This window comes from Triticum aestivum, chromosome 4B (genome assembly GCF_018294505.1).
Source record: "Triticum aestivum cultivar Chinese Spring chromosome 4B, IWGSC CS RefSeq v2.1, whole genome shotgun sequence".
Taxonomy (NCBI): domain Eukaryota; kingdom Viridiplantae; phylum Streptophyta; class Magnoliopsida; order Poales; family Poaceae; genus Triticum; species Triticum aestivum.
In genome coordinates, this window is record NC_057804.1 from 28,972,082 (window position 1) to 29,044,170 (window position 72,089).

At 45.7% G+C, this 72,089-nt stretch overlaps 2 protein-coding genes, 1 long non-coding RNA gene, 4 other non-coding genes and 4 pseudogenes across 8 annotated transcripts in view; all 11 read right to left on the bottom strand.

The window, feature by feature from the left end:
* Positions 1-1,905, bottom strand: part of LOC123094297 (antimicrobial peptides) — a 3,841-nt gene extending 1,936 nt beyond the window's left edge. Inside the window, exon 1 of one of the 2 annotated variants that reach the window (XR_006445790.1) lies at positions 1,102-1,905. Coding sequence is in view for 1 of the 2 variants with exons in the window: in XM_044516337.1 (XP_044372272.1) it covers positions 1,160-1,759 (600 nt within the window). In the remaining variant the exon portion in view is untranslated. Of the gene's footprint in view, positions 1-931 lie in introns of those variants that run through there. The other variant, XM_044516337.1, reaches the window with a different exon arrangement.
* Positions 1,906-28,376: 26,471 nt separating this feature from the next.
* LOC123095401 (small nucleolar RNA snoR104) lies at positions 28,377-28,495 on the bottom strand. Its single transcript, XR_006446248.1, has one exon. It is a non-coding gene; the product is annotated as a small nucleolar RNA snoR104 (small nucleolar RNA).
* Positions 28,496-29,645: 1,150 nt separating this feature from the next.
* Positions 29,646-29,757, bottom strand: LOC123095406 (uncharacterized; annotated as a pseudogene).
* A 1,761-nt stretch (positions 29,758-31,518) lies between these two features.
* Positions 31,519-31,636, bottom strand: LOC123095399 (small nucleolar RNA snoR104). The gene has a single exon (XR_006446247.1). It is a non-coding gene; the product is annotated as a small nucleolar RNA snoR104 (small nucleolar RNA).
* Positions 31,637-31,963: 327 nt separating this feature from the next.
* LOC123095397 (uncharacterized) lies at positions 31,964-32,075 on the bottom strand (annotated as a pseudogene).
* Positions 32,076-39,447: 7,372 nt separating this feature from the next.
* On the bottom strand, positions 39,448-43,640 carry LOC123094298 (antimicrobial peptides-like). Its single transcript, XM_044516339.1, has 2 exons — positions 42,816-43,640; positions 39,448-39,704 (listed from the first exon to the last, which is right to left on the bottom strand). The coding sequence occupies exon 1, from the start codon at positions 43,456-43,458 to the stop codon at positions 42,874-42,876; it is 585 nt and encodes a 194-aa protein (XP_044372274.1). The 5' UTR covers positions 43,459-43,640; the 3' UTR covers positions 39,448-39,704; positions 42,816-42,873.
* A 21,343-nt stretch (positions 43,641-64,983) lies between these two features.
* On the bottom strand, positions 64,984-69,549 carry LOC123094299 (uncharacterized). The gene is made up of 5 exons (XR_006445791.1): positions 69,449-69,549; positions 69,264-69,340; positions 67,745-67,917; positions 66,597-66,827; positions 64,984-65,824 (listed from the first exon to the last, which is right to left on the bottom strand). It is a non-coding gene; the product is annotated as an uncharacterized lncRNA (long non-coding RNA).
* LOC123095384 (small nucleolar RNA snoR104) lies at positions 67,452-67,570 on the bottom strand. The gene has a single exon (XR_006446239.1). It is a non-coding gene; the product is annotated as a small nucleolar RNA snoR104 (small nucleolar RNA).
* Positions 68,719-68,830, bottom strand: LOC123095407 (uncharacterized; annotated as a pseudogene).
* A 1,032-nt stretch (positions 69,550-70,581) lies between the features above and the next one.
* On the bottom strand, positions 70,582-70,699 carry LOC123095391 (small nucleolar RNA snoR104). The gene has a single exon (XR_006446245.1). It is a non-coding gene; the product is annotated as a small nucleolar RNA snoR104 (small nucleolar RNA).
* Positions 70,700-71,026: 327 nt separating this feature from the next.
* LOC123095403 (uncharacterized) lies at positions 71,027-71,138 on the bottom strand (annotated as a pseudogene).
* Between the last annotated feature and the right edge of the window lie 951 nt (positions 71,139-72,089).

Consider the following 72,089-nt stretch of genomic DNA (forward strand, 5'->3'; position numbering starts at 1 on the left):
CGACCAGGTGGGTTGGGCCGAGGACCCCCATGGCGGTTCATTAATGGGCTTCTTCGGGTAGCCCATGACGTATACAAGGAAATTTGTATAAGACTGGATGCACAAGACGATAACCCTTCTAAATCCTAGGCCTTCGGTGCATTATATAAACCGAGGCTAGGCTAGTCAACAGATCATGTGGGATTACAATCTTGTGGTAGATACATGTACTCTATACTACACCCCATATCAATTATAGTCAAAAACAGCATGTAGGGTATTATCTCTTCGAGGGAGGCTAAACTTGGGTAAAATCTCTATGTCACTTGTTCGCCATGTTACCATCGTGTCAAGACGCCTAACTTAGGACCCCTACCTCAAGATATGCCGAATTTAGCACCAACAACACGCATGCAGCGCCTCCCTGCAAGGCCACACCAGGCCGCCCCCGCAATCTTGCATGCCCAATCCACTGGCACACCACGCTCCAGCAGACAAGCACCTAGCATGCCAGGAGCCAGAGCCACCGCGCGGACCTCCGCTCCACCCATGCATCCTACACGCCTGCACTCCCGGCGCACCATGCGTCCTTGCCCGAGATCAGTTCCCACGTCCCGGACAGGAGGCCTGTGAGACGCCGACGCGCGTGGACCCAAGCCCCTCTTGCGCTGCCTCGCCTCGATGCCCCTGACCGCCCGCGGGAGCGACCAAGGAGCAAGCATACCAAGGAGTTTGGTCAAGTTCGATTTTCATTACGAAAGACAGGGTTCAAACACACTACTACCTCCGTTTCATATTAAGCGTTGATTTAGTATAAAGTTAGCGACACTTAATATAAAACATGAATGGAGGGTGACATGTGTCGTGAGGTCAATGCATTCATATGGTAGCTTGAAAGGTGTTGAGTGGGACGACAGAGGGGTACTTTACTAAGATAAATCCATATTACAAATGAAGGAAAATCCATAAGATTGCAATTAACGGCCACAGAACAGCCGGAACCGCTACAAGGAAAAGGAACAGAGTTCCATGCAGCTCTCTCCTAGTCCTAGGAGAGCATCGCCAACGACGCCAAGCATGCAGCTACCGCACGCTATTGGTCTTTTATTCTCGCGCCTTTGCCTAGCAAGACATATACCCTTACATTATTATTATTATTATTAGGTGCGTGACATGACACTCACACCGCCTCGATGATGGCGCCGGCCACCGCTTCCCAGCCGCGGAGGTGCTCGTCGTCGACGATGTTGCTGCCGCGAACGCATTGTCGCACGCACTGTTGGTGCTTGGTCCGATCTTTCCAGCCCTGGCACTTCCTTTGGCAAGACAGTTGGCACTCCCTGTCGCACGGACGCCCGGCGACCTCCTCCTCTTGGGCGTGGCGGTGCTCGTCGACGTCGTTGCCGCCGCCCACAGCGAGGCTGAGGCCGCGGCGCATGCACTGTTGCACGCACTGGTCCTTCCTCGTCGGGTCTTGCCAGTGGCTACACTTGTTCTCGCAAGACGCTCTGCTGGGGTGGTGATGCTCCCGGCTGTGGCACTCGTCCACGCACTGCTTTTTCCTCGCCGGAACTTGGTGGTGTTGGCACTTGAGGTCGCACGAGTCGTTCTCCTCCGGATCATCGACGCGCAGACGGGCCTCATCCGCCTCCTCCACCTCCGGGACAGCAGTGGCTACCGCCCCATCGTCCTGCTCCGCGCCTGCTGCCGCCGCCGCAGCCAGCAGCACCCCGGCGAGCAGGAGGAACCACCAAACCCCACCCTTGTGAATGAACCCCATTGCTGCTCACACTAGAGAGTAGAGATGGATGGCAATGGATGGGAGAACTTGAAGGCCAGCGCCGACCTTTATATACACACGAGCGAGATGTCTATTGCATTTGATTTGATTTGAGCCAGGCATCTTCGCGAGAGGACTGCTGTTTATTGCGTGTGCCATGAAGTGAACCATGCGGAGGCCATTGATGCCGGGCAATCACGAGGGACACGAGCAGTACTATACCAGTATACTCTACTAATACCAAGGGATGCGCTGGTGGCTAAGTTTGGACGATAACGCCCTCGCAGACGTGTTCGGCTGCCAAGCAAACACCTGCCACGGACGTAGTGATAATGTTGTACTGGGAGCGCGCGCCCGGCAAGAGATCTCCATCGTCATTTAATAAATACATTATAACTGAGCACTTTTTCAGCCCTCTCAGGTCATCAGTGTTCTCGGCCATTCGATCGTTATTTTGGATTTTTAGCCGTCAGATTAGCTTTGAATCATGCGTACGTTACTATTAAGAAGCGCTAACTGTCCCGGGCCGCTGCTCCAGTGACATTTTTAGACGTCCGATATTACTTGGGCCTAATGGGATGAAGCTCGACGGTCTTCCTCCCGTAATCGTAGGTGGTAAGTGCAGATGCGTTACTTGCCTCTTAATCTTCATCCGTTTCCTTATATATAATGCCCACCATCATCTGTCTCACATTGGTATCGCCTTGAACATTCTGTTGTTTGACAGCTAAATCCTATAGGTCCCGGGCAACGACGTGACGATCCTCTCGCCTGCGTTTGCGATGGACATGGCTGCGCCGAGACAAAGTGCTTTAGCTTCATGGGCTACCCCAACAACAACAATGACTTATTGGTCTTCTTTTCCCACACCCCAACTCAAGTATGTGATTGATTCATTCATTCATTTGTTTCCCGTCAGTGTCCTCTTCGGATGTGGACATGGATTCTTGTTTCATTTGGCCTGTTGCATGAGCGATGCTCAATGGCGATCTACAAAGGAACTTCCGGTAACATGACTGCATGTGCACAAGATTTTGAAAAGAGAAAAATAGAACTTACTGTCCACTTTTTTTCTGGGTTTATACTGTTCTTAGAGAGATTAAAGTGGGGCGAAAGTCTGTAGGTTTGAGGAGGGAGGGAGGGAGGGAGGAATCCTTGCAGCTGCATGAGGACGCTTTGAGTCAATGAGACTTGCTACATCCTCGCAGTTGCTTGGCATGTATGGGGGCAACCACTACCTGATTCATGTCCCCTCTTCTGGTGATCCTTAATCAATTTACCAGCGATTTCTCTGGCAATATATTGAAGTCAAACTGATGGTAAACTCAACAATAAATTAGGCAAAAAATGCAGATATTTCGCAGGTTCAACTCTGAATTTGATTTATTGCTCATGTGCCTTCACGTATGTATATCTTTGCCATGTGTTATGTTCTCATGCATAGGTCAAATGATTTGAAGAAGTTGGACTTGCTCGCCATTGGTGGTTGTCTTACATTTTGTTAAATTCTATGTATTGAAGCCTGGAGCCTGGGAGCTAAAACCAAATTCTGAGAAACAACAAGACTAACTATGTGGCAAGAGAAGGAGAAGGACATCCATATAAGCACACACACCCGCGTGGCGTATGTCTGGAAATATATTTTTCTGGTACACAGAATGTCCGGTGTAGGTGCATGTAGCGCCCCGGTGGATTTTGATGATTAATGGAAAAATGGTGGAGGGAGTAATGTGTTTACTAGGTGTACATATATGAAAGTCTTTGGGGATTTCGTTTAACCGAAAGATTATAAACCCTAAAAGTGTTGAGAAAACAATGAAGTCTTCTGAATGGCTGACGAAGAATTGAAGGCCGAAGAGTAGCTCTTATTTGCTAGTATATTTACTTACTAGATCGGCACCGCACCTTGGCGCGAGGTGCCTGTCCGAATGTTTTGGTCAAACGTGTAATGTTAAGTTATTAGTAACTCAATTGCTATTCGGATGATAAAAAGGGCAATGAAAGCATGATATTACCACCATGTATCTAAATGGGACTAACAACGTCTGAATGAACTGGAGCTATAAATAGATGTCAGACAGAATGTAACTAAAAATATTGGTACTCGCTTAACGTTGCAACCTGAGAAACCTCAAAACACCCACCCATGAAGCTATTGCATCACAAAGTATAGACAAATGTTACACTTTGTGTATGTGAGCCAAGAGGCTTAATGTCAAGTTGTTGTAAGCTAAACAAAGCATGATTTATCGATGCCAGGAGCTAGCTGACTGTAAAATCAATAACTCTAAGTAAGCTAAAGCTAAAACAGAATGAAATGAAGTCATATAAAAAACTAAAGGAGATTCATATATAACAGGAAGAATCACCGAAGAACCAGTTGGAAACAAAGAAAGCACACTTCACGATAACAACAGAAAGTACACTTGACGATAACAACAGGAATCCATAGGATATGTATTTTCTGTTCAAAAGAACATCAAAAGGGCAAAGGCAATGATCAGTAAACATGCTGGGTATGATGCGCTGATCAAAGCTCACCAGATAGTATCCGTGGTCTCTAGGCGCTGCTTCGATTTCATGCCAATATAACGTAGCCTTTTTTGCCAACTTTCCCTTGCTTGCGAGTGCCGTTTTCATAGCCCTTTTGGTGCTGTCCTGCCCTCTTAGGCGCCGAGCAGCTATCGTATTCTGTATCTGGTTAGAATACGAGCTCATGTATCTGACGACATAGTACCATCCTCTGTGTGCCTTCTTTATCGTCTTGTTTGCTGCAACCAGCAACCTTACCAGGTGTGTCACCTTATTTTCCATCCTTTTAACATGGATGTAGTGATAATCCCTGATTTCCTTGCCACATACATCCTCCATAAACCTAATGGCTGCCATAGCAGCCCTGTCTTCTGCTTCATCACAGTTCTTTGAGATCACACCAGATATCGAGGTTGGAACAAGCAAACCATCGATCAAGTGCAACGATGAATTGAAAGTAACCGTCACACGAGACTCATTGCCCGGATATGTCTTGTGATGGTAAGTCGCAGGGGGCAACTTGAGAGCTTGCAGCATGAGGGCAAAGATGTGGGAATAAGGAATCAGTATTACATAAAAGTTCTCGATGCTAGATGTTTCTTAAAATGTGAAAATATATATGACCATGGTCGTTTGGCACATACTGCTAAGTGCATACAAGAAAAACTGAATGTTTTTTCGTCTGGCCATTCCAGCATCGACACAAACGCTCAAATCAATTCAACTTGTTGTTTCTTATCTGCAGGGACTCACGGTCAAACAAGAAAGCTATTCTCTGACCACTGATGTTGAGGCTACCTACACGATGCAGGACCGTGTCATCTACAACAAAAATGGTAACCATATTATTGATATTTCATCATAACCAATTTTTATTATTCCATGATCATCTCTTTCCAACTAACTTGTACATGCCAGTGTCTCTGCAAAAAGCACAGGCAACTACTTGACTACATTTTAGAATCGCGTTGTTGAACATCCACTATAGATATGTGTGGAGATAGAAAGAGAGATTAATCTGCTTTCAGAAAAACAAAAATAAACATGGGAACTTATTCTGCTTTATAGTCTCGTGCCTATATTGAGCACACTATGCCTCTGTCATATCACAATTTAATATTTCTCCACTGTATTGATATCTTATATAGATACATGTGTTAAACATGGATTACTACTGACTTTGCATTATCTACTCGACCTAATTGTTGGGATTATTGTGTAGGTGATCGCAACATCCACTACTTTGATGAGCTTAGCACCTACTGCCTTTATGGAAATAAAGTGAAATTAAACAATGAAAATCTCAAGAATCTGCGCAAGCTAATTAAAGGCAGTAAAACACCTAACTGCTATTATGTGTGCCACATGACAAAGACTTTTGCAACCCCTGGAAAATTAAATGGTGGGCATCAAAAATTTCTTTAGTTTATTTGGATCCATCCTATGCTTCCTGGAAAAAGAATAGTGGGCATCAAAAATTTCTTTAGTTTATTTGGATCCATCCTATGCTGCAACCCCTGGAAAGCATAGATGGATCCAAATAAACTAAAGAATTTTCGATGCCCACCATTCTTTTTCCAGGGGTTGCAAAAGTCTTTGTCATGTGACACACATAATAGCAGTTAAGTGTTTTACTGCCTTTAATTAGCTTGCGCAGATTCTTGAGATTGTCATTGTTTAATTTCACTTTATTTCTATAAAGGCAGTAGGTGCTAAACTCATCAAAGTAGTGGATGTTACGATCACCTACACAACAATCCCAACAATTAGGTCGAGTAGGTAATGCAAAGTCAGTAGTAATCCATATTTAGCACATGCATCTATATAAGATATCAATACAGTGGAGAAATATTAAATTGTGATATGACAAAGGCATAGTGTGCTCAATATAGGCATGAGTCTATAAAGCAGAATAAGTTCTCATGTTTATTTTTTTTAAAGCAGATTAATATCTCTCTTTCTAGCTCCACACATATTTGTAGTGGATGTTCAACTACGCAATTCTAAAATCCAAGAAGTGTTATGTAGTCGTTACCACGAACAATGTAGCGTCCCGGCTTTAGATGGATTTCTTTCTCTTTCAAATCTGGGACCCAATCCGCTGTTAGGGGCCGGTCAATGTAGTCAAGTAGTTGTCTGTGCTTTTTGCAGAGGTAGTGGCCTATACAAGTTAGTTGGAAAGAGATGATCATGGAGTAATAAAACTTGATTATGATGAAATATCAGTAATATGGTTACCATGTTTGTTGTAGATGACATGGTTCTGCATCGTGTAGGCAGCCTCAACATCAATGGCCAGTGCATAGCTTTCTTGTTTGACTGTGAGTCCGTGCAGATAAGCAACATCAGGTTGAATTGATTTGAGCGTTTGTGTCGATGCTGGAATGGCGATATGAAAAAAACATTCAGTTTTTCTTGTATGCACTTAGCAGTATGTGCCAAACGACCATAGTCATACATATTTTCACATTTTAAGAAGCATCTAGCATCGAGAGCTTGTAAGGCATAAATACTAATCCATTATATCTTAAAATCATATTTGAAGGTACAAGCAACACGCATACAGTGTATTCAGATAATCACTTCGATATAGAAAGAGGGGTAGCTACTATGGACAGGGCCATATGTCAGCACGTGCAACTGAAGCAATTGAACAGGGCCCCAAAAATTGAAGGGCCCCCGGCTGCAGGTAATAAAGGTGTTAAACGGAGCATTAAGTGAAGAATTATGAAATATCGCACCCCAAGGCATCCTACTACTGCCAGTTCCCTCTCTCAATGCATTGCTACTGTTCCAAAAAAATCAATTTCACAAGCGCCAGATTAACTAATTGACCCATCATTTCCTCCCCATCTTGATTCTTTTCCAATTCTTCTCGGGAATAATGCTTCACGATTTCCTCAAAAGAAAGGCATTAGTGGCAGCAAACTGGTGTGGTCATGGACTCCAATCTTCTCTATATTGGGGAGTTTTCCTCTCAATTCTCATGTGCTCTTGTTCATCATTTAGAACCTTGTGGAGATTGGAGTCGCCCCTTGCACTGCTTTGTCGCTGACCTACCAATGAATCATCGGAGCTTCATTTGCAGTCTCGCATGATCTAAAACTACAGAGTCCTGGTAAGGTGGTTGCAGTTCTTACTGCTAGTTTGTTGTTCTTTCTAGAACTTGTGCATCTGTGAGAACAAACTGCACATTTTAATCCGCTATTTCAAACGTCAGGGCATAAATTTTGATTCGCACAAGGCCTCTGATTTTCTAAGTATGACCTAACTATGGAACAAGCATTTATAAAAGGCTTACCTAACAGGACTAATTTGCATGGATGCTCTCGCGAGTATAGAATAAAGATCACAAACAAAATGAAAAGCTAGAATTAAATACTTAATTAAAGCCTGCAGTACATATGTTTATCATCACATATAACTTTTCTCTGTATCTAGCAAACGGAGAAGATACGGACCTGTTATAGCAAGTAGAGACGGAAATATACCTGTGGTCGAGGGACTCGGCGTCTGGAGCACGAGGAGCCATCGTGTGCCGCAGGCAAATGAGCTGGCTGAAGCACTTTACGGCCCTGAGCCCGTTGCGTGGCGGCGGAATACATGGGGGCTCCGACCCGGCGACCACCGGAGCGCGGCTGCCTCACCATGGAAGACTGGAGGCGTCGCTGCGGTCGGACTAAGAAGGGTGGCGGCGGATCCAGGCGAGAGGAGATAGGTTTTTCAGAGGAAGGAGAAGAGCGACCGGATGTACGGGCAAGGGAGGTACTTATGCAGGCCAAGGGCTCTTTCGGCTGATAACGGGCCAGGGGCTGGGTAAGGCGGACGCTACGCTGATTTAACCTGTGTTTTTTTATTTCCTGTAAGCCAATATAGTTTACCTAGGATAATAAGGTATTATTTGTTGTGGTGATAGAAATCACATTAGTTAAGTTTTCCTGATTCGGATTATTCTTCATTGTTTATTGTCCTTTCATACTGTTTATATTTTCTAAATACATTTACATGGCTAGAATTTATTTTTAAAATGACAATAACATTTTTTAATTGCAGTATTGGCAGACTTATATTAATATTTGTATAACAGATGAATGCTTTACTAAAAGCACATGACCTATAAGTAGTATGTTTCTTTCCTTCGAAATTTTAACACCCACCAACAGCAAGCCCTTTTTGTCGGCATCTTTTATCGAAACACATTAAAGTGTTAAAAAATGCATTGACATTTTTTAAAACCATTGGGAGGAAGAATGAACGAACACGAATGAACGAACACGAGTGTAAGCAAACTATATCTTCCCACGACCATCTTCCTTGCCAAGCATGCGTAAGGGAGCCCCTGCTCCAAGTGCGTCAAACACCGAGAGTGCCAGTGCGGAGCCCTAGTCGTTGCCGCTTGGCGCACTGGAGGCTACAACGTGCCTCACCCTCGCCGCGCGCACGGGAGGCCACCATGAGCCTTACCCTCGCCGCCGTCGCTTGGCGCATATGAGGCCGCCATGAGCCTCGCCCTCACCGCTGTCACTCAGCACCAAACAAAGCATGCCCAAAAAGCAGAGCAAGAACGCCATCCAAGAGAAGAAGAACAGGAGCACCACTCACTCGAACTTGTTGGATTCACCTGCAGGATGACGATGAACTCAGCCACCTTTGAGCAGCTAACAAAGAGACCCGAATATCGCCGGAGCGGCCTACTGTCGTCTCGTCTCCCCGTCGCCCGGCGTCCCAAGTCTAAGTCGCACGCGCACCCCGCACGCGGTTGGATCCCTACTGCTAGTATATATAATGATAGAGATGGTTTTATAAGGTTGGTTTGGACTTGGGAACTAGAATGAAGGAGTATTCCATGGTCATAGGGAAGGGATGCACATGGATCAGTGAGGTGGCATGATCCAGACCGCACGATGAAGATCGTGCCATGGATCAGTGAGGGGGCACAAGTCATGGCCGCATGATGATGATGATGGCTGGTGCTCATCCTTGCTATTACCAAGAAAGAGAGCTCATTTTTCTTAATGATGACTGACCTCAAAGAAGATTACTTATTTTCTCTCTTTATCCTTTTGGCAAACTAACTTTTCTAAGTCACTGAAGTAATTCAATTATGTTCTGCTTTCTTTGAGAACGTCGAAAATCAATTCTTATAAAGTCTATAATTTATCTTTCTTATGTTCAAGCCGTCCTTGGTTGATGTTCATGGCATGGGCAGTCTCTTTTCTCTTATTTCACAAGAATAACAAGTTTCTCTTATTTCACAAGAATAACCAAGTGGCTGACATGGTAGCTTTTACAATCAAAGCAAATGGATCTGGTTACATAGGCATGGATCCTCAAAACAAGGACAAACAGATTATGCATGTGATCCTCAAACAAGTCCTCCTTTATATAGATGCTCAGAGAAGTAGGCAAATTTGGTTTGGCTGCATCTTTCAGCAAAATTTCATTGGCGGACAATAATTCTGACCGACCTATAAATGCATACATACAATCATCTCAGCAAGGAAGGAACAAAAAGATGATTACATGTATGTATCCACATGTCCACAACAACATGTAAATAGAAAGCAACAACAACTCTCCTAAAACATCAATCATCTCAGCAAGGAAGGAACAACAACTCCCCAAGGAGGCGAGAAACATTACAGACCATCCCAGATAGGCCTACGTCCAGCACTATACACTAGGAAAACCAGGTTCAGTACTGCAGCTTCGCGTCCTCAATGAGCCTTTCGGCACCAACGAGATCCAGAATACGTCCGCCGCCTTCTTCATGTAGAGGCCCAGGTTGATGATGACCAACTTCGCCCTCTGAAACCTACATGTACAGATTAACAATGCCATCAATGTCCATCCAGCAACGACGCGCTAGGGAAGACTTAATCATCAACATTATATCACACAGACTGAACCAGTAATAGCACAATCATTATACCGCCACCACGCCCCCTCTTGTTACAGAGGAAGAGCAAACCAGAGTACAACAATAGTGTGTCCATACACGGAAAAGAGGAATCCCAAGAACATGCTCTCCTGCCATCCACACATGCATTAAAAAGAAACCTCGGATTCATTTAGTTAAGCGTCCATGATTGGCAGGAACAGAAAGTGCAGGTAATAGCACTCAAAAGTAGGAGCAAAATCAAACCTCCTCCTGGAGCCGAAGATTTGGAGGTGCTGGTGTAGAGTAGGCCATCAAACCTCCTCCATGGGTGTGTTCTCCTGCCGCAGAGAGGATGATCATCTGCAGGGGAGAGGGAGCAATAAGGTCAGGATCATCATCTGCGTGCATGAGGAAACCACATGCCAAATCAAACAGAGAGGAATATAAAACAGTGTAGGCGATCCTCGTATCAACCAAACCAGGATATAAAACAAAAGCTATGCTCTATGGAAGAGAAGATCCTTCATCATCTAAGAATCAAATACGCATTGTCTTGTCTAAAAGAACAAGTGTTATCATTCTAACAAGCAGGTCTACAAAAAAGCATTATTGCCATAGGAAATGAACTACACAATAGATTTACATTCCATTTCTAGATACAGAAGGCCTAAGAAATCAAACTACCTACAGTAACAGCACCAGCCAAACACACTACAGCATAAACTACCTACGAACTAGTTACAGCTAGCACAATCATCTCTAGAAACAGAAGTTAAACCTTGTTGATTCATGACACCCACAAGCAGCAAATGAATGAACTTTCAAGTTAGAACTCACAAATAAAACCATCTCTTAGAAACTTGAGACTAAAGATCTCCCCCTCTGTCTCCCCTCTCTTTTGACAGGGAGGAAGAGCAAACCAAAGTACAACGACAGTGCAACATCCGGCATCCAAACACGGAAAAGAGGAATCCCAATAGGCATGGCAGAGCATGAGAGACTACACAAGTCAACAACTAAATCGTGAACTGTAATTGTTATTTTTATATGTAGCAAACAAGATTGGGTTTTCTTGGTTCAGAAGTTGAAATGTGTGTGACTCAGTGGCTTACCCCTCTGTTGACAAGTTGAGAGCAGATTTCACATGGACCCCAAGAACTTGCTCTCCTGCTACCCCACACACATGCATCAAAAAGGAAACCCAGGTTCATTCAGTCAAGAGTCCATGAGTGGCAGCGACAGAAAGTGCAGTTAATAGCACTGTAGAGTAGGAGCAAAACCGGACCTCCTTCTGGAGCTAAAGATCTGGATGCTGTTGCTCCTGGTCTGCAATGAGGTCGTCGCCGCTGCGTCTCAGGTTCTCGAACACATCCTCCGGGGGTGTGTTCTCCTGCGGCAGAGGATTGTCATCTACAGAGGAAGGGAGCAACACGAACAACAGAGCAACAAGGGCAGGATCTGAAGGAAATATGCCCTAGAGGCAATAATAAAGTTATTATTTATTTCCTTATTTCATGATAAATGTTTATTATTCATGCTAGAATTGTATTAACCAGAAACATGATACATGTGTGAATACATAGACAAACATATAGTCACTAGTATGCCTCTACTTGACTAGCTCATTAATCAAAGATGGTTATGTTTCCTAACCATAGACATGTGTTGTCATTTGATTAATGGGATCACATCATTAGGAGAATGATGTGATTGACATGACCCATTCCGTTAGCCTAGCACTTGATCGTTTAGTATGTTGCTATTGCTTTCTTCATAACGTATACAAAGTTCCTGCAACTATGAGATTGTGCAACTCCCGTTTACCGGAAGAACACTTTGTGTGCTAACAAACATCACAACGTAACTGGGTGATTATAAAGGTGCTCTACAGGTGTTTCCGAAGGTACATGTTGGGTTGGCATAATTCGAGATTAGGTTTTGTCACTCCGATTGTCGGAGAGATATCTCTGGGCCCTCTCGGTAATACTCATCACCTAAGCCATGCAAGCATTGTAACTAATGAGTTAGTTATAAGATGATGTGTTACAGAACGAGTAAAGAGACTTGCCGGTAACGAGATTGAACTAGGTATTGGATACCGACGATCGAATCTCGGGCAAGTAACATACCGATGACAAAGGGAACAAAGTATGTTGTTATGCGGTTTGACCGATAAAGATCTTCGTAGAATATGTAGGAGCCAATATGGGCATCCAGGTTCCGCTATTGGTTATTGACCAAGAATAGTTCTAGGTCATGTCTACATAGTTCTCGAACCCGTAGGGTCCGCACGCTTAAGGTTTCGATGACAGTTATATTATGAGTTTATGAGTTTTGATGTACCGAAGGAGTTCGGAGTCCCGGATGAGATCGGGGACATGACGAGGAGTCTCGAAATGGTCGAGACGTAAAGATCGATATATTGGACGACTATATTCGGAGTTCGGAAAGGTTCCGAGTGATTCGGGTATTTTTCGGAGTACCGGAGAGTTACGGGAATTCGCCGGGAGTATATGGGCCTTATTGGGCCATACGGGAATTGAGGAGAGAGGCCGAAAGGAAGGAGGCGCGCAGCCCCCCTCTGGTCCGAATTGGAAAAGGGGTGCAGCCCCTCTTTCCTTCTTCCTCTCCCCCTCTTTCCTTCTCTCCTACTCCAACAAGGAAGGAGGGAGTCCTACTCCCGGTGGGAGTAGGACTCCCCTTGGCGCGCCCCTACTAGGCCGGCCGCCCCCTCCCCCCTTGCTCCTTTATATACGGGGGCACGGGGGCACCTCTAGGCACAACAATACAAGTTGATCTACGGATCGTTCCTTAGCCATGTGCGGTGCCCCCCTCCACCATATTCCACCTCGGTCATATCGTCGCGGAGTTTAGGCGAAGCCCTGCGCCGGTAGAGCATCATCATCGTCACCACGCCGTCGTGCTGACGGAACTCATCCCCGAAGCTTTGCTGGATCGGTGCCCGAGGATCGTCATCGAGCTGAACGTGTGGTGAACTCGGAGGTGCCGTACGTTCGGTACTTGGATCGGTCGGATCGTGAAGACGTACGACTACATCAACCGCGTTGTCATAACGCTTCCGCTTACGGTCTACGAGGGTACGTGGACAACACTCTCCCCTCTCGTTTCTATGCCATCACCATGATCTTGCGTGTACGCAGATTTTTTTTTGAAATTACTACGTTCTCCAACAGGATCATCATCTGCCTGTGTGTCGCCTGCCGAATCAAACAAAGAGGAATATTAAACAGTGTAAGTGATCCTCGTATCAACCAAACCAGAATATAAAGCAGAATCTAAGCTCTGTGGAAGAGACGATCCCTCATCATCTAAGAATCAAACACACATTGTCTTGTCTAAAAAACCAAATACACTATATCATTCCAACAAGCAGGCCTACAAAAAAGCATTAAAGCCACTGGAAAGGAACTACAAAATAGATTTACATTCCGTTTTAATTAGAGACCTAACTGGATATGGTCATATGAAAGAAGAAAACTACAAGAACGTGTTATCATTCAATAAGACATGGAAATCCAAAGTGGCTTCTGGAAATAAATTCTCATACAAATCCATGCATTGTGCCATGATGGGTTTTTTGTAGAGGAGGGGCACCGTCAGAAATGTGGGGGTCCGGACAAGAAAAGGAAAGGACACATGCAATTGACAAATCTATTTGTTTCAAAAGGAGTAAACAGGTACATTTTTTTACAGGAATTGCAACTCATAGGTGCCACAATGTGTCTAGAATAATGATCAAAACTGACATGTTTGTCAAGTTCTAAAGGTATTATCCCACTTATATTGTTGATGTACAACTACTTACGCTAAGATGGATTAGTGAATCCAAGTTCGGGGCCCAACATGGATGGATTAGTCTGTCCAAATTAAGCCCCTGGTAAGCTTGAACTACTTACTAACACGCAAAACAACCATGCCTAGGTAAAAAGGACTATGTGTCCCTTGGGTTCTGGCCCTGGTAGCCCTGCCAATCACCGACTCGCCAAAATTCTGGCACAGGATTTCGATGGGCATCAGGCGAGCCAAAAAATGGGAAACCATCCAGATAGATGCCATTGCTGCGGTTGAAAGGATCGATATGGTTGACTAGAGGGAGGGGTGAATAGGCAACTAACACTTTTTAGACTTTTCTTTAACAATTTAAACCTTGCAATGAAATAGGTTGTCTAGATGTGCAACTACGTGGACAACCTATATGATGCAAAGACAATAAGCACACAAGCAAGCAATGGATATAGCACAAGTAAGCTTGCAAAAGTAAAGGGACAAGATAACCAAGAGTGGAGCCGGTGGAGATGATGATGTGTTACCGAAGTTCCTTCCTTTTAAGGGGAAGTACGTCTCCGTTAGAGCGGTGTGGAGGCACAATGCTCCCCAAGAAGCCACTAGGGCCACCGTAATCTCCTCACGCCCTCACACAATGCGAGATGCCGTGATTCCACTATTGGAGCCCTTGAAGGCAGAAACCGGACCTTTACAAACAAGATTGGGGCAATCTCCACAACACTTGGAGGCTCCCAACAATACCGCGAAGCTTCACCACAAGGGAGTATGGCTTCGAGGTGACCTCAACGGTCTAGGGTGCTCAACACCCAAGAGTAACAAGATCCGCTAGGGATAAGTGGGGGGAATCAAATATCCTGTGGTGGAAGTGTAGATCGGGCACTTGTCACCCAATCCCGAGCAAATCAACAAGTTTGATTGGCTAGGGAGAGAGATCGAGTAAAAATGGAGCTTGGAGCAACAATGGAGCTTAGAGGTGGAAGAGGTAGTCAACTAGAGGTAGAAGACACCCCTTATATAGTCGTGGAAAGAATCCAACCGTTATCCACATGTTCAGCCCGCGACACACGGTACTACCGCTCCAGGGGCGCGGTACTACCGCGAAGCTGTGCGGTACTACCGTGGCTGACCATAGTACTACCGCGACAGCAGCACAGGCCGGAACTAGCCTGACAAGGGGGCAGTACTACCACTTGCGCGGTACTACCGCACCCACTTGCGGTACTACCGCTAGGCAGGAAAGTCACGGCCTGGGAAGGGCGCGGATGAAATAAATTACATCCGTGCCTACTTCCGCTGAAACTGAGGTGGTACAAAAATCCAACGCGGTACTACCGCTCGCGAGGCGCGGTACTAACGTGCGGGCGCGGATGTAAAAAATTACATCCGCGCCTACTACCGCGACACTGCGGTACTAGGTAGGAGGGCCACGGTACTACGACTCCTAGGGACGGTACTACCATGGGCCCCCACAGTGCTACCGCGCTGGACGAGCGGTACTACCATGGAGGGTGCGGATGTAAAAAATTACATCCGCCCCTACTACCGCACCGGAGCGGCACAAGGCCTGGGAGCCGCGGTACTACCGCTCCAGATGAGCGGTACTACCGTGACACACAGCGGTACTACCGCGTGTACTTGCGGTACTACCGCAAGTACAGCAGTAGTCGTCAGATTTCCGCACAACCAAGATAACAAAGGGAAGCTCCAAAATGCAGGGAAAGGAGGAACAAGTATACGTGTTGATTCCACCCAAACCTTTTCGACGCGGACCCCCTCTTAATAGTACGGCTCTCCTACGACTCAAATCCACCAAAGAGAAACGTAGGACAACGCCGACTTCAATAGTCTCCGAGGGGCACCGAATCGTCTCATGCCTAGAGATGAAGTATCTGAGAAACTCAAGGCACACGATTAGTCCGCAAATGAATTGTCATCAATCACCAAAACACCTGAGGGATAAAATATGCCCTTACAATCTCCCCCTTTTTGGTGGATTGATGACAACACGGGATTTGCATATAGATAAGATAATTTAGAGCAGGGGCAAACCCCACCGCTCTAAAATATAGACGGGCTCCCCCTAGATGTGTGCACTTTAGATGAATGCTTTGGACTGCATAGCACATAGACTAGGATCAACACTCCCCCTATATTTTAGAGACCAAGGCATGATAATAAGCATAGCAAAGCATAAAGATAACACAATATAACACAAGCTCGCTAGGATAGATAGAGTGCATATGTCTTACACCATACGAAGTAAAGCTATCGAGGTTCAAACGAGAAAGCAGCAAATAGTTCAAACGAGAAAGCAGCAAACACACGACACACTCGCAAATCCCTACACTCTCTCCCCCTTTGGCATCGAGACGCCAAAAAGGCAGAGAGGACACCTACACACAAGAGGTGGCTCAAGGAGAGAACTCGTCCCAAGCCTCTCTGTCGGTCTCCTCGGCAGTAGGGATGGTCTCCTCGACATCCTCCTCAGACTCAGTCCACCTGTAGCCCTGCTTCTCCATCCACTCAGCCTCTGGAGTGATGTACTCCTCAGACCTGCCAGACACTGCCTCACCATAGAGCTGCAAGATCTTGTTGTCCCGGCGACGACTCTCCTTGGACGCCACGTGAGTCCTGTACTGCCCCTTGCCTTGCATGCAGAAAAGAGTCTTCATCTTGTCCTTCAGCTTCTTGGCCCATGATGGCATAGTGGTACTCTGGGAAGGCCTAGCAGCATGGCCCTCAGCAACATCCTCGGCACCAGCATCCTCCTCATCAACAGCAGCCCTAGCAGCAGTCGCCTCGGCACGAGTAGTGGTGTTGGCCCAGTGGGATTTGATACGCAGGCAGATGGGCTCATTGCGAACCCAGTCTGCAGCAAGAAACTCCTCATCAGGGAACATCTTCTCCCAAGTCTTCGAAATCAGCAGAAACAGATAGGGCCCATAGATAGGCACCTTGCGGTTGAACACTGCAAACCGGAGCTCACACCACATGATGTGTGAGACATCAAGTGGCTGAGACTGAGACGAACGAGCCTCCTCGCAAATGAGCATCATGTCCACCATATAGGCATGAACCTTGTCTTTGTCATCGATGCGAGGGAACAAGGAGTTGCGGAAGATGGATACATGATATCCAGAAAAGGGTTGAGTACCAGAGTTGTCTTGCCATTGGCGAGCGCCTTCTCAACCATGAATGGTGCAAGCCTGTCCTTGTTGGCAGAGTCAGCATTGGCATGGGGGCGAACACCCACTGGAGAGTTGAGCCCATCATCAGGAACCTGGAGAAGATCCATGAACTCCTTCCAGGTAGCAGACAGCTTACGGCCATTGGTCATCCAGGTCATCCTCCGTTCCTCATCGAAGTGAAAGTAGACTGAGGCAAAGAACTGACAGATAAGCTCAGGGTCATAGTCGAGGTGGAAGGTTAACACATGCTCAATGCCAAACTGCTCCACCAAGTCCAGAGCCTCTCCAAAGTAGTCACGGAACTTGTCCTTCCTCATGTGATGCATATCAATCCACTTCACCTCCACATAGGTATTCTGCTTGTTCTTGATGACATCCATATAGATGTTGGTCTGTTGCTTGTTCCAGAACAGCTCACAGCCTCTGACAGTGGAATGCGGGTGCACATAAGGGTGAAGCTGCCTGAGACGGACATAATCAGCTTGGGCTATCTCATCCATGCCCTTAGCGGGCTCCTTGTGCTTGCTAGCTGAGTGCTTGACATTGCGCTTGGAGGCAGACGAGCCCTCTGGTACATCACCTGGGTTGCGCAGACGTTTGGAACTAGTGTCACGACTGGGGTTGGACCGGCGAGAGCCACCACCTGAGACACACACGCAAAACACCAAAGACGCGAAAGGATCAATGCAAAGGCCACGCAAAAGCACAAGAAACACATAGAAGGCATACGAGAAAGTTGGAACGCGATAGATGTGAGCCACGGTAGAACTGCCACTGCCTGCGGTACTAAAATATTAGTACTGCTCCAAACGCGGTAGTACCGTGCGAGGTCACGGTAGTACCGTGGTTGGAGCGGAAGTAAAAATTTAGTACCGCACAGAGCGCGGTAGTACCGCTCCCGAAGGGCGGTAGTATCGTGCAAGCGGTAGTACCGCACCAGAGGGGTGGTAGTACCGCGTCGCGTCAGATCCAACCGGCGGTTTGAATCTGAAAAGAACCGCGAAACAATGGCGGTGCTACGGTGATCCGATCTAGCGCAAGACAACAATACAAGTATAAATCCTATGCAATACCACGCTCCTTCATCCTACTCTTGCAGAGATTAAGCCTAAGAATCTCAAGAACACACAAGCCTCCCCCAAAACCTAGAAACACTAAACACAATCAACACGAAGAGGGAGTTGGGGAAAAACCTTGGTCCATAGCAAGAGCACGTGGTGGGGAACGATCCCACCGGTCGGAATCACGGGAGGGTAGCCAGTGGAGGAGATCCAGCGACGAGCGCCGGCTCCGTTCTTGAGAGAGGGAGAGAAGGAGGCGACGTGGAGAGAGAGGACAGCGAATGGGTATGGGGAGTTCAAACTCCCCCTGCCCGTCCTTATCCCCACGCGCTCGAACCGGCGCGGTAGTACCTCGTATCATCGCGGTAGTACCGCTCGAGCGGAAGTACCGCGCCGAGACGGTAGTACCGCTCAACCAGGCGGCAGTAAAAAATTACTGCCGCGTGGTGATGGTAGTACCGTGCTCCCGCAAGCAGTAGTACCGTGGCTGGCTGCGGTAGTACCGTAGCTGGCCGCGGTAGTACCGTGAGCTCAAGTCACCGCAAGTTTCAATACGAGAAGAAAAAGCCTTTGCACTGAAACTTTTCACACACAAGAAACCACAAGAACACGCACAAACCAGAGGCAAAAAGACAACAAGAAACCACCAAGCGACAAAGCCTCTCAAGGAGAGAGGGCGGTGGCCGAAGCCACCTATGTTTGAGTTGGATGGTATGGCACCGCGAAGAATTATCCTTGGGCCCATGACCAAAACTCGTCTTTGAAGCACAAGTACCATTAAAAATGGCTAATGTGAAAGAGGTGATCGATTTATGCATAATGGGGGGAGGGAGAGTTCATTGAGAGAACAACACTCCCCCTATGTCCATGCCTACACCTAAACTAGACAACACGTTGAGTGTGGTGGGGGGTGTACGGGTTCAAGTCACATTGCTCAAATCAATGATATTTAGCTCATGCCTTAACTCGCGAAATCTTGCTTCATCCAAAGGCTTCGTGAAAATATCTGCAAGGTTATCATGAGTGTTGACATACTTGAGCTCGATCTCCCTCGCCTAATGTGATTCCGGATGAAGTGATACCGAATCTCAATGTGCTTCGTCTTGAAGTGTTGTACCAGGTTGAGAGAAATCTTGATGGCACTTTCATTATCACACCAAAGAGGCACTTTGTCACAAATGACACCGTACTCCTTTAAAGTTTGCCTCATCCATAGGAGTTGAGCACAACAACTACCGGCCGCCACATACTCCGCTTCGGTGGACGAGAGAGACACACAACTTTGCTTCTTGGAAGACCAACTTACCAAAGAGCAACCAAGAAATTGGCACCCTCCGAAAGTGGATTTCCTATCCACTTTGTCCCCCGCCCAATTGGAATCCGTGAAACCTTCAAGCTTGAAATTTGCTCCTCTTGGGTACCATAAGCCAAAGTTTGGGGTATGAGCCAAATATCGAAAGATTCTCTTGACCGCCACATAGTGACTTTCCTTTGGTGCGGCTTGAAACCTTGCACACGTCCCCACACTCAACATGATATCCGGTCTAGATGCACAAAGGTAAAGCAAGGAGCCAATACCTTTTGATCCACCGCTTTACCATTGGGATCGATGTCAAGTTGGCACTTGGTAGGCATTGGTGTAGAAGCCGGCTTGACATCACTTAGCTTGAATCTTTTAAGCATGTCTTGAGTGTATTTGGCTTGGTTGATGAAGGTTCCTTCTCTTCTTTGTTTGATGTCAAAGCCAAGGAAGAACTTCAACTCTCCCATCGAAGAAATCTTGAACTTGGAGGTCATGAGAGCAGCAAATTCCTCATTGAAAGCTTTGTTAGGAGAACCAAAGATAATATCATCAACATATAGTTGGCATACAAACAACTCCCCTTTGACCTTCTTAGTAAAAAGAGTGGGATCGATTTGTCCTACTTCAAATCCACGATCTTGTAACAACTCGGTAAGGTGGTCATACCACGCACGTGCAGCTTGTTTAAGGCCATAGAGTGCCTTATCGAGTTGATACACATGATCCAGAAAGTAGGGGTCCTCGAACCCGGGGGGTTGCTTGACATAAACCAACTCATTAATGGGAGCATTAAGAAAAGCACTTTTCAAATCCATTTGTTGCAACTTAAAGTTGTGATGGGAAGCATAAGCAATCAACAAACGAATGGATTCAAGACGAGCAACGGGAGTAAAGGTTTCACCGTAGTCGATACCCTCGACTTGGGAGTAGCCTTGCGCTACCAATCTTGCCTTGTTGCGAATGATGTTCCCATGAGCATCTTGATTGTTCTTGAAGATCCACTTTGTTCCAATGACGTTGTGGTTCCCCGAAGGTCTTGGCACCAATCTCCACACCTTGTTGTATTCGAAGTTGTTGAGTTCTTCATGCATGGCATTGAGCCAATCCGAGTCTTCGAGCGCCTCATAGACCTTTTGGGGTTCAACACAAGAGACAAACGCATGATGTTCACAATAGTTAGCTAATTGTCTACGAGTGCTTACCCCCTTTCTTAGGCTTCCAACCACGTTTTCCATGAGATGGCCTTGTGTGGTGAGTTTGGAAGCTATCTTCGCGGCACGGCGCTCTAATTCCTCCTCGGGTGTGGAAGGAGGAAGGTTAACTTGATCATCTTGAGCGCCGTCTTGAGCTTGCTCATGATCTTGAACTTGCTCGAGGGGGAGAACTTGACCTTGGGCATCATTTAGAGGTTCACCACCATCTTGAGGTTGATCTTGCCCTTGGTCTTGTTCATGAGGGTGAGGGCCTTCACTTTGTTCTTCGGAAGCGTGTGGGTCTTGGGGAGGTGATGGCTCCACTTGAGTGGAGCATTGTCCTTCTCCTTCGGACACAAGGGGTTCCTCAATGGGTAGGATATAACCAATACCCATTCTTATTATGGCTTGGGGAGGAATTTCATCACCTACATCACAAGTACCACTTTGCTCCACTTGGGAGCCGTTATTTTCATCAAACTCTACGTTACACGTCTCCTCAATGAGTCAGTTGGACTTGTTGAGAACACGGTAAGCATGAGAGTTTGTAGCATAACCAACAAATATGCCCTCATGAGCTCTAGCTTCGAATTTAGACAAGCGAACACCTTTCTTGAGAATGAAACACTTACACCCGAACACCCGGAAGTACTTGAGATTGGGCTTGTTTCCGGTGAGTATCTCATACGGAGTCTTGTTCAAGCCTTTGCGAAGATAGAGCCGATTGGACGCATGACAAGCTGTGTTGATGGCTTCGGCCCAGAAGTTGTATGGAGACTTGAACTCCGCCATCATGGTCCTTGCCGCATCCATCAACGTCCGGTTCTTCCTCTCCGCAACACCATTTTGTTGAGGGGTATATGGTGCAGAATATTGATGCTTGATCCCTTCATCACTAAGAAACTCATCCAAGGTGTAGTTCTTGAACTCGGTGCCGTTGTCACTTCTTATTGTCAAGATCTTTGCATTGTGTTGACGTTGAGCTTCATTTGCAAAGTCGATGATGGTTTGTTGAGTCTCACTCTTCCTCTTGAAGAAGTATACCCAAGTGTATCTTGAATAATCATCCACAATCACCAACCAATACTTTCTACCCCCAAGACTATCAAAGGATGGGGGCCCAAAGAGGTCAATGTGGAGGAGCTCCAAGGGTCTCTTCGAGTAGATGATAGTCGTGGGAGGGTGAGCCGTCTCATGAAGCTTTCCTTCGATACAAGCACTGCAAACACGATCTTTGGCAAAACTAACATTCGTTAGTCCATGAACATGGTCCCCCTTGAGAAGACATTGCAAAGATCTCATATTGACGTGGGCTAAACGGTGATGCCAAAGCCATCCCACATCAACTTTAGCCATTAGGCATGTCGCGGTCTTAGTGGGTTGCTCCGAGAAGTTAACCACATAGAGACCATTCTCGACATGCCCAACAAAGGCTACTTTAAGAGTCTTGCTCCACAAGAGGGCCATGGTATCAATATCAAAGAAGGTGGCAAAACCCATGAGTGCGAGTTGGCGAACGGAAAGTAAATTGAACACAAGGGACTCAACAAGCATGACTTTCTCGATCGTTAGATCATGAGAAATGACAACCTTGCCAAGACCCAATACCTTAGAATGTGAGGCATCACCCCATTCGACATTGGTGGGCATAGATGGGATCTTATGCACGTCCACCACCAAGTCCTTGCTCTCGGTCATATGATTTGTTGCTCCACTATCGAGCAACCATGATCCCCCACCGGAAGCAAACACCTTGTTGGTGGCCTTAGCCATGAGGCACTTGGCGGTGATGTTCTCGTTAGGTGCATCGAAGAGAGACACCCGAGGAGTTGTGACAATGGCAACGGATGCCATGGCCATTGTTTCACCATCTTCATCATCATCGTCATCCTCACGGTATTCTTCTTGAACCACCAAACCGCGAGGAGTCTTCCTGGTGAAGTTGTTCTTGTTGGGGAAGGACTTGGCTTTGTCTTTTCAAATGAACTTGCCACCATTGTCTTCCCACTTCTCGTATGGACAATCCGCAACGAAATGGCTAACATTGCCACAGTTGAAACAAGTTCTAACTCGTTGCTTCCCCTTGAGGCCACTTGAGTTGTTCTTGTTGAAGTTGGGTCTTGTAGTCTTCTTACTCCAAAACTGTCTTGAGGCAAGAGCCATGTGCTCATGATAATCATACTTCGTGTCCTCGGGGTTGCTCTCCTCATCTTCCTCTTCTTCTTCTTCTTCCACACTAACCTTGGCCTTCAAGGCAAGATTGGGCTTCTTTGCCCTTTGGGAACGGAGCACCGCATTGTCGGCGGTCTTGTCCAAGATGCTCATTGCAACAAACTCATCCAACACTTCACTAGAGGTGATGGAGTGGAAGTACGGTCTTTGGCGAATGACGGAGGACATGGACTTGTTGTAGGGCATCATGGCCTTGAGGAACTTGCGCTTGATCCAGTTGTCATCCGTGTCCTTGCTTCCATGATCTCGGAGTGCGACCGCGAGTTTGGTCACTCTTCGAAAGAGCTCACGAGGTTCTTCATCCTCTTTCATAGCAAACTCATCGGCCTCATCTTGCATCACTTCATAGTTGGAGCGTTGCATGCTAGCACTTCCTCGATAGAGACGCTCGACACATTTCCATGCTTCTTTAGCCATGGCATGAGGTCGAAGATGAGGGAGATCTTCGGGAAGGATTGCATCTTGGATGATGAAGAGAGCACTTTCATTGAATTGATTGTCCACTTCTTCTCAAGGAGTGAAGTTGCTTGGATCATGAGGATAGAAACCTTCTTCAATAATTCTCCAAAGGTTAGTGTTCACATGTTTTAAGTGACGCTTGAAGCGATAGAGCGAAGCATCAAAATCTTCATTTTTCACATATTTAGGAGGAGGACCGGCATGATTCAAATGAGTAGAGGGGATCGGTCCTCTATACACCGGGGGTTCCACATTGGCAAAGATGACGGTGCCATTTCTACCACTAGTAGACGGACTCTTTTCACTATTAGCTTCCCCCTTGTCGGGGTTAGCATCCATCACCTTATTATGGGATCACCCACTTTCATTGGAGAGGTAGATAGTTTGAGTCCCTCTAGGAATTCAGAAAACATGCTTTTAACCTCGGCCGTCATGGAGGTTTCCAATGTGTCTAAAGCCACATTAAATTCCTCACGAGAGACCAAGGTTCCCCCTTCGGCCGAAGACAAGACGGGATTCACACTGGAGTGCTCCTCCGCACCGTCGTTGTTCTCAACCATACTCTTCGGACGACAAAGTCCTTAATAAAGAGACGAGGCTCTGATACCAATTGAAAGGATCGATATGGTTGACTAGAGGGAGGGGTGAATAGGCAACTAACACTTTTTAGACTTTTATTTAACAATTTAAACCTTGCAATGAAATAGGTTGTCTAGATGTGCAACTACGTGGACAACCTATATGATGCAAAGACAATAAGCACACAAGCAAGCAATGGATATAGCACAAGTAAGCTTGCAAAAGTAAAGGGACAAGATAACCAAGAGTGGAGCCGGTGGAGATGAGGATGTGTTACCGAAGTTCCTTCCTTTTAAGGGGAAGTACGTCTCCGTTAGAGCGGTGTGGAGGCACAATGCTCCCCAAGAAGCCACTAGGGCCACCGTAATCTCCTCACGCCCTCACACAATGCGAGATGCCGTGATTCCACTATTGGAGCCCTTGAAGGCAGAAACCGGACCTTTACAAACAAGATTGGGGCAATCTCCACAACACTTGGAGGCTCCCAACAATACCGCGAAGCTTCACCACAAGGGAGTATGGCTTCGAGGTGACCTCAACGGTCTAGGGTGCTCAACACCCAAGAGTAACAAGATCTGCTAGGGATAAGTGGGGGGAATCAAATATCCTGTGGTGGAAGTGTAGATCGGGCACTTGTCACCCAATCTCGAGCAAATCAACAAGTTTGATTGGCTAGGGAGAGAGATCCATTGAAAATGGAGCTTGGAGCAACAATGGAGCTTAGAGGTGGAAGAGGTAGTCAACTAGAGGTAGAAGACACCCCTTATATAGTCGTGGAAAGAATCCAACTGTTATCCACATGTTCAGCCCGCGACACACGGTACTACCGCTCCAGGGGCGCGGTACTACCGCGAAGCTGTGCGGTACTACCGTGGCTGACCATAGTACTACCGCGACAACAGCACAGGCCGGAACTAGCCTGACAAGGGGGCAGTACTACCGCTTGCGCGGTACTACCGCACCCACTTGCGGTACTACCGCTAGGCAGGAAAGTCACGGCCTGGGAAGGGCGCGGATGAAATAAATTACATCTGTGCCTACTTCCGCTGAAACTGAGGTGGTACAAAAATCCGACGCGGTACTACCGCTCGCGAGGCGCGGTACTACCGTGCGGGCGCGGATGTAAAAAATTACATCCGCGCCTACTACCGCGACACTGCTGTACTAGGTAGGAGGGCCACGGTACTACCGCGCTGGACGAGCGGTACTACCATGGAGGGCGCGGATGTAAAAAATTACATCCGCCCCTACTACCGCACCGGAGCGGCACAAGGCCTGGGAGCCGCGGTACTACCGCTCCAGATGAGCAGTACTACCGTGACACACAGCGGTACTACCGCGTGTACTTGCGGTACTACCGCAAGTACAGCAGTAGTCGTCAGATTTCCGCACAACCAAGATAACAAAGGGAAGCTCCAAAATGCAGGGAAAGGAGGAACAAGTGTACGTGTTGATTCCACCCAAACCTTTCCAACGCGGACCCCCTCTTAATAGTACAGCTCTCCTACGACTCAAATCCACCAAAGAGAAACGTAGAACAACGCCGATTTCAATAGTCTTCGAGGGGCACCGAATCGTCTCATGCCTAGAGATGAAGTATCTGAAAAACTCAAGGCACACGATTAGTCCACAAATGCATTGTCATCAATCACCAAAACACCTGAGGGATAAAATATGCCTTACAGCGGTCAACGCCAAATATTTGGCCAAGCGGATCGGGGGTGCGATCCAAACAACCCCTATAAATCAAATATCGTCTAGACAAAACAACAAGTTCCAGTACCAGAATTCATCATCAAACTCTAAAGATCAAGAGCTCAAACCAAGTGTGGTGTCATGGTCTTCATTCTAGAAATACATGTAACAGCCAAGTGAGCAATCAAATCATCGAGAACCATCTTTTTGGTTCATAACCATCAAATTCGTGTAAACAGTCTATAGGAGTGGCTCATCTAATTAAAATCTCACTCTAACAACAATTTGACCTTAAACAGAAGTAAAGGCATCATGCGTACCATAAACAGAACAGATATTTACTCCTTGTAAACTGTGAGTAATGATCAAGATACACAAGCCCTAGAGACCAAGGATATAACAGCAGAAAGTCATGCTTAATCCAACAATAACAGAACATGCACAAGCAAAGTCACAGATTCAAACTTCTGATCCCTGGAACAAGTCTAAAGCATAGAAGCAGCCATAGCTCACCTTCCATGCAACAATGACTTATATTTGGACATGGTGAGGTGGTCGCATAACCCATCGGATCAGAGACTAGGAAGAACACAGGTTGATGAAGTCAGGCGTGTTGCTGCTCGCCATCTTGTTTTAGTCTCCTTCCACACGCCCATGCTCATCAAAGGTGATGTTCACCAATAAAGCAGGCAATTAAGAAGAAAAGTTTATCACACACACACACACAGAGAGAGAACAATGCACTAAACAACAGGTCAATATCATCGCAACTTATCCATTTGACATGGCATCATGATGGCCGTGAACCAAGAGCAACGAAAGCCGTGGCTCGATGACCACAAGGTTAGAGCAGCGGGAGTCGAGGAGCAGAGAAAGGAGAGGTGCTGGGGGAGCTCACCATGGTTGTCTTCTAGACGATTCCCAACATCGCCGCCTATGTGGCTCTACAGCGGGGCCAATGGAAGATGATGAGGCCGAAGACTGAGCCTACCACCGCGCACCTTGCCTGGCATAATGAACCTCTTCTCCTCTGCATAGGTGATCATGTTGTACCAAATCCTACACAAGGACAACACAAAAAACAAATCTTCAGGGTGGTAATTTAGTACAGACAACCTAATGAATTGTATAAACTCCAAATTTTGTAAAACCTGATCATAACAAGTGGAAAAAATAGTACTTGGCCAATTCACATTAAATCAATAGAAACCGGCATTCATGGTATTCTACTGAAAAATAACCCCTGGTCCTAAACTGAGAAAAATAAAAATGAGCAAGCCTCAAAAGCAACCTACCTTGTCAGTCCCAAAAGGCTTAGCTAGACCTGGACCTCTACATCTAATTCAAGCCCCAAGAGGCTAAGGTTCTTTTTATGGTGTGTAGAAATATTTGATAACTCTATATTATAGTTCAAATAAGCACATAAAGACAGAATCCTACTGGAATGTATAATAACATCAAATATTCATAGTATACTACGTTAGTTTACTATGGCAGTTCATTTTCTTCTCTTTATTACTTTAATGTCGAATTTTCATAGCCGGTCATCCTCTACAGCCGATCCTAGAAATCACGAATCGGACCAACTTAACCAAGTTGAGACCACCAGAGTAAAGCCTAGTTCATCATCACATAACTGAACCATCTAATAGATCACATAAATGGAAGTTCAGTTCTACCAGATTGCTAAATCTATGGGAGCAACTGTCCAGGAAAGTGTATATATCGGTAAAAAAGACCAGCAACATTTCGTGTTCCACTATCATGGGCTCAATGAAAGATACAGCTGGGCAAGGGGGTAGTGCAGCTCGGAGAGAGAGAAAGGTACCTACCTCAGAGGCCAGGTGGAAATGGACGAAGACAGCAGTCCCCATCTGCGGTGTCTTGTACGACACCGGACGAAAGAGCGCATAGCCCCGTCGCCGACATAATGACAAAACTGGTGTTTGGCATGGACGCAAAGTTGCTTTAGAAGTGCATCTTCAGAACATATGGCTTTAGGACCTTGGTGATTGCAGGTGCCCTAGTTGGTGCGAGAAACCAAGTTGGCTAATTAAGTTGATCTATGTAAGCCAGGACATAGAAAATGAGAGTTAGCCAAGAACACATGCAGTGTTTCATAAAAAACTGCACAAATGGTTATCCTCAGCACACAACAAAAAAGGTGGTATATGTTTCAGATTCTAACTCAAGGATTGCATACAAATGTATAATGTATCATAAAAAGGGCACTCAAGTTTGATGCTTATTGTCAGTTGAATCCAAGGAAATCATGTTACAGTTTACATCATCATAGTTCATCATTCTTGCAGTGACAATTTCAGCAGTTGAGAAAGTGATAAAGTGATCCAGTAAGTAGTAATCAATTCAAAACCGAATGCCTGAAAGTGAAGAATTTTTAGTATGAAGCAGTTAAGTCACTTATATGCTAGTACAAAGTGGACACACAGGATAAGATTTTTAGGAGTTCATGGAAGACTAGTTGTGTTGGCCCCAGTGTCCCACTTTCAGCCTTTTCTTCCTAAAGCTTTTATTCAAGACTTGCAGCAAACCATTTAAACAAGTCAACATACTCCAAGCACTTGAACCCCAAGGAGAAAAACTGAAAGTGCTACTCCAACTAGACATAAATGAGGGTTATTAAACCAGGCAAACATCTTTGAAAGGAACATCAAAACAAATTCAGCATGGATGTTTTCTCATTTGAGACTTGTAGAACTTCCTAACGATGCCACACGCAGGAAATGAAATTTTAACTTTAAGAATATTGTATTAGGTAGACATGTTGTCCTTTGAATGCCATCATTATATTCTTCCGTGGCATATAAAGTTAGGTGTGGACATGGGTTTCATTGTTCTGGAAGAAGCATTCAGCACAGACCCCTGTAAGGTTCTGAAGATGAGCAAGAACGACTCGTTCTTCCTTAACATAGGAGGGCATTAGAGGGAGCAGGGTAGAGAGGAACGAAAATGAGCTTACCTATGCTGGAGTTGGTTCTGTCCACCAGAGGCGAAGGGAAAGCCGAGCCGCATGTCGGGGAAGAGCAGCAGGGGCGCGGTCGGCGACCCGGTGCGACTATCGTTCGCCATCTCCGCCTCCGTCTGGCTGCTACGCGCCTCTCATGGATAACCATGTAGGCTAGTTAAGCTGATCTGCGTAAGCCAGGACATAGGAAATCAAATTTAGGCAACACATGCTATGTTTCAGAAAACTGCAGAAATTGTTGTCCTTAGTACATAAAAAACTAGGTGTTATATGTTTCAGATTCTAACTCTAGGATTGCGTACAAATGTATAATGTATATCACACAAAGGGCACTCAAGTTTGATGCTTATCGTCAGGTGAATCCAGGGATAGCATGTTACAGTATACATCATCATAGTTCATCATTCTTGCAGTGACAATTTCAGGAGTGAGAAAGTGAAAAGGTGATCCAATAAATAGTAATCAATTCAATACGCTATTGGCTAAAAGTGAAGAATTATTAGTTAGCACACTATATAGACACACAGTATAACATTTTGAAGAATCCGTAACAGACTAGCTGGTTGGTCCCAGTGTCCCACTTTCAGCCTTTTTTTTCCTAAAGCTTTTATTCAAGACTTAAAGCAAACCATTTAAACAAGTAGACATACTCCAAGCACAAAGTTGGGACGTGGGAGTGGCCAAAGAGCTGGAAATTTCTTTAATCAATAAGTATTTTGCTTCTACAGAAATCAATAAAAATACAAAACTTCCACCTATATATTCAATACAAGAAGGCCCTCGATTAACGCTAAGGCATATTGCACTGGCATATCCAGGGTTGAATTCCAGACTAAACTGAGAAACCCTTGAGTTCAAAATGAATAAGCAAAGAATTTTCATGCACAAGAAAACAGACAAGGAATGTTCACTTCAGGAAACCATAAATGGAAGATTAAGCAAATCCACTTGTGTTGTAACAAACACTAACGAAGTTGTCTTATCATTTGAGACTTCCAGCACTTGCTTACAGTACCACAAGCAGGCAATGAAAATTTTACTCTAGGAACACTACCGGGTAGGCATCTTATCATTTTCTTCCATACAATAAACAATTGGGCATGTGGACAGGGCAGGATGCAACTTGCTTCTTCAGAGGATAAACTTTTCATGCACATTACAAACAGTATCAGGTAAATTTATTCCTTTATTATGTACTTAAAGCTGAATAACATTTTATTCCCTTACAACTAACGCCATTTAATCAAAGGAAAACTTTCAGATCCACAAATAAGTAGTGAAAGCACATATGTTAGGCAGGGTTGGTAAAGACAGTTGAAAATCAAAGGTTGTTCATCTCCAGCCTCAGAAGTTCGTCGACGTAAATTAAAGCACATACATAGCAGATTTAACTGGAATCAAAATCACAAGGCAACTCTCTCTCTCTCTCTCTCTCTCTCTCTCTCACACACACACAAACACAACCCTGAAATTCATTTTTGCTAAAAGAGGAGAAAAGAGAGGGAAGACAGCAAGTGAGACTCACCATTGCAGTTGAAGTACGAGATGGACTCGCTGGTGCGGGGCGTGCACCACACGTCAGTCTGTCTCATCCTACCTGACCTGCATGAGGAAGAAAACCGCACAACATCAGGGAAAGGGGAGATGAGCAAATCGAATGGAATCAAACCAAGCGCAAGCGGACAGTGCAACTCAGAGAGAGACAGGTACCTCTCAGTGGCCAGGTGGGAATGGACTACAACAGCAATCCCCATCTGCGGTGTCTTGTACGGCACCGGATGGAAGAGCGCACAGCCCCATCTAGAGCTCACTGCCAATCTAACTTGATTTTTATAATATCTTTCTTTTTTGGGGGAAAAAGATAGACCTACTGCGCAAATGAATCTTAATCATTCACTGTCCTCTTGAATAAGATTCAAGAATGAATCTGACTTATTTGGTAAATGAAACAAAATTACTGTTTAACATGCATATATCGTACAGGTCATGCCATTTGTCCAAACAATGAGGAAAGGTCCATCTTTTAACTGCCACCAACGAAATTACCTATCTCTAGAAATCTATGGTCCAGTTGGTTACCATTGCAACTCTAGCTAGGAAATATATATTGCACATCCACCAACAACAGGAACACCAGCACAAACAAAATGGAGATTACAAACACCTAAACAAGGCCCTTCTTGGTCCATGATGTAATTCAACAATTGAGGAAGTGACAAAGTGATCCAGTAAATAGTAAGAAGCAGGAATGATACCACAAGCAGGAAATCAAAGCTTTACTTTAGGAATATTGTATCAGGTAGACATGTTGTCCTTGAATGCCACCATTCTCTTCTGACGTGGCATATAAAGTTAGGTTTGGCCAAAGTGTTGGAAATTGCTCTAATCGAGAAGTATTTTTCTTCAACAAATTTTTAATAAAGATACAAAAAAGGCATTCAAGTTTGATGCTTATCGTCAGTTGAATCCAAGGAAAGCATGTTACAGTTTACATCATCCTAGTTCATCATTCTTGCAGTGACAAAGTGATCTAGTAAATAGTAATCAATCCAAAACTTTATGGCTGAAAGTGAAGAATTTTTAGAATGCAGCAGTTAAGTTACTGATATGTTAGATATAACATTTTTAAGAGTCCATAACATACTAGTTGGTTGGTCCCAGTGTCATACTTTCAGCCTTTTCTTCCTAAAGCTTTTATTCTAGACTTAAAGTGAACCAAACAAGTAGACATACTCCAAGCAGTGGACCGTAAGGAGAAAAACTGAAAGTGCTACTCCTAGATGTAAACGAGAGTTACTAAACTATACAAACATCTTTGGAAGGAACATCATAACAACTTGAGCATGTATGTTTTCTCATCTCAGACTTGCAGAACTTCGTAACGACACCACAAGCAGGAAATGAAAGTATCACTTTAGGAAGATTGTATCAGGTAGACATGATGTCCTTTGAATTCCACCATTTTCTTCTTCCGTGGCATATAAATTTAGGTGTGGCCAAAGTGCTGGAAATTGCTCTAGTCGAGAACTATTTTGCTTCTACGAAATTGTAATAAAGATATGAAAACTCCCACCAATATATTCAACACTAAAAGGGCTTAACTAAAGCTAAAGCATGTTGCATTGACCTATTCAGGGCTGATTCCAGATTGAACTATGGAACCCCTTGAGATCACAATGAGTAAGCAAGAACTATCCTACGCAAGAAAACCAACAAAGAATGTTTTCCTGAAGAAACTATAACTTGGAGGTTGAACTAAATCCACCTATGTGGTCACAAGCACTGATGAAAGTCGTCTTATCATCTGAGGCTTGCAGAACTTGCTAACAATGCCACAAGCAGGAAATGGCAATTTTACTCTAGGAAGACTATCAGGTAGGCATCTTATCTTTCTCTTCCATGTAATAAACAGTTGGGCATGAGCACAAGGGAGGATGCAACTTGCTTCTTCAAAGGATAAAATTTCCAGGCACATTACGAACACTATCAGGTAAATGAATTCCTTTATATACTTTATATGCTAGTCAATGCATTCTATTCCGTCACAACGAATTCCATTTCATCAAAGGAAAACTTTTAGATCCACGAATAACCAGTGTAAGCAGATAACTTTGGCAGGTTTAGTAAAGATAGAAGACAAACAACGGTTGTTCATATAAAGCATCAGAAATTACACGATTCAACTCGATGGCGTAAATTAAAGCACATACATAGCAGACCTCTCTCTCTCTCTCTCTCTCTCTCTCTCTCTTCATACACACACACACACAAAAACTGCAGCACGGATTTGCCAAGGTCAATGATGACCGGCTTCGCCCTCTGAAATAGGCACGTACAGTACATATTCACAATGCCATATGTTTACATCCAGCCACAGCGCGCAAAAAACGGAGTTCATCTACAAAAGGCCTACTCCTTAACATTATATCACACAGACTGAACTACTTACTACTAGCACAACCATGAATCTCTAGATATAGAAGTAAAACTTTGTTGATTCATGACATCCACAGAAGACAAAGAAAGGCTAACATCCTTAGAAGTTACAAACAGCAGGGAACATTTTGTAGCTCTGCGTCTCCCTCCGTCTCTCTTACTCACACACACACAGCAGAGCAGACTGAAAACTCAAATGCATTTTTGCTCTCGGATGGAGAGAAAAGAGAGGGAGGACCACAAGAGAGACTCACCATCACAATTGAAGTAGGAGATGGACTCGCTGGTGCGGCGTGCGCACCACACGTCAGTCTGTCTCCTCCTACCTGACCTGCATGAGGAAGAAAATCGCACAACATCAGGGAAAGGGGAGATGAGCAAATCGAATGGAATCAAACCAAGCGCAAGCGGATAGTGCAGCTAAGAGAGGAGAAAGGTATCTCACAGTGGCCAGGTGGGAATGGACTACAAGAGCAATCCCCATCTGCGGTGTCTTGTACAGGACCAGAGAGATGAGCATACGGACCCATCTAGAGCTCACTGCCAATCTAACTTGAGTTTTCTACTATCTTCTTCTTTGGGGGAATAAGATAGACCTGCTGTCCAAATGAATCTTAGTCATTCACTGTCCTCTTGAATAAGCTTGAAAATGAAATCTGAATTATTTGATAAATGAAACAAAAATACTGATTAACATGCATATATCTACAGGTCATGTCATTTGTCCAAACGATGTTGAAAGGTCCATTTTTTAACTGCCACCAATGAAATTACCTATCTTTATAAGTCGATGATCCAGTTGGTTACCACTACAACTCTAGCTAGGAAATACATACTGCTCATCCACCAACAGGAAGACCAGCACATGGTGCACATCCACCTACAGGAAGACCCGCACATGGTGCACATCCACCTACAGAAAGGACGAGAACATTACCTGAACGCTGGCTGTTGTTTGGCATGGTTGCCCCCTCGCCTTGTTGCACCTCTCCGTGCCGTCGTGCTCCAGATCATGCGCGCTGCAGTACTCTTGCACATCGGCGGGTCTCGCGGGCCACAGCCTTGCAGCCTCGCTGACTTGCACCTGACTTATTTGGCAAATGAAACAAAATTACGAAATAGCACGCATATATATCTACAGGTCATGTCGATTGTCTAAACGATGAGGAAAGGTCCAGTCTTTTTACTGCCACCAACTAACCAACGAGATTAGCCATCTCTATAAATCTCTGCACCAGTTGGTTACCACAGGAAATATATGGTTTGCAGGAAGCCGTGAACAGGGTACATGAAGTGGAGCGAGAAGATTACCATGAACGCGGTGTTGTTTGGCGTGGTCACCGCTTCGCCTTGCTGCTCCCTCGTGTGCGCCTTGCTGCACCCGCGTGTGCTCCTGCACATCCGCGTCCTCGGGGGTCGCAGCCTTGCGCCGCCGCACCTGTGCACTATAGTCTGCTGCGTGCCTTCTTAGAGAAGATGAGACATCAGAGAGAGAGAGAGAGAGAGAGAAGATGCATACCCGTCCCTTGTCGAGGTCTTGAAGGAGAGGGATCCCGAGCTCGGTCGCCATGGCCGCAGACTAGGGTTTCGGGCGCGGGGAGCGAGAGACGGAGACTCGTGGAGGTTGGACCCGGCGGGTGGCTAGGAGGGGTGGAAGGAGGAGGACGCGTTAGCGGTGGTTGCCGCGGCCTGTGGATCTAGGGCTTCCCTCCGAGAAAGAAGAGAGGGGGGAGAGGAGAAGGTTGGGGGCGCCAGCGGCGCGGTGCAGGGCAGTGGCGGAGGCGGGAGGTCGCCGGTGGGGTGGGGAGAGGAGCTCGGCGGCGGCGGCAGCGGATTGAATCGAGGGGAGATGAGGCGAGGAGGAAGACAGAAGAGAAGGAAGCGGCGGATTGGGTTTGGATTTGGGCCAAAGAGATTATTTTTGGTTGGTTGGTTGGTTGTGTTGGATACTTTTTCACATTCATCTTTTGAACCAAATCTTTCAGAGAGGGTGGGAGAATTCCCACACTTTCGCTTGATTGAACCAAATATTCATGAAAGCGCGGGAGCGGTCCAATATCTCGGTGCCAAAAGATGGAAGCGGCGAGGTGGGTTGGGTTTGGCGCTAGTTATCCATCCAACGATGCCAAGTGGCCTCACTTTATTGGTCACTCTTGACCTCCCACGGATTGATCATCCCTCTCCATCAGATCCCAACTTTCCTACTAGATTCGACGGTGGATACCTCGGATCACGTGGATCATGCTCCCTGCTCTCAGTAAAACCCGACGACCGGCTCTCACATGAATTTCTTCTTCATTTATTGTTGTAAATCTGGAAAAAAAATCTAGAAAACAAGTTTGATATAAATGTATGGAACTAAAATATGTTGAATTTTTTTACCATAGCCACTATTATTTTTTCATCATGTGGGACCCACACTTGTGCTTCAATGTAGCACCAGGATCTTCATGATAGAGAGTCTCTCATTTTGTCATTTTCATTTACTAGTGGGAATTTTTCATTATAGAACTTGGCTTGTATATTCCAATGATGGGCTTCCTCAAAATGCCCTAGGTCTTCATGAGCAAGCGAGTTGGATGCACACCCACTTAGTTTCTTTTGTTGAGCTTTCATATACTTATAGCTCTAGTGCATCCGTTGCATGGCAATCCCTACTCACTCACATTGATATCTATTGATGGGCATCTCCATAGCCCGTTGATACGCCTAGTTGATGTGAGACTATCTTCCCTCCTTTTGTCTTCTCCACAACCACCATTCTATTCCACATATAGTGCTATATCCATGGCTCACACTCATGTATTGCGTGAAGATTGAAAAAGTTTTGAAAATGTTAAAGTATGAAACAATTGCTTGGCTTGTCATCGGGGTTGTGCATGATTTAAATACTTTGTGTGGGGAAGATGGAGCATAGCCAGACTATATGATTTTGTAGGGATAACTTTCTTTGGCCATGTTATTTTGAGAAGACATGATTGCTCTGCAAGTGATAAGGCTTCTCTACATGCCATGCATTCAAGAATCGCTATGTCCTGCATCCCTTCAATCACCAATGCTGAGCTTCCCAGGTAATTTCCCCGTTCATCGCGACAGACAGCCACCGCCGCCCCTCTTCCATAGCGTTTAGATACCCCCGCGTCGACATGGATTTTGACGAATCCTGTCGGCGGTGCCATTGGCCTTACACTGCCTGTTGCTGCTGTCCTGGGTGCTGCTGCTCTCGGTGTTGCATGTTATTGCTCTTTGACTATCTCCAGCTCAACTAGATAGCGATTAATGAATGCGTGGGTCGCGTGGGGGCTCTAGAAAATGCCTTCGTGAATTGCCTTTCTCCCCGCTATCCACGTTGCCCACAGTGTTACCGCCAGTTTCACAAAAGCCTCATGCGATAATGATCGTATTAATGAAAACAACCACTGTTTAGCGCTCAGCTCGCTTGATTCCATCAACTGGTCCGCTAACTCCTCATCCGCCAGTGCCCGGACGCACCTGGACATAGAGCAGTCCAGAAGAGAGTGCCTCCAAGAATCATGTGCACCACACAATCCGCACGAACTTGAAGTTGCCATGTTTCGATGTTCCCTGACATCCTCCGTGGGTAATGAGTGCCTCGCAAGTCGCCATAGGAACATCCTTATTTTCCCCGGGACGCTGACATGCCATATGGACTTCCACGAACTCTTTTCTTGCTGCATATTTGAAGCTCCTGCTGTCCCTTCGAGCCATGCTTCTCTTCTTTGCTTTGTTGCTATTAACATCTTATACGCGGAACGTACTGAGAAGGCGCCATTCTTTTCAAAATTCCAGCACCAACAGTCTGGAAGATTCATAGTGCATAGCGGGATGCTAAGAACATGAGGTATATCTATGGGCAAAAGAACTTCTCTGATCCGTTAATATTCCAGCACGCCACCGTAGCGTCTATTAATTCAGAAACATTTTCTGGGGGGTTTGCAACTCTGCTTCCATAAGGTCTCAGGAATTCATCTCCTGGGATCCAATTATCATTCCAAATATTAGTGCTTGCACCATTGCCAATCCTTCTAATTAGACCTTGTTTCAATATATCTCTTCCTTCGACTATTGCCCTCCAGATTTGGCTCGGGTGGCTGTCGATGTTGGCTTCTAGTATTGTTGTATTTGGGAAGTAAACTCCTTTCAAGATTCGGGAGCTCAGAGCGTCTGGATTTTGCAGAATCCGCCATGCCTGCCTAGCAAGCAAGGCTAGGTTAAAAAGCTTGAAGTCCTTAAACCCTAATCCTCCCATATCTTTGGGTTGCGTCATATCCTTCCAGGATACCTCTGCAATGGACCAATTTCCCCCTCAACTCTAATACTGGATCAATCAGCCCCTCAAATCTGTAAAACCGGATCAATTCTCCCCTAAGGTGGTTTCAGACTTGATTTGGAGTGGTTTTCACCCATACCATGCATTTCTCTGGATTGACCGTGCACTTCACTTCATAACAGTTTGGGTGGAGATGACTGCTTCAGTGCGTCGAGCTCGCCTCCGTGGCCGGCATGCTGGCCGCTCGTCGTCTTCTTGGTCTCCACCAGGCTGCCGCTGATGTACTCCCACCCGATACCTACAACGTCGTGCCGCTGCTCAGGTCCAACCGCCCGCAAGGGAACCACTCTGTGTGCCTCGCACCACCCGGACTGGTGCCCCGCTTGGAGGACGTAGGTTTGGGTGGTTGCCTTCAAGACCAACTCGAGTGATTTGAGGCTCATCTATTGGCGGTGGCTCAAAGGGAGAATAAGGTGAGCCACTTGGTGCTCCGCAACTTTGGCTTCCCCACCTATCCAAAGGGTACTAGAACTCCCCAAAGAGTGCGAACTTCTAGATAAAACCTACGTCCTCGACTCACTGGTAGTTTATTGGTTCCCACACCTTTAGTTGCTTTGTGTGTGTTTTTGCTTGCTAATTAATTTTTTTCTTGCATACCTCCTTTCTTGCTTACCATATAGGTTGTTCTAACTGTGGACTGCATTTCTAGAGAGCTTACTTGGTCCGCACCAACCTCCAATTTTGGAAGTTAAGCTAAAATTCGTAATCTCCTATTCACCCCACCCCCTAGTCGACGTCTTGATCCTTTCAATGGGTGGAGACACGTGACCCATGCCAGCGTGATGCATCTTTAGGCTAGCTAGATGCCAGATGGATCCTTAGCAAGCTAGTCGCTAGATCAATCCATAGCAAGCTATTCCCTAGATCAATCTGTAGCAAGCTAGCTGCCACATGCATCCTTAGGCTAGCTAGACGCTCAACACGGCGATGCGAAAGAGGTGAGGAACACGAAAGAGAGATATGGGAGGCGAGAGAGGGGTGGCGGCAATGTGCAAGATGGGAAGCGGGGTAGAGAGAGAGAGACGACCATGAGGCGTGATCCGTGAGAACCTTGTGTTGACCAATCAAAACACAACATCTTTGGCAAGTGTAAACAGAGGACACTCGACAAATAATCATTGGCAGGTGTAAATAGCACGACACCCGACAAACATTTTCCCTTTTCTTATTTCTTTTTTTTTCATTGCTATTTTTTCTAACAGGGGCTCCACACTTGGCACCCCCGGATACAACTCCTTCAACCCAGGAAAATACCAGCAAGAAAAGGAATTATAAATGTGTTTAATGTATTAAATATATTTAAGTGCGCTTAATGGATTAAATATAGCAAATGGAGCAGGAAAAAATGCCAAATTCTGGCATGGAACATCTGATGATGTATGTTGAGCCGGAAAAAGTTTCAACGTCAAACGATAAAGTAACCAGCACTCCGCTTTCAAACCAGACTCATTTCTTCTCAAAATCACGATTCTTCCTTAGAGATGGTTTGGTTTTCTAAGGAGTGTATGTTCCAAATTTTGTGAAGCCTTTTCCAATTTTTACCACAACCTATAGGGATAATATAATTACACCATGTCAAGTTTCATGTTTTCCAGGCTTCGTTCCATTTTCTACATTTAAAAATACAATAAGCTCCATGTTCGTGGTCAAGTCTTGGCACCTTGATGTTTGTGATTCCTTTTATTTTCTTGGATAAGGCTTGAATATGTACTCAAGAACACAAATATGATTTTTCAACCCAATTTTGCCAACCTTTTCACGCACTAGAATTTTCTATCTCTTCTTATGAACTTCCAGCTCAAATTTTAATTATACTGAATGCCTAGATATGCACTACATGGACTGAATGTAGCAAACGGACCCCGAAAATGTCAAATTTTGACATAGAACATTTTATGGTGTATCTTGAGTGTAGAATTTTTTTGAAGGCAAACGATAAAGAAGCAATTGCTTTGCCTTCAACTCTTAGATGTTCCCTTTCAAAAGAGTGATTCCTTCTCGAAGATGTTCCTCCAGTCACTCTACAAAGGGCTTGTTTGCCTAGTGCTCGATAAAAGACACTCGGCAAACACCCAAACTCTCGGCAAAGACATATTTTCCCGTAGTGTGAGACACACATGTGCCAACCTGGGCTTTTGATCTCTGATGGGCTGGGTACAACCACTCTCCTAACCATCTAAGCACATGTTGGTTCTTAAAATGTTGTGCCCTACATAGTCTAGAACTTCAATGTTGACTCATGCATGATTAAGAAAACGTTTCTAAATTAGCACTAGCTATTATCAAGGTCATTATGTATTCTTGCCATGTACAACTAAGTACAGTAGAGTCTGGTGTACAGTAGAGAAGATGCGATCTTAGCTGTTGTTAGACGTGTTGCTACTTTCGCCAAGCATACTTACGTTAGCGAACTTAGCTATCATGTAAAGGAGCTTTCCCCCCAAAATAAAAATCATGTAAAAGAGCTTACTTAGACAAAGCGGTGTAACGGGAAAGATACGTAGATTTTCATTTCTTGGTGCAACACATGCATGCACACATACACGTAAACATACGCATGCAGTTCTTGCTTTTTTGGTGTAAACATAGCCGGAACCGCTATAAGAGCTAGCAGACCAACCTGCTAAGAAGGAAAAGGAACAGAGTTCCATGCAGCTCTCTCCTAGTCCTAGGAGAGCATCGCCAACGACGCCAAGCATGCAGCTACCGCACGCTATTGGTCTTTTATTCTCGCGCCTTTGCCTAGCAAGACATATACGCGGGCGTATGGAAGCGTGCACGTACCCCCGGAGACAGGTACGTACGTACTAGGACTTGCATACACCCTTACGTACCCCCGGCGACAGGTACGTACGTACTAGGCCTCTTTTCGCCGTTCACAAGCCAACTGTTTGTTCGTTCCTGTGCAGTTGTTGCGCGTGTTCGGCCTGTATCGGCGGGGCAACAGCGACGCCGAGTTCAAGTACCTCCACGTCTACAAGCGCATCGACAAGTGCGACAAGTGGTCGGAAGTCCGGCGCACCATCGAGAAGGCCAAGGAGACCTACACGCCTGACGCGCCGTCTCCGGGCGCGTCAGATGGGCGGCCGGACGGCAACAAAGGTGCCAAGAAGGGGAAACACGCCGACGCGGCCACATCTCGCGTGCAGGAGTCCATCTACCACTGCCTCACCGACGCACAGGTCCGGGCCGCCCTTCGTGAAGAGAAGACCGAGGCGCGTTGGTCGGCGTTGATGTCGACCAGCGCCGTCAAGCTCGACCTACTCCGGACCAACGTCACCGCGAAGAAGAGGAACACTGACCTGGCTTTCCTGCTGGGCGGGGCGGACATGCTCCAAAGCACCGACGAGGCGGTCAAGGCGTGGTACAGGGCGCATGTTGGCCTCATCCTGGACCAGCTTCCCTCGGCGACGCCGCCCACGCACACGCCGCCGCCGCCGCCAAGCCCGACCGCTGATGCCGCCGAGACTGCCCGCAGCACATAAGCCACGCCGCCAAGCACAGAGGCCCTGTCAAGCCCGCGCACGCCGACTCCAGCGACGCCAGAGGCCGACCTTGCCGCATGATGCGCGCTTCCGTCCTTTCCTGCTTTTTTGTACGCCGAATATTTCATCCGACCGCCGATCTAGGCCGCTTGATCACCGGATTGTGGCATCTATTTTGGGCACGGGAACGACTATGTTTAAATTTTTCCGTGGCTGGGGGACGGTAGCTAGGGGCGTGACTGGGAGCTAGGCCGGCCCCAGGGGCCGAACTAGTGCCGGCTCGCCCCCAGGCCGCGGTTTTTCTGCGCCCTGGGGGACCGAACGGCTGGAGATGCTCTAAGAAGGCACCACTATCGTCGTCGCAGCCTTGCTGCTTGTGTGATGCATTGGGATTTTCCCCGAAGAGGAAGCGTGAAGCAATATAGTAGCGGATAGTATTTTCCTCAGTAGAGAACCAGTGTTATCGAACCAATAGGAGAATCACGCAAACACCCACCAATAGTATCTACACACACAATAGCAAATACTTGCACCCAACATGGGCAAGTGTGTTGTCAATCCCCTTGTACTTGTTAATTGCAAGGATCAAATCTGGTAATAGGTGATATATAAATTGCAAAGTAAAATAAAAGATAAAAAGTTGCAGAAAGGTATTTTTGGTTTTTGTAATATGATTAAATAGACCCAGGGAATATAGTTTTCACTAGAGGCATATCTCTCATAAAGATGGCATACGGTGGGTAGACAAATTACTGTTAGGCAATTGGTAGAAAAACGCATAGTTATGTCGTTATTCATGGCTTGATCATGTACATAGGCATTACGTCCGTGACGAGTAGACCGGCTCCTGCCTCCGATGATTCCAATTTATGTGATGATTTTGACAAGTATTCTATGCCTAGATGGGGGGCTTTGTGGAATGCAATACAACGTTGAAGCTCAGCTGCAAGAGGACACCGCCGCATGGAAGAAACTTCGAACCCGAGGTGTGGTGTAAAAATAACAAGGTATTGATAGTCTGAGAACTAAAGGGGCTTCTCAGATGCCCGACGTGTGATATCCTCATATGCCTGATGTCTTGTGAACTCTTCGGATACACCCCGACAGTCCTCAAGATCGGAAATGGGAAGAATTATTGAACGAGCTTTCAGAATCGACGACCGAAGACAAAGAACAGTTCGGAAGAACCGAGGAGCGTCATCGCTTGAAGACCGGTTTAGGGGGCTACTGTTGGTCTCCTAGACTAAGGGGTACTCACCACATCGTCGCCCGACCAGGTGGGTTGGGCCGAGGACCCCCATGGCGGTTCATTAATGGGCTTCTTCGGGTAGCCCATGACGTATACAAGGAAATTTGTATAAGACTGGATGCACAAGACGATAACCCTTCTAAATCCTAGGCCTGCGGTGCATTATATAAACCGAGGCTACGCTAGTCAACAGATCATGTGGTATTACAATCTTGTGGTAGATACATGTACTCTATACTACACCCCATATCAATAGTCAAAAACAGCATGTAGGGTATTATCTCTTCGAGGGAGGCTAAACTTGGGTAAAATCTCTATGTCACTTGTTCGCCATGTTACCATCGTGTCAAGACGCCTAACTTAGGACCCCTACCTCAAGATATGCCGAATTTAGCACCAACAACACGCATGCAGCGCCTCCCTGCAAGGCCACACCAGGCCGCCCCCGCAATCTTGCATGCCCAATCCACTGGCACACCACGCTCCAGCAGACAAGCACCTAGCATGCCAGGAGCCAGAGCCACCGCGCGGACCTCCGCTCCACCCATGCATCCTACACGCCTGCACTCCCGGCGCACCATGCGTCCTTGCCCAAGATCAGTTCCCACGTCCCGGACAGGAGGCCTGTGAGACGCCGACGCGCGTGGACCCAAGCCCCTCTTGCGCTGCCTCGCCTCGATGCCCCTGACCGCCCGCGGGAGCGACCAAGGAGCAAGCATACCAAGGAGTTTGGTCAAGTTCGATTTTCATTACGAAAGACAGGGTTCAAACACACTACTACCTCCGTTTCATATTAAGCGTTGATTTAGTATAAAGTTAGCGACACTTAATATAAAACATGAACGGAGGGTGACATGTGTCGTGAGGTCAATGCATTCATGTGGTAGTTTGAGAGGTGTTGAGTGGGACGATAGAGGGGTACTTTACTAAGATAAATCCATATTACAAATGAAGGAAAATCCATAAGATTGCAATTAACGGCCAAAGAACAGCCGGAACCGCTACAAGGAAAAGGAACAGAGTTCCATGCAGCTCTCTCCTAGTCCTAGGAGAGCATCGCCAACGACGCCAAGCATGCAGCTACCGCACGTTATTGGTCTTTTATTCTCGCGCCTTTGCCTAGCAAGACATATACCCTTACATTATTATTATTATTATTAGGTGCGTGACATGACACTCACACCGCCTCGATGATGGCGCCGGCCACCGCTTCCCAGCCGCGGAGGTGCTCGTCGTCGACGATGTTGCTGCCGCGAACGCACTGTCGCACGCACTGTTGGTGCTTGGTCCGATCTTTCCAGCCCTGGCACTTCCTTTGGCAAGACAGTTGGCACTCCCCGGCGACCTCCTCCTCTTGGGCGTGGCGGTGCTCGTCGACGTCGTTGCCGCCGCCCACAGCGAGGCTGAGGCCGCGGCGCATGCACTGTTGCACGCACTGGTCCTTCCTCGTCGGGTCTTGCCAGTGGCTACACTTGTTCTCGCAAGATGCTCTGCTGGGGTGGTGATGCTCCCGGCTGTGGCACTCGTCGACGCACTGCTTTTTCCTCGCCGGAACTTGGTGGTGTTGGCACTTGAGGTCGCACGAGTCGTTCTCCTCCGGATCATCGACGCGCAGACGGGCCTCATCCGCCTCCTCCACCTCCGGGACAGCAGTGGCTACCGCCCCATCGTCCTGCTCCGCGCCTGCTGCCGCCGCCGCAGCCAGCAGCACCCCGGCGAGCAGGAGGAACCACCAAACCCCACCCTTGTGAATGAACCCCATTGCTGCTCACACTAGAGAGTAGAGATGGATGGCAATGGATGGGAGAACTTGAAGGCCAGCGCCGACCTTTATATACACACGAGCGAGATGTCTATTGCATTTGATTTGATTTGAGCCAGGCATCTTCGCGAGAGGACTGCTGTTTATTGCGTGTGCCATGAAGTGAACCATGTGGAGGCCATTGATGCCGGGCAATCACGAGGGACACGAGCAGTACTATACCAGTATACTCTACTAATACCAAGGGATGCGCTGGTGGCTAAGTTTGGACGATAACGCCCTCGCAGACGTGTTCGCCTGCCAAGCAAACACCTGCCACGGACGTAGTGATAATGTTGTACTGGGAGCGCGCGCCCGGCAAGAGATCTCCATCGTCATTTAATAAATACATTATAACTGAGCATTTTTTCAGCCCTCTCAGGTCATCAGTGTTCTCGGCCATTCGATCGTTATTTTGGATTTTTAGCCGTCAGATTAGCTTTGAATCATGCGTACGTTACTATTAAGAAGCGCTAACTGTTCAAAAGAACATCAAAAGGGCAAAGGCAATGATCAGTAAACATGCTGGGTATGATGCGCTGATCAAAGCTCACCAGATAGTATCCGTGGTCTCTAGGCGCTGCTTCGATTTCATGCCAATATAACGTAGCCTTTTTTGCCAACTTTCCCATGCTTGCGAGTGCCGTTTTCATAGCCCTTTTGGTGCTGTCCTGCCCTCTTAGGCGCCGAGCAGCTATCGTATTCTGTATCTGGTTAGAATACGAGCTCATGTATCTGACGGCATAGTACCATCCTCTGTGTGCCTTCTTTATCGTCTTGTTTGCTGCAACCAGCAACCTTACCAGGTGTGTGACCTTATTTTCCAGCCTTTTAACATGGATGTAGTGATAATCCCTAATTTCCTTGCCACATACATCCTCCATAAACCTAATGGCTGCCATAGCAGCACTGTCTTCTGCTTCATCACAGTTCTTTGAGATCACACCAGATATCGAGGTTGGAACAAGCAAACCATCGATCAAGAGCAACGATGAATTGAAAGTAACCGTCACACGAGACTCATTGCCCGGATATGTCTTGTGATGGTAAGTCGCAGGGGGCAACTTGAGAGCTTGCAGCATGAGGGCAAAGATGTGGGAATAAGGAATCAGTATTACATAAAAGTTCTCGATGCTAGATGTTTCTTAAAATGTGAAAATATATATGACCATGGTCGTTTGGCACATACTGCTAAGTGCATACAAGAAAAACTGAATGTTTTTTTCGTCTGGCCATTCCAGCATCGACACAAACGCTCAAATCAATTCAACCTGTTGTTTCTTATCTGCAGGGACTCACGGTCAAACAAGAAAGCTATTCTCTGGCCACTGATGTTGAGGCTACCTACACGATGCAGGACCGTGTCATCTACAACAAACATGGTAACCATATTATTGATATTTCATCATAACCAATTTCTATTATTCCATGATCATCTCTTTCCAACTAACTTGTACATGCCAGTGTCTCTGCAAAAAGCACAGACAACTACTTGACTACATTGACCGTCACCTAACAGCGGATTGGGTCCCAGATTTCAAAGAGAAAGAAATCCATCTAAAGCCGGGACGCTACATTGTTCGTGGTAAGGACTACATAACACTTCTTGGATTTTAGAATCGCGTTGTTGAACATCCACTATAGATATGTGTGGAGATAGAAAGAGAGATTAATCTGCTTTCAGAAAAACAAAAATAAACATGGGAACTTATTCTGCTTTATAGTCTCGTGCCTATATTGACCACACTATGCCTCTGTCATATCACAATTTAATATTTCTCCACTGTATTGATATCTTATATAGATGCATGTGTTAAACATGGATTACTACTGACTTTGCATTATCTACTCGACCTAATTGTTGGGATTATTGTGTAGGTGATCACAACATCCACTACTTTGATGAGCTTAGCACCTACTGCCTTTATGGAAATAAAGTGAAATTAAACAATGAAAATCTCAAGAATCTGCGCAAGCTAATTAAAGGCAGTAAAACACCTAACTGCTATTATGTGTGCCACATGACAAAGACTTTTGCAACCCCTGGAAAATTAAATGGTGGGCATAAAAAATTTCTTTAGTTTATTTGGATCCATCCTATGCTTCCTGGAAAAAGAATAGTGGGCATCAAAAATTTCTTTAGTTTATTTGGATCCATCCTATGCTGCAACCCCTGGAAAGCATAGATGGATCCAAATAAACTAAAGAAATTTTCGATGCCCACCATTCTTTTTCCAGGGGTTGCAAAAGTCTTTGTCATGTGACACACATAATAGCAGTAAAGTGTTTTACTGCCTTTAATTAGCTTGCGCAGATTCTTGAGATTGTCATTGTTTAATTTCACTTTATTTCTATAAAGGCAGTAGGTGCTAAACTCATCAAAGTAGTGGATGTTACGATCACCTACACAACAATCCCAACAATTAGGTCGAGTAGGTAATGCAAAGTCAGTAGTAATCCATATTTAGCACATGCATCTATATAAGATATCAATACAGTGGAGAAATATTAAATTGTGATATGACAAAGGCATAGTGTGCTCAATATAGGCATGAGTCTATAAAGCATAATAAGTTCTCATGTTTTTTTTAAAGCAGATTAATATCTCTCTTTCTATCTCCACACATATCTGTAGTGGATGTTCAACTACGCGATTCTAAAATCCAAGAAGTGTTATGTAGTCGTTACCACGAACAATGTAGCGTCCCGGCTTTAGATGGATTTCTTTCTCTTTCAAATCTGGGACCCAATCCGCTGTTAGGGGCCGGTCAATGTAGTCAAGTAGTTGTCTGTGCTTTTTGCAGAGGCAGTGGCCTATACAAGTTAGTTGGAAAGAGATGATCATGGAGTAATAAAACTTGATTATGATGAAATATCAGTAATATGGTTACCATGTTTGTTGTAGATGACATGGTTCTGCATCGTGTAGGCAGCCTCAACATCAATGGCCAGTTCATAGCTTTCTTGTTTGACTGTGAGTCCGTGCAGATAAGCAACATCAGGTTGAATTGATTTGAGCGTTTGTGTCGATGCTGGAATGGCGATATGAAAAAAACATTCAGTTTTTCTTGTATGCACTTAGCAGTATGTGCCAAACGACCATAGTCATACATATTTTCACATTTTAAGAAGCATCTAGCATCGAGAGCTTGTAAGGCATAAATACTAATCCATTATATCTTAAAATCATATGAGAAGGTACAAGCAACACGCATACAGTGTATTCAGATAATCACTTCGATATAGAAAGAGGGGTAGCTACTATGGACAGGGCCATATGTCAGCACGTGCAACTGAAGCAATTGAACAGGGCCCCAAAAATTGAAGGGCCCCCGGCTGCAGGTAATAAAGGTGTTAAACGGAGCATTAAGTGAAGAATTATGAAATATCGCACCCCAAGGCATCCTATTACTGCCAGTTCCCTCTCTCAATGCATTGCTACTGTTCCAAAAAAAAATCAATTTCACAAGCGCCAGATTAACTAATTGACCCATCATTTCCTCCCCATCTTGATTCTTTTCCAATTCTTCTCGGGAATAATGCTTCACGATTTCCCCAAAAGAAAGGCATTAGTGGCAGCAAACTGGTGTGGTCATGGACTCCAATCTTCTCTATATTGGGGAGTTTTCCTCTCAATTCTCATGTGCTCTTGTTCATCATTTAGAACCTTGTGGAGATTGGAGTCACCCCCTGCACTGCTTTGTCGCTGACCTACCAATGAATCATCGGAGCTTCATTTGCAGTCTCGCATGATCTAAAACTACAGAGTCCTGGTAAGGTGGTGGCAGTTCTTACTGCTAGTTTGTTGTTCTTTCTAGAACTTGTGCATCTGTGAGAACAAACTGCACATTTTAATCCGCTATTTCAAACGTCAGGGCATAAATTTTGATTCGCACAAGGCCTCTGATTTTCTAAGTATGACCCTAACTATGGAACAAGCATTTATAAAAGGCTTACCTAACAGGACTAATTTGCATGGATGCTCTCGCGAGTATAGAATAAAGATCACAAACAAAATGAAAAGCTAGAATTAAATACTTAATTACAACCTGCAGTACATATGTTTATCATCACATATAACTTTTCTCTGTATCTAGCAAACGGAGAAGAGACGGACCTGTTATAGCAAGTAGAGACGGAAATATACCTGTGGTCGAGGGACTCGGTGTGTGGAGCACGAGGAGCCATCGTGTGCCGCAGGCAAATGAGCTGGCTGAAGCACTTTACGGCCCTGAGCCCGTTGCGTGGCGGCGGAATACATGGGGGCTCCGATCCGGCGACCACCGGAGCGCGGCTGCCTCACCATGGAAGACTGGAGGCGTCGCTGCGGTCGGACTAAGCAGGGTGGCGGCGGATCCAGGCGAGAGGAGATAGGTTTTTCAGAGGAAGGAGAAGAGCGACCGGATGTACGGGCAAGGGAGGTACTTACGCAGGCCAAGGGCTCTTTGGGCTGATAACGGGCCAGGGGCTGGGTAAGGCGGACGCTACGCTGATTTAACCTGTGTTTTTTTTATTTCCTGTAAGCCGATATAGTTTACCTAGGATAATAAGGTATTATTTTTTGTGGTGATAGAAATCACATTAGTTAAGTTTTCCTGATTTGGATTATTCTTCATTGTTTATTGTCCTTTCAGACTGTTTATATTTTCTAAATACATTTACATGGCTAGAATTTATTTTTAAAATGACAATAACATTTTTTTAATTGCAGTATTGGCAGACTTACATTAATATTTGTATAACAGATGAATGCTTTACTAAAAGCACATGACCTATAAGTAGTATGTTTCTTTCCTTGGAAATTTTAACACCCACCAACAGCAAGCCCTTTTTTGTCGGCATCTTTTATCGAAACACATTAAAGTGTTAAAAAATGCATTGACATTTTTTAAAACCATTGGGAGGAAGAATGAACAAACATGAATGAACGAACACGAGTGTAAGCAAACTATATCTTCCCACGACCATCTTCCTTGCCAAGCATGCGTAAGGGAGCCCCTGCTCCGAGTGCGTCAAACACCGAGAGTGCCAGTGCGGAGCCCTAGTCGTTGCCGCTTGGCGCATTGGAGGCTACAACGTACCTCACCCTCGCCGCGCGCACGGGAGGCCACCATGAGCCTTACCCTCGCCGCCGTCGCTTGGCGCATATGAGGCCGCCATGAGCCTCGCCCTCACCGCTGTCACTCAGCACCAAACAAAGCATGCCCAAAAAGCAGAGCAAGAACGCCATCCAAGAGAAGAAGAACAGGAGCACCACTCACTCGAACTTGTTGGATTCACCTGCAGGATGACGATGAACTCAGCCACCTTTGAGCAGCTAACAAAGAGACCCGAATATCGCCGGAGCGGCCTACTGTCGTCTCGTCTCCCCGTCGCCCGACGTCCCAAGTCTAAGTCGCACGCGCACCCCGCACGCGGTTGGATCCCTACTTCTAGTATATATAATGATAGAGATGGTTTTATAAGGTTGGTTTGGACTTGGGAACTAGAATGAAGGAGTATTCCATGGTCATAGGGAAGGGATGCACATGGATCAGTGAGGTGGCGCGATCCAGACCGCACGATGAAGATCGTGCCATGGATCAGTGAGGTGGCACAAGTCATGGCCGCATGATGATGATGATGGCTGGTGCTCATCCTTGCTATTACCAAGAAAGAGAGCTCATTTTTCTTAATGATGACTGACCTCAAAGAAGATTACTTCTTTTCTCTCTTTATCCTTTTGGCAAACTAACTTTTCTAAGTCAGTGAAGTAATTCAATTATGTTCTGCTTTCTTTAAGAACGTCGAAAATCAATTCTTATAAAGTCTGTAATTTATCTTTCTTATGTTCAAGCCGTCCTTGGTTGATGTTCATGGCATGGGCAGTCTCTTTTCTCTTATTTCACAAGAATAACAAGTTTCTCTTATTTCACAAGAATAACCAAGTGGCTAACATGGTAGCTTTTACAATCAAAGCAAATGGATCTGGTTACATAGGCATGGATCCTCAAAACAAGGACAAGCAGATTATGCATGTGATCCTCAAACAAGTCCTCCTTTATATAGATGCTCAGAGAAGTAGGCACATTTGGTTTGGCTACATCTTTCAGCAAAATTTCATTGGCGGACAATAATTCTGACCGACCTATAAATGCATACATACAATCATCTCAGCAAGGAAGGAACAACAAGATGATTACATGTATGTATCCACATGTCCACAACAACGTGTAAATAGAAAGCAACAACAACTCTCCTAAAACATCAATCATCTCAGCAAGGAAGGAACAACAACTCCCCAAGGAGGCGAGAAACATTACAGACCATCCCAGATAGGCCTACGTCCAGCACTATACACTAGGAAAACCAGGTTCAGTACTGCAGCTTCGCGTCCTCAATGAGCCTTTCGGCACCAACGAGATCCAGAATACGTCCGCCGCCTTCTTCATGTAGAGGCCCAGGTTGATGATGACCAACTTCGCCCTCTGAAACCTACATGTACAGATTAACAATGCCATCAATGTCCATCCAGCAACGACGCGCTAGGGAATCCCAAGAACATGCTCTCCTGCCATCCACACATGCATTAAAAAGAAACCTCGGATTCATTTAGTTAAGCGTCCATGATTGGCAGGAACAGAAAGTGCAGGTAATATCACTCAAAAGTAGGAGCAAAATCAAACCTCCTCCTGGAGCCAAAGATTTGGAGGTGCTGGTGTAGAGTAGGCCATCAAACCTCCTCCATGGGTGTGTTCTCCTGCCGCAGAGAGGATGATCATCTGCAGGGGAGAGGGAGCAATAAGGTCAGGATCATCATCTGCGTGCATGAGGAAACCACATGCCAAATCAAACAGAGAGGAATATAAAGCAGTGTAGGCGATCCTCGTATCAACCAAACCAGGATATAAAACAAAAGCTATGCTCTATGGAAGAGAAGATCCTTCATCATCTAAGAATCAAATACGCATTGTCTTGTCTAAAAGAACAAGCGTTATCATTCTAACAAGCAGGTCTACAAAAAAGCATTATTGCCACAGGAAATGAACTACACAATAGATTTACATTCCATTTCTAGATACAGAAGGCCTAAGAAATCAAACTACCTACAGTAACAGCACCAGCCAAACACACCACAGCATAAACTACCTACGAACTAGTTACACCTAGCACAATCATCTCTAGAAACAGAAGTTAAACCTTGTTGATTCATGACACCCACAAGCAGCAAATGAATGAACTTTCAAGCTAGAACTCACAAATAAAACCATCTCTTAGAAACTTGAGACTAAAGATCTCCCCCTCTGTCTCCCCTCTCTTTTGACAGGGAGGAAGAGCAAACCAAAGTACAACGACAGTGCAACATCCGGCATCCAAACACGGAAAAGAGGAATCCAAATAGCCATGGCAGAGCATGAGAGACTACACAAGTCAACAACTAAATCGTGAACTGTAATTGTTATTTTTATATGTAGCAAACAAGATTGGTTTTTCTTGGTTCAGAAGTTGAAATGTGTGTGACTTAGTGGCTTACCCCTCTGTTGACAAGTTGAGAGCAGATTTCACATGGACCCCAAGAACTTGCTCTCCTGCTACCCCACACACATGCATCAAAAAGGAAACCCAGGTTCATTCAGTCAAGAGTCCATGAGTGGCAGCGATAGAAAGTGCAGTTAATAGCACTGTAGAGTAGGAGCAAAACCGGACCTCCTTCTGGAGCTAAAGATCTGGATGCTGTTGCTCCTGGTCTGCAATGAGGTCATCGCCGCTGCGTCTCATGTTCTCGAACACATCCTCCGGGGGTGTGTTCTCCTGCGGCAGAGGATTGTCATCTACAGAGGAAGGGAGCAACACGAACAACAGAGCAACAAGGGCAGGATCTGAAGGAAATATGCCCTAGAGGCAATAATAAAGTTATTATTTATTTCCTTATTTCATGATAAATGTTTATTATTCATGCTAGAATTGTATTAACCAGAAACATGATACATGTGTGAATACATAGACAAACATATAGTCACTAGTATGCCTCTACTTGACTAGCTCATTAATCAAAGATGGTTATGTTTCCTAACCATAGACATGTGTTGTCATTTGATTAATGGGATCACATCATTAGGAGAATGATGTGATTGACATGACCCATTCCGTTAGCCTAGCAAAGATGGTTATGTTTCCTAACCATAGACATGTGATGTGATTTGTCACTCCGATTGTCGGAGAGGTATCTCTGGGCCCTCTCGGTAATACTCATCACCTAAGCCTTGCAGCATTGTAACTAATGAGTTAGTTATAAGATTATGTGTTACAGAACGAGTAAAGAGACTTGCCGGTAACGATATTGAACTAGGTATTGGATACCGACGATCGAATCTCGGGCAAGTAACATACCGATGACAAAGGGAACAAAGTATGTTGTTATGCGGTCTGACCGATAAAGATCTTCGTAGAATATGTAGGAGCCAATATGGGCATCCAGGTTCCGCTATTGGTTATTGACGAAGAATAGTTCTAGGTCATGTCTACATAGTTCTCGAACCCGTAGGGTCTGCACGCTTAAGGTTTCGATGACAGTTATATTATGAGTTTATGAGTTTTGATGTACCGAAGGAGTTCGGAGTCCCGGATGAGATCGGGGACATGACGAGGAGTCTCGAAATGGTCGAGACGTAAAGATCGATATATTGGACGACTATATTCGGAGTTCGGAAAGGTTCCGAGTGATTCGGGTATTTTTCGGAGTACCGGAGAGTTACGGGAATTCGCCGGGAGTATATGGGCCTTATTGGGCAATACGGGAATTGAGGAGAGAGGCCGAAAGGAAGGAGGCGCGCAGCCCCCGTCTGGTCCGAATTGGACAAGGGGTGCAGCCCCTCTTTTCTTCTTCCTCTCCCCCTCTTTCCTTCTCTCCTACTCCAACAAGGAAGGAGGGAGTCCTACTCCCGGTGGTAGTAGGACTCCCCTTGGCGCGCCCCTACTAGGCCGGCCGCCCCCTCCCCCCTTGCTCCTTTATATACGGGGGCACGGGGGCACCTCTGCACAAAAACACAAGTTGATCTACGGATCGTTCCTTAGCCGTGTGCGGTGCCCCCCTCCACCATATTCCACCTCGGTCATATCGTCGCGGAGTTTAGGCGAAGCCCTGCGCCGGTAGAGCATCATCATCGTCACCACGCCGTCGTGCTGACGGAACTCATCCCCGAAGCTTTGCTGGATCGGAGCCCGGGGATCGTCATCGAGCTGAACGTGTGCTGAACTCGGAGGTGCCGTACGTTCGGTACTTGGATTGGTCGGATCGTGAAGACGTACGACTACATCAACCGCGTTGTCATAACGCTTCCGCTTATGGTCTACGAGGGTACGTGGACAACACTCTCCCCTCTCGTTGCTATGCCATCACCATGATCTTGCGTGTACGCAGATTTTTTTTTGAAATTACTACGTTCTCCAACAGGATCATCATCTGCCTGTGTGTCGCCTGCCGAATCAAACAAAGAGGAATATTAAACAGTGTAAGTGATCCTCGTATCAACCAAACCAGAATCCAAGCTCTGTGGAAGAGACGATCCCTCATCATCTAAGAATCAAACACACATTGTCTTGTCTAAAAAACCAAATACACGATATCATTCCAACAAGCAGGCCTACAAAAAAGCATTAAAGCCACTGGAAAGGAACTACAAAATAGATTTACATTCCGTTTTAATTAGAGACCTAACTGGATATGGTCATATGAAAGAAGAAAACTACAAGAACGTGTTATCATTCAATAAGACATGGAAATCCAAAGTGACTTCTGGAAATAAATTCTCATACAAATCCATGCATTGTGCCATGATGGGTTTTTTGTAGAGGAGGGGCACCGTCAGAAATGTGGGGGTCCGGACAAGAAAAGGAAAGGACACATGCAATTGACAAATCTATTTGTTTCAAAAGGAGTAAACAGGTACATTTTTTTATAGGAATTGCAACTCATAGGTGCCACAATGTGTCTAGAATAATGATCAAAACTGACATGTTTGTCAAGTTCTAAAGGTATTATCCCACTTATATTGTTGATGTACAACTACTTACGCTAAGATGGATTAGTGAATCCAAGTTCAGGGCCCAACATGGATGGATTAGTCTGTCCAAATTAAGCCCCTGGTAAGCTTGAACTACTTACTAACACGCAAAACAACCATGCCTAGGTAAAAAGGACTATGTGTCCCTTTGGATTCTGGCCCTGGTAGCCCTGCCAATCACCGACTCGCCAAAATTCTGGCACAGGATTTCGATGGGCATCAGGCGAGCCAAAAAATGGGAAACCATCCAGATAGATGCCATTGCTGCGGTTGAAAGGATCGATATGATTGACTAGAGGGAGGGGTGAATAGGCAACTAACACTTTTTAGACTTTTCTTTAACAATTTAAACCTTGCAATGAAATAGGTTGTCTAGATGTGCAACTACGTGGACAACCTATATGATGCAAAGACAATAAGCACACAAGCAAGCAATGGATATAGCACAAGTAAGCTTGCAAAAGTAAAGGGACAAGATAACCAAGAGTGGAGCCGGTGGAGATGAGGATGTGTTACCGAAGTTCCTTCCTTTTAAGGGGAAGTACGTCTCCGTTAGAGCGGTGTGGAGGCACAATGCTCCCCAAGAAGCCACTAGGGCCACCGTAATCTCCTCACGCCCTCACACAATGCGAGATGCCGTGATTCCACTATTGGAGCCCTTGAAGGCGGCAACCGGACCTTTACAAACAAGATTGGGGCAATCTCCACAACACTTGGAGGCTCCCAACAATACCGCGAAGCTTCACCACAATGGAGTATGGCTTCGAGGTGACCTCAACCGTGTAGGGTGCTCAACACCCAAGAGAAACAAGATCCGCTAGGGATAACTGGGGCGAATCAAATATCATGTGGTGGAAGTGTAGATCGGGCACTTGTCACCCAATCCCGAGAAAATCAACAAGTTTGATTGGCTAGGGAGAGAGATCGAGTGAAAATGGAGCTTGGAGCAAGAATGGAGCTTAGAGGTGGAAGAGGTAGTCAACTAGAGGTAGAAGACACCCCTTATATAGTCGTGGAAAGAATCCAACCGTTATCCACATGTTCAGCCCGCGACACACAGTACTACCGCTCCAGGGGCGCGGTGCTACCGCGAAGCTGTGCGGTACTACCGTGGCTGACCATAGTACTACCGCGACAGCAGCACAGGCCGGAACTAGCCTGACAAGGGGGCAGTACTACCACTTGCGCGGTACTACCGCACCCACTTGCGGTACTACCGCTAGGCAGGAAAGTCACTTGCGGTACTTCCGCTGAAACTGAGGTGGTACAAAAATCCGACGCGGTACTACGGCTCGCGAGGCGCGGTACTACCATGCGGGCGCGGATGTAAAAAATTACATCCGCGCCTACTACCGCGACACTGCGGTACTAGGTAGGAGGCCACGGTACTAGGACTCCTAGGGAGCGGTACTACCGTGGGCCCCCACAGTACTACCGCGCTGGACGAGCGGTACTACCATGGAGGGTGCGGATGTAAAAAATTACATCCGCCCCTACTACCGCACCGGAGCGGCACAAGGCCTGGGAGCTGCGGTACTACCGCTCCAGATGAGCGGTACTACCGTGACACACAGCGGTACTACCGCGTGTACTTGCGGTACTACCGCAAGTACAGCAGTAGTCGTCAGATTTCCGCACAACCAAGATAACAAAGGGAAGCTCCAAAATGCAGGGAAAGGAGGAACAAGTGTACGTGTTGATTCCATCCAAACCTTTCCGACGCGGACCCCCTCTTAATAGTACGGCTCTCCTATGACTCAAATCCACCAAAGAGAAACGTAGAACAACGCCGACTTCAATAGTCTCCGAGGGGCACCGAATCGTCTCATGCCTAGAGATGAAGTATCTGAGAAACTCAAGGCACACGATTAGTCCGCAAATGCATTGTCATCAATCACCAAAACACCTGAGGGATAAAATATGCCCTTACAATCTCCCCCTTTTTGGTGGATTGATGACAACACGGGATTTGCATATAGATAAGATAATTTAGAGCAGGGGCAAACCCCACCGCTCTAAAATATAGACGGGCTCCCCCTAGATGTGTGCACTTTAGATGAATGCTTTGGACTGCATAGCACACAGACTAGGATCAACACTCCCCCTATATTTTAGAGACCAAGGCATGATAATAAGCATAGCAAAGCATAAAGATAACACAATATAACACAAGCTCGCTAGGATAGATAGAGTGCATATGTCTTACACCATACGAAGTAAAGCTATCGAGGTTCAAACGAGAAAGCAGCAAATAGTTCAAACGAGAAAGCAGCAAACACACGTCACACTCGCAAATCCCTACACTCTCTCCCCCTTTGGCATCGAGACGCCAAAAAGGCAGAGAGGACACCTACACACAAGAGGTGGCTCAAGCAGAGAACTCGTCCCAAGCCTCTCTGTCGGTCTCCTCGGCAGCAGGGATGGTCTCCTCGACATCCTCCTCAGACTCAGTCCACCTGTAGCCCTGCTTCTCCATCCACTCGGCCTCTGGAGTGATGTGCTCCTTAGACCTGCCAGACACTGCCTCACCATAGAGCTGCAAGATCTTGTTGTCCCGGCGATGACTCTCCTTGGACGCCACGTGAGTCCTATACTGCCCCTTGGCTTGCATGCAGAAAAGAGTATTCATCTTGTCCTTCAGCTTCTTGGCCCATGATGGCATAGTGGTACTCTGGGAAGGCCTAGCAGCACGGCCCTCAGCAACATCCTCGGCACCAGCATCCTCCTCATCAACAGCAGCCCTAGCAGCAGTCGCCTCGGCACGAGTAGTGGTGTTGGCCCAGTTGGATTTGATACGCAGGAAGATGGGCTCATGGCGAACCCAGTCTGCAGCAAGAAACTCCTCATCAGGGAACATCTTCTCCCAAGTCTTCGAAATCAGCAGAAACAGATAGGGCCCATAGATAGGCACCTTGCGGTTGAACACTGCAAACCGGAGCTCACACCACATGATGTGTGAGACATCAAGTGGCTGAGACTGATACGAACGAGCCTCCTCGCAGATGAGCATCATGTCCACCATATAGGCATGAACCTTGTCTTTGTCATCGATGTGAGGGAACAAGGAGTTGCGGAAGATGCGATACATGATATCCAGAAAAGGGTTGAGTACCAGAGTTGTCTTGCCATTGGCGAGCGCCTTCTCAACCATGAATGGTGCAAGCCTGTCCTTGTTGGCAGAGTCAGCATTGGCATGGGGGCGAACACCCACTGGAGAGTTGAGCCCATCATCAGGAACCTGGAGAAGATCCATGAACTCCTTCCAGGTAGCAGACAGCTTACGGCCATTGGTCATCTAGGTCATCCTCCGTTCCTCATTGGAGTGAAAGTAGACTGAGGCAAAGAACTAACAGATAAGCTCAGGGTCATAGTCGAGGTGGAAGGTTAACACATGCTCAATGCCAAACTGCTCCACCAAGTCCAGAGCCTCTCCAAAGTAGTCACGGAACTTGTCCTTCCTCATGTGATGCATATCAGTCCACTTCACCTCCACATAGGTATTCTGCTTGTTCTTGATGACATCCAGATAGATGTTGGTCTGTTGCTTGTTCCAGAACAGCTCACATCCTCTGACAGTGGAACGCGGGTGCACATAAGGGTGAAGCTGCCTGAGACGGACATAATCAGCTTGGGCTATCTCATCCATGCCCTTAGCGGGCTCCTTGTGCTTGCTAGCTGAGTGCTTGACATTGCGCTTGGAGGCAGACGAGCCCTCTGGTACATCACCTGGGTTGCGCAGACGTTTGGAACTAGTGTCACGACTGGGGTTGGACCGGCGAGAGCCGCCACCTGAGACACACATGCAAAACACCAAAGACGCGAAAGGATCAATGCAAAGGCCACGAAAAAGCACAAGAAACACATAGAAGGCATACGAGAAAGTTGGCATGCGATAGATGTGAGCCACGGTAGAACTGCCACTGCCTGCGGTACTAAAATATTAGTACTGCTCCAAACGCGGTAGTACCGTGCGAGGTCACGGTAGTACCGTGGTTGGAGCGGAAGTAAAATTTTAGTACCGCACAGAGTGCGGTAGTACCGCTCCCGAAGGGCGGTACTACCGTGCAAGCGGTAGTACCGCGCCAGACGGGCGGTAGTACCGCGTCGCGTCAGATCCAACCGGCGGTTTGAATCTGAAAAGAACCGCGAAACAATGGCGGTGCTACGGTGATCCGATCTAGCGCAAGACAACAATACAAGTATAAATCCTATGCAATACCACGCTCCTTCATCCTACTCTTGCAGAGATTAAGCCTAAGAATCTCAAGAACACACAAGCCTCCCCCAAAACCTAGAAACACTAAACACAATCAACATGGAGAGGGAGTTGGGGAAAAACCTTGGTCCATAGCAAGAGCATGTGGTGGGGAACGATCCCACCGGTCGGAATCACGGGAGGGCAGCCGGTGGAGGAGATCCAGCGACGAGCGCCGACTCCGTTCTTGAGCGAGGGAGAGAAGGAGGCGGTGTGGAGAGAGAGGACAGCGAATGGGTATGGGGAGTTAAAACTCCCCCTGCCCGTCCTTATCCCCGCGCGCTCGAACCGGCGCGGTAGTACCGCGTATCATCGCGGTAGTACCGCTCGAGCGGAAGTACTGCGCCGAGGCGGTAGTACCGCTCAACCAGGCGGCAGTAAAAAATTACTGCCGCGTGGTGATGGTAGTACCGTGCTCCCGCAAGCGGTAGTACCGTGGCTGGCTGCGGTAGTACCGTAGCTGGCCGCGGTAGTACCGTGAGCTCAAGTCACCGCAAGTTTCAACACGAGAATAAAAAGCCTTTGCACTGAAACTTTTCACACACAAGAAACCACAAGAACACGCACAAACCAGAGGCAAAAAAACAACAAGAAACCACCAAGCGACAAATCCTCTCAAGGAGAGAGGGCGGTGGCCGAAGCCACCTATGTTTGAGTTGGATGGTATGGCACCGCGAAGAATTATCCTTGGGCCCATGACCAAAACTCGTCTTTGAAGCACAAGTACGATTAAAAATGGCTAATGTGAAAGAGGTGATCGATTTATGCATAATGGGGGGAGGGAGAGTTCATTGAGAGAACAACACTCCCCCTATGTCCATGCCTACACCTAAACTAGACAACACGTTGAGTGTGGTGGGGGGTGTACGGGTTCAAGTCACATTGCTCAAATCAATGATATTTAGCTCATGCCTTAACTCGCGAAATCTTGCTTCATCCAAAGGCTTCGTGAAAATATCTGCAAGGTTATCATGAGTGTTGACATACTTGAGCTCGATCTCCCCTCGCCTAATGTGATCCCGGATGAAGTGATACCGAATCTCAATGTGCTTCGTCTTGAAGTGTTGTACCAGGTTGAGAGAAATCTTGATGGCACTTTCATTATCACACCAAAGAGGCACTTTGTCACAAATGACACCGTACTCCTTTAAAGTTTGCCTCATCCATAGGAGTTGAGCACAACAACTACCGGCCGCCACATACTCCGCTTCGGTGGACGAGAGAGACACACAACTTTGCTTCTTGGAAGACCAACTTACCAAAGAACAACCAAGAAATTGGCACCCTCCGAAAGTGGACTTCCTATCCACTTTTTCCCCCGCCCAATCGGAATCCGTGAAACCTTCAAGCTTGAAATTTGCTCCTCTTGGGTACCATAAGCCAAAGTTTGGGGTATGAGCCAAATATCGAAAGATTCTCTTGACCGCCACATAGTGACTTTCCTTTGGTGCGGCTTGAAACCGTGCACACATCCCCACACTCAACATGATATCCGGTCTAGATGCACAAAGGTAAAGCAAGGAGCCAATCATGGAGCGATATACCTTTTGATCCACCGCTTTACCATTGGGATCGATGTCAAGTTGGCACTTGGTAGGCATTGGTGTAGAAGCCGGCTTGACATCACTTAGCTTGAATCTTTTAAGCATGTCTTGAGTGTATTTGACTTGGTTGATGAAGGTTCCTTCTCTTCTTTGTTTGATGTCAAAGCCAAGGAAGAACTTCAACTCTCCCATCGAAGACATCTTGAACTTGGAGGTCATGAGAGCAGCAAATTCCTCATTGAAAGCTTTGTTAGGAGAACCAAAGATAATATCATCAACATATAGTTGGCATACAAACAACTCCCCTTTGACCTTCTTAGTAAAAAGAGTGGGATCAATTTGTCCTACTTCAAATCCACGATCTTGTAACAACTCGGTAAGGTGGTCATACCACGCACGTGGGGCTTGTTTAAGGCCATAGAGTGCCTTATCGAGTTGATACACATGATCCAGAAAGTAGGGGTCCTCGAACCCGGGGGGTTGCTTGACATAAACCAACTCATTAATGGGACCATTAAGAAAAGCACTTTTCACATCCATTTGTTGCAACTTAAAGTTGTGATGGGAAGCATAAGCAATGAACAAACGAATGGATTCAAGACGAGCAACGGGAGCAAAGGTTTCACCGTAGTCGATACCCTCGACTTGGGAGTAGCCTTGCGCTACCAATCTTGCCTTGTTGCGAATGATGTTCCCATGAGCATCTTGCTTGTTCTTGAAGATCCAATTTGTTCCAATGACGTTGTGGTTCCCCGAAGGTCTTGGCACCAATCTCCACACCTTGTTGTATTCAAAGTTGTTGAGTTCTTCATGCATGGCATTGAGCCAATCCGAGTCTTCGAGCGTCTCATAGACCTTTTGGGGTTCAACACAAGAGACAGACGCATGATGTTCACAATAGTTAGCTAATTGTCTACGAGTGCTTACCCCCTTCCTTAGGCTTCCAACCACGTTTTCCATGAGATGGCCTTGTGTGGTGAGTTTGGAAGCTATCTTCGCGGCACGGCGCTCTAATTCCTCCTAGGGTGTGGAAGGAGGAAGGTTAACTTGATCATCTTGAGCGCCGTCTTGAGCTTGATCATGATCTTGAACTTGCTCGAGGGGGAGAACTTGACCTTGGGATCATTTAGAGGTTCACCACCATCTTGAGGTTGATCTTGCCCTTGGTCTTGTTCATGAGGGTGAGGGCCTTCACTTTGTTCTTCGGAAGCGTGTGGGTCTTGGGGAGGTGATGGCTCCACTTGAGTGGAGCATTGTCCTTCACTCAACGGAGTCTTGTTCAAGACTTTGCGAAGATAGAGCCGATTGGATGCATGACAAGCTGTGTTGATGGCTTCGGCCCAGAAGTTGTATGGAGACTTGAACTCCGCCATCATGGTCCTTGACGCATCCATCAACGTCCGGTTCTTCCTCTCCGCAACACCATTTTGTTGAGGGGTATATGGTGCAGAATATTGATGCTTGATCCCTTCATCACTAAGAAACTCATCCAAGGTGTAGTTCTTGAACTCGGTGCCGTTGTCACTTCTTATTGTCAAGATCTTTGCATTGTGTTGACGTTGAGCTTCATTTGCAAAGTCGATGACGGTTTGTTGAGTCTCACTCTTCCTCTTGAAGAAGTATACCCAAGTGTATCTTGAATAATCATCCACAATCAGCAAGCAATACTTTCTACCCCCAAGACTATCAAAGGATGGGGGCCCAAAGAGGTCCATGTGGAGGAGCTCCAAGGGTCTCTTCGAGTAGATGATAGTCGTGGGAGGGTGAGCCGTCTCATGAAGCTTTCCTTCGATACAAGCACTGCAAACACGATCTTTGGCAAAACTAACATTCGTTAGTCCATGAACATGGTCCCCCTTGAGAAGACTTTGCAAAGATCTCATATTGACGTGGGCTAAACGGCGATGCCAAAGCCATCCCACATCAACTTTAGCCATTAGGCATGTCGCGGTCTTAGTGGGTTGCTCCGAGAAGTTAACCACATAGAGACCGTTCTCGACATGCCCAACAAAGGCTACTTTAAGAGTCTTGCTCCACAAGAGGGCCACGGTATCAATATCAAAGAAGGTGGCAAAACCCATGAGTGCGAGTTGACGAACGGAAAGTAAATTGAACACAAGGGACTCAACAAGCATGACTTTCTCGATCGTTAGATCATGAGAAATGACAACCTTGCCAAGACCCAATACCTTAGAATGTGAGGCATCACCCCATTCGACATTGGTGGGCATAGATGGGATCTTGTGCATGTACACCACCAAGTCCTTGCTCCCGGTCATATGATTTGTTGCTCCACTATCGAGCAACCATGATCCCCCACCGGAAGCAAACACCTTGTTGGTGGCCTTAGCCATGAGGCACTTGGCGGTGATGTTCTCGTTAGGTGCATCGAAGAGAGACACCCGAGGAGTTGTGACAATGGCAACGGATGCCATGGCCATTGTTTCACCATCTTCATCATCATCGTCATCCTCACGGTATTCTTCTTGAACCACCAACCCGCGAGGAGTCTTCCTGGTGAAGTTGTTCTTGTTGGGGGAGGACTTGGCTTTGTCTTTTCGAATGAACTTGCCACCATTGTCTTCCCGCTTCTTGTATGGACAATCCGCAACGAAATGGCTAACATTGCCACAGTTGAAACAAGTTCTAACTCGTTGCTTCCCCTTGAGGCCACTTGAGTTGTTCTTGTTGAAGTTGGGTCTTGTAGTCTTCTTACTCCAAAACTGTCTTGAGGCAAGAGCCATGTGCTCATGATAATCATACTTCGTGTCCTCGGGGTTGCTCTCCTCATCTTCCTCTTCTTCTTCTTCTTCCACACTAACCTTGGCCTTCAAGGCAAGATTGGGCTTCTTTGCCCTTTGGGAACGGAGCATCGCATTGTCGGCGGTCTTGTCCAAGATGCTCATTGCAACAAACTCATCCAACACTTCACTAGAGGTCATGGAGTGGAAGTCCGGTCTTTGGCGAATGACGCAGGACATGGACTTGTTGTAGAGCATCATGGCCTTGAGGAACTTGCGCTTGATCCAGTTGTCATCCGTGTCCTTGCTTCCATGATCTCGGAGTGCGACCGCGAGTTTGGTCACTCTTCGAAAGAGCTCACGAGGTTCTTCATCCTCACGAGGTTCTTCATCCTATTTCATAGCAAACTCATCGGCCTCATCTTGCACCACTTCATAGTTGGAGCGTTGAATGCTAGCACTTCCTCGATAGAGACGCTCGACACATTTCCATGCTTCTTTAGCCATGGCATGAGGTCGAAGATGAGGGAGATCTTCGGGAAGGATTGCATCTTGGATGATGAAGAGAGCACTTTCATTGAATTGATTGTCCACTTCTTCTCAAGGAGTGAAGTTGCTTGGATCATGAGGATAGAAACCTTCTTCAATAATTCTCCAAAGGTTAGTGTTCACATGTTTTAAGTGACGCTTGAAGAGATAGAGCGAAGCATCAAAATCTTCATTTTTCACATATTTAGGAGGAGGACCGGCATGATTCAAATGAGTAGAGGGGATCGATCCTCTATACACCGGGGGTTCCACATTGGCAAAGATGCCGGTGCCATTTCTACCACTAGTAGACGGACTCTTTTCACTATTAGCTTCCCCCTTGTCGGGGTTAGCATCCATCACCTTATTAATGGGATCACCGACTTTCATTGGCGAGGTAGATAGTTTGAGTCCCTCTAGGAATTCAGAAAACATGCTTTTAACCTCGGCCGTCATGGAGGTTTTCAATGTGTCTAAAGCCACATTAAATTCCTCACGAGAGACCGAGGTTCCCCCTTCGGCCGAAGACGAGACGGGATTCACACCGGAGTGCTCCTCCGGACCGTCGTTGTTGTCAACCATACTCTTCGGACGGCAAAGTCCTTAATAAAGAGACGAGGCTCTCATACCAATTGAAAGGATCGATATGGTTGACGAGAGGGAGGGGTGAATAGGCAACTAACACTTTTTAGACTTTTCTTTAACAATTTAAACCTTGCAATGAAATAGGTTGTCTAGATGTGCAACTATGTGGACAACCTATATGATGCAAAGACAATAAGCACACAAGCAAGCAATGGATATAGCACAATTAAGTTTGCAAAAGTAAAGGGACAAGATAACCAAGAGTGGAGCCGGTGGAGACGAGGATGTGTTACCGAAGTTCCTTCCTTTTAAGGGGAAGTACGTCTCCGTTAGAGCGGTGTGGAGGCACAATGCTCCCCAAGAAGCCACTAGGGCCACCGTAATCTCCTCACGCCCTCACACAATGCGAGATGTTGTGATTCCACTATTGGAGCCCTTGAAGGCAGCAACCGGACCTTTACAAACAAGATTGGGGCAATCTCCACAACACTTGGAGGCTCCCAACAATACCGCAAAGCTTCACCACAATGGAGTATGGTTTCGAGGTGACCTCAACCGTCTAGGGTGCTCAACACCCAAGAGTAACAAGATCCGCTAGGGATAAGTGGGGGGAATCAAATATCCTGTGGTGGAAGTGTAGATCGGGCACTTGTCACCCAATCCCGAGCAAATCAACAAGTTTGATTGGCTAGGGAGAGAGATCAAGTGAAAATTACATCCGCCCCTACTACCGCACCGGAGCGGCACAATGGAGCTTAGAGGTGGAAGAGGTAGTCAACTAGAGGTAGAAGACACCCCTTATATAGTCGTGGAAAGAATCCAACCGTTATCCACATGTTCAGCCCACGACACACGGTACTACCGCTCCAAGGGCGCGCTACTACCGCGAAGCTGTGCGGTACTACCGTGGCTGACCATAGTACTACCGCCACAACAGCACAGGCCGGAACTAGCCTGACAAGGGGGCAGTACTACCGTGCGGGCGCGGATGTAAAAAATTACATCCGCGCCTACTACCGCGACACTGCGGTACTAGATAGGAGGGCCACGGTACTACCGCGCTGGACGAGCGGTACTACCATGGAGGGCGTGGATGTAAAAAATTACATCCGCCCCTACTACCGCATCGGAGCGGCACAAGGCTTGGGAGCCGCGGTACTACCGCTCCAGATGAGCGGTACTACCGTGACACACAGCGGTACTACCGCGTGTACTTGCGGTACTACCGCAAGTACAGCAGTAGTCATCAGATTTCCGCACAACCAAGATAACAAAGGGAAGCTCCAAAATGCAGGGAAAGGAGGAACAAGTGTACGTGTTGATTCCACCCAAACCTTTCCAACGCGGACCCCCTCTTAATAGTACAGCTCTCCTACGACTCAAATCCACCAAAGAGAAACGTAGAACAACGCCGATTTCAATAGTCTTCGAGGGGCACCGAATCGTCTCATGCCTAGAGATGAAGTATCTGAAAAACTCAAGGCACACGATTAGTCCGCAAATGCATTGTCATCAATCACCAAAACACCTGAGGGATAAAATATGCCCTTACAGCGGTCAACGCCAAATATTTGGCCAAGCGGATCGGGGGTGCGATCCAAACAACCCCTATAAATCAAATATCGTCTAGACAAAACAACAAGTTCCAGTACCAGAATTCATCATCAAACTCTAAAGATCAAGAGCTCAAACCAAGTGTGGTGTCATGGTCTTCATTCTATAAATACATGTAACAGCCAAGTGAGCAATCAAATCATCGAGAACCATCTTTTTGGTTCATAACCATCAAATTCGTGTAAACAGTCTAGAGGAGTGGCTCGTCTAATTAAAATCTCACTCTAACAACAATTTGACCTTAAACAGAAGTAAAGGCATCATGCGTACCCTAAACAGAACAGATATTTACTCCTTGTAAACTGTGAGTAATGATCAAGATACACAAGCCCTAGAGATCAAGGATATAACAGCAGAAAGTCATGCTTAATCCAACAATAACAGAACATGCACAAGCAAAGTCACAGATTCAAACTTCTGATCCCTGGAACAAGTCTAAAGCATAGAAGCAGCCATAGCTCACCTTCCATGCAACAATGACTTATATTTGGACATGGTGAGGTGGTCGCATAAGCCATCGGATCAGAGACTAGGAAGAACACAGGTTGATGAAGTCAGGCGTGTTGCTGCTCGCCATCTTGTTTTAGTCTCCATCCACACGCCCATGCTCATCAAAGGTGATGTTCACCAATAAAGCAGGCGATAAAGAAGAAAAGTTTATCACACACACACACACACACACAGAGAGAGAGAACAATGCACTAAACAACAGGTCAATATCATCGCAACTTATCCATTTGACATGGCATCATGATGGCTGTGAACCAAGAGCAACGAAAGCCGTGGCTCGATGACCACAAGGTCAGAGCAGCGGGAGTCGAGGAGCAGAGAAAGGAGAGGTGCTGGGGGAGCTCACCATGGTTGTCTTCTAGGCGATGCCCAACATCGCCGCCTATGTGGCTCTACAGCGGGGCCAATGGAAGATGACGAGGCCGAAGACTGAGCCTACCACCATGCACCTTGCCTGGCATAATGAACCTCTTCTCCTCTGCATAGGTGATCATGTTGTACCAAATCCTACACAAGGACAACACAAAAAACAAATCTTCACGGTGGTAATTTAGTACAGACAACCTAATGAATTGTATAAACTCCAAATTTTGTAAAACCTGATCATAACAAGTGGAAAAAATAGTACTTGGCCAATTCACATTAAATCAATAGAAACCGGCATTCATGGTATTCTACTGAAAAATAACCCCTGGTCCTAAACTGAGAAAAATAAAAATGAGCAAGCCTCAAAAGAAACATGCCTTGTCAGTCCCAAAAGGCTTAGCTAGACCTGGACCTCTACATCTAATTCAAGCCCCAAGAGGCTAAGGTTCTTTTTATGGTGTGTAGAAATATTTGATAGCTCTATATTATAGTTGAAATAAGCACATAAAGACAGAATCCTACTGGAATGTATAATAACATCAAATATTCATAGTATACTACGTTAGTTTACTATGGCAGTTCATTTTCTTCTCTTTATTACTTTAATGTCGAATTTTCATAGCCGGTCATCCTCTACAGCCGATCCTAGACATCACGAATCGGACCAACTTAACCAAGTTGAGACCACCAGAGTAAAGCCTAGTTCATCATCACATAACTGAACCATCTAATAGATCACATAAATGGAAGTTCAGTTCTACTAGATTGCTAAATCTATGGAGCAACTGTCTAGGAAAGTGTATATATCGGTAAAAAAGACCAGCAACATTTCGTGTTCCACTATCATGGGCTTAATGAAAGATACAGCTGGGCAAGGGGGTAGTGCAGCTCGGAGAGAGAGAAAGGTACCTACCTCAGAGGCCAGGTGGGAATGGACGAAGACAGCAGTCCCCATCTGCGGTGTCTTGTACGACACCGGACGAAAGAGCGCATAGCCCCGTCGCTGACATAATGACAAAACTGGTGTTTGGCATGGCCGCAAAGTTGCTTTAGAAGTGCATCTTCAGAACATATGGCTTTAGGACCTTGGTGATTGCAGGTGCCCTAGTTGGTGCGAGAAACCAAGTTGGCTAATTAAGTTGATCTATGTAAGCCAGGACATAGAAAATGAGAGTTAGCCAAGAACACATGCAGTGTTTCATGAAAAACTGCACAAATGGTTATCCTTAGCACACAACAAAAAAGGTGGTATATGTTTCAGATTCTAACTCAAGGATTGCATACAAATGTATAATGTATCATAAAAAGGGCACTCAAGTTTGATGCTTATTGTCAGTTGAATCCAAGGAAATCATGTTACAGTTTACATCATCATAGTTCATCATTCTTGCAGTGACAATTTCAGCAGTTGAGAAAGTGATAAAGTGATCCAGTAAGTAGTAATCAATTCAAAACCGAATGCCTGAAAGTGAAGAATTTTTAGTATGCAGCAGTTAAGTCACTTATATGCTAGTACAAAGTGGACACACAGGATAAGATTTTTAGGAGTTCATGGAAGACTAGTTGTGTTGGCCCCAGTGTCCCGCTTTCAGCCTTTTCTTCCTAAAGCTTTTATTCAAGACTTGCAGCAAACCATTTAAACAAGTCAACATACTCCAAGCACTTGAACCCCAAGGAGAAAAACTGAAAGTGCTACTCCAACTAGACATAAATGAGGGTTATTAAACCAGGCAAACATCTTTGAAAGGAACATCAAAACAAATTCAGCATGGATGTTTTCTCATTTGAGACTCGTAGAACTTCCTAACGATACCACAAGCAGGAAATGAAATTTTAACTTTAAGAATATTGTATTAGGTAGACATGTTGTCCTTTGAATGCCATCATTATCTTCTTCAGTGGCATATAAAGTTAGGTGTGGACATGGGTTTCATTGTTCTGGAAGAAGCATTCGGCACAGACCCCTGTAAGGTTCTGAAGATGAGCAAGAACGACTCGTTCTTCCTTAACATAGGAGGGCATTACAGGGAGCAGGGTAGAGAGGAACGAAAATGAGCTTACCTACACTGGAGTTGGTTCTGTCCACCAGAGGCGAAGGGAGAGCCGAGCCGCATGTCGGGGAAGAGCAGCAGGGGAGCGGTCGGCGACCCGGTGCGACTAGCGTTCGCCATCTCCGCCTCCGTCTGGCTACTACGCGCCTCTCGTGGATAACCATGTAGGCTAGTTAAGCTGATCTGCGTAAGCCAGGACATAGGAAATCAAATTTAGGCAACACATGCTATGTTTCAGAAAACTGCAGAAATTGTTGTCCCTAGTACATAAAAAACTAGGTGTTATATGTTTCAGATTCTAACTCTAGGATTGCGTACAAATGTATAATGTATATCACACAAAGGGCATTCAAGTTTGATGCTTATCGTCAGGTGAATCCAGGGAAAGCATGTTACAGTATACATCATCATAGTTCATCATTCTTGCAGTGACAATTTCAGGAGTGAGAAAGTGAAAAGGTGATCCAATAAATAGTAATCAATTCAATACGCTATTGGCTAAAAGTGAAGAATTATTAGTTAGCACACTATATAGACACACAGTATAACATTTGAAGAATCCGTAACAGACTAGCTGGTTGGTCCCAGTGTCCCACTTTCAGCCTTTTTTTCCTAAAGCTTTTATTCAAGACTTAAAGCAAACCATTTAAACAAGTAGACATACTCCAAGCACAAAGTTGGGACATGGGAGTAGCCAAAGAGCTGGAAATTTCTTTAATCAATAAGTATTTTGCTTCTACAGAAATCAATAAAAATACAAAACTTCCACCGATATATTCAATACAAGAAGGCCCTCGATTAACGCTAAGGCATATTGCACTGGCATATCCAGGGTTGAATTCCAGACTAAACTGAGAAACCCTTGAGTTCAAAATGAATAAGCAAAGAATTTTCATGCACAAGAAAACAGACAAGGAATGTTCACTTCAAGAAACCATAAATGGAAGATTAAGCAAATCCACTTGTGTTGTAACAAACACTAACGAAGTTGTCTTATCATTTGAGACTTCCAGCACTTGCTTACAGTACCACAAGCAGGCAATGAAAATTTTACTCTAGGAACACTACCGGGTAGGCATCTTATCATTTTCTTCCATACAATAAACAATTGGGCATGTGGATAGGGCAGGATGCAACTTGCTTCTTCAGAGGATAAACTTTTCATGCACATTACAAACACTATCAGGTAAATTTATTCCTTTATTATGTACTTAAAGCTGAATAACATTTTATTCCGTTACAACTAACGCCATTTAATCAAAGGAAAACTTTTAGATCCACAAATAAGCAATGAAAGCACATATGTTAGGCAGGGTTGGTAAAGACAGTTGAAAATCAAAGGTTGTTCATCTCCAGCCTCAGATGTTCGTCGACGTAAATTAAAGCACATACATAGCAGATTTAACTGGAATCAAAATCACAAGGAAACTCTCTCTCTCTCTCACACACACACACACACAAACACAACCCTGAAATTCATTTTTGCTAAAAGAGGAGAAAAGAGAGGGAAGACAGCAAGTGAGACTCACCATTGCAGTTGAAGTACGAGATGGACTCGCTGGTGCGGGGCGTGCACCACACGTCAGTCTGTCTCATCCTACCTGACCTGCATGAGGAAGAAAACCGCACAACATCAGGGAAAGGGGAGATGAGCAAATCGAATGGAATCAAACCAAGCGCAAGCGGACAGTGCAACTCAGAGAGAGACAGGTACCTCTTAGTGGCCAGGTGGGAATGGACTACAACAGCAATCCCCATCTGTGGTGTCTTGTACGGCACCGGATGGAAGAGCGCACAGCCCCATCTAGAGCTCACTGCCAATCTAACTTGATTTTTATAATATCTTTCTTTTTGGGGGGAAAAAGATAGACCTACTGCGCAAATGAATCTTAATCATTCACTGTCCTCTTGAATAAGATTCAAGAATGAATCTGACTTATTTGGTAAATGAAACAAAATTACTGTTTAACATGCATATATCGTACAGGTCATGCCATTTGTCCAAACAATGAGGAAAGGTCCATCTTTTAACTGCCACCAACGAAATTACCTATCTCTAGAAATCTATGGTTCAGTTGGTTACCATTGCAACTCTAGCTAGGAAATATATATTGCACATCCACCAACAACAGGAACACCAGCACAAACAAAATGGAGATTACAAACACCTAAACAAGGCCCTTCTTGGCCCATGATGTAATTCAACAATTGAGAAAGTGACAAAGTGATCCAGTAAATAGTAAGCAGCAGGAATGATACCACAAGCAAGAAATCAAAGTTTTACTTTAGGAATATTGTATCAGGTAGACATGTTGTCCTTGAATGCCACCATTCTCTTCTGACGTGGCATATAAAGTTAGGTTTGGCCAAAGTGTTGGAAATTGCTCTAATCGAGAAGTATTTTTCTTCAACAAATTTTTAATAAAGATACAAAAAAGGCATTCAAGTTTGATGCTTATCGTCAGTTGAATCCAAGGAAAGCATGTTACAGTTTACATCATCCTAGTTCATCATTCTTGCAGTGACAAAGTGATCTAGTAAATAGTAATCAATCCAAAACTTTATGGCTGAAAGTGAAGAATTTTTAGAATGCAGCAGTTAAGTTACTGATATGTTAGATATAACATTTTTAAGAGTCCATAACATACTAGTTGGTTGGTCCCAGTGTCATACTTTCAGCCTTTTCTTCCTAAAGCTTTTATTCTAGACTTAAAGTGAACCAAACAAGTAGACATACTCCAAGCAGTGGACCGTAAGGAGAAAAACTGAAAGTGCTACTCCTAGATGTAAACGAGAGTTACTAAACTATGCAAACATCTTTGGAAGGAACATCATAACAACTTCAGCATGTATGTTTTCTCATCTCAGACTTGCAGAACTTCGTAACAACACCACAAGAAGGAAATGAAAGTATCACTTTAGGAAGATTGTATCAGGTAGACATGTTGTCCTTTGAATTCCACCATTTTCTTCTTCCGTGGCATATAAATTTAGGTGTGGCCAAAGTGCTGGAAATTGCTCTAGTCGAGAACTATTTTGCTTCTACGAAATTGTAATAAAGATATGAAAACTCCCACCAATATATTCAACACTAAAAGGGCTTAACTAAAGCTAAAGCATGTTGCATTGACATATTCAGGGCTGATTCCAGATTGAACTATGGAACCCCTTGAGATCACAATGAGTAAGCAAGAACTATCCTACGCAAGAAAACCAACAAAGAATGTTTTCCTGAAGAAACTATAACTTGGAGGTTGAACTAAATCCACCTATGTGGTCACAAGCACTGATGAAAGTCGTCTTATCATCTGAGGCTTGCAGAACTTGCTAACAATGCGACAAGCAGGAAATGGCAATTTTACTCTAGGAAGACTATCAGGTAGGCATCTTATCTTTCTCTTCCATGTAATAAACAGTTGGGCATGAGCACAAGGCAGGATGCAACTTGCTTCTTCAAAGGATAAAATTTCCAGGCACATTACGAACACTATCACGTAAATGAATTCCTTTAAATATTTTATATGCTAGTCAATGCATTCTATTCCGTCACAACGAATTCCATTTCATCAAAGGAAAACTTTTAGATCCACGAATAACCAGTGTAAGCAGATAACTTTGGCAGGTTTAGTAAAGATAGAAGACAAACAACGGTTGTTCATATAAAGCATCAGAAATTACACGATTCAACTCGATGGCGTAAATTAAAGCACATACATAGCAGACCTCTCTCTCTCTCTCTCTCTCTCTTCATACACACACACACAAAAACTGCAGCACGGATTTGCCAAGGTCAATGATGACCGGCTTCGCCCTCTGAAATAGGCACGTACAGTACATATTCACAATGCCATATGTTTACATCCAGCCACAGCGCGCAAAAAAACGGAGTTCATCTACAAAATGCCTACTCCTTAACATTATATCACACAGACTGAACTACTTACTACTAGCACAACCATGAATCTCTAGATATAGAAGTAAAACTTTGTTGATTCATGACATCCACAGAAGACAAAGAAAGGCTAACATCCTTAGAAGTTACAAACAGCAGGGAACATTTCGTAGCTCTGCGTCTCCCTCCGTCTCTCTTACTCACACACATACAGCAGAGCAGACTGAAAACTCAAATGCATTTTTGCTCTCGGATGGAGAGAAAAGAGAGGGAGGACCACAAGAGAGACTCACCATCACAGTTGAAGTAGGAGATGGACTCGCTGGTGCGGCGCGCGCACCACAGGTCAGTCTGTCTCCTCCTACCTGACCTGCATGAGGAAGAAAACCGCACAACATCAGGGAAAGGGGAGATGAGCAAATCGAATGGAATCAAACCAAGCGCAAGCAGATAGTGCAGCTAA

Bases quoted from the DNA above. Each gene is read 5' to 3' on its own strand.
- LOC123094298 (XM_044516339.1), bottom strand. From the start codon at position 43,458: ATGGGGTTCATTCACAAGGGTGGGGTTTGGTGGTTCCTCCTGCTCGCC.